Here is a 60,948-nt window from a genome sequence, read left to right on the forward strand (position 1 = left end):
AAACAGAAAGAGGATCTACTATCTCAACTTCTACTTCAAAAGACTTTAGAATCCATTAATTCTGATCTCTCCGACCTTCAGGGATGGGTGACTAACTACCCAGATAATGGAGGAGGGGTTGAGCAGGAACCTGCTGCCTCTGTAGTAACTTTACCAAAGACTAAAGGTAAGCGCAAAGGAAGCCTGAAATCAGGCTCTTTAACATCAATACCACGTTTACCCCCCATACAGTCTGCAGGTGCACGACCATCAACACCTGCAGAATTGAAAGAAGAGTCTACATCACCACAGGAGTCAACATTATCTCAGGCATCAACTGAAGCTGCAACAGTTCATCAACAAACAGACGTTACATCTGGTGAAGAAGAAATTGCTGACATACTTGATCCTGGTTCTATACATGTGGACTTAGAAGAAAGTTGTTTGTTGGGTGATGAAAGAGAACTACAAGGTAATGTAGTGAACTGATACATGTTTTCCTTTTTTCATTGAAGATGATTTTAAAAATTGCTTTAAACCAAGGATTACGTTGCCAGCATTCATTATTTTGTGTTGTATTCTTTGTTTTCTTTTTTACTTAATTCAGATCTAGTTACTACATGTACATGTAGAGTTATCGCAGCTACATTTACTAACAAACTGAATTAAAGCCAGTTTAGACTTGGAATTTGAAGGAAACACCACAAGTTTCAAGTTCTAAGACGCGAGTGATACATGTACATGTATTTGTGCATTACAACTTGCTTATAGTGAGCAAAGTCTGCATTGTGCAAATTGTCTACACTGAATACCGTAAACACCCGCGGATAAGCCGCATCCGCAGATAAGCCGCACCCTAAGTTTAACAACTCAAATGTTGGAAAAAAGTTTTTTGAAAGTAAATCAAAGAAAATCCAAAGTTGAGTCTTTAGGAAGTCTTCTTCATCGAACGTTAACTCAATGAACATTGAAACGGAAAATACTTCAGTCTTACCCACAATTTGAGCTCTTTAATATAATGAAAACCAACTAATTGACATATTATGGGTGATCTTTTTCTGGCAGTTGTTGACAGGTATTTCTTCATTTAACGCAGTTTTTCCATAGATTTTTGTGCGGCAACAATAAGAACGTGCGTTTACCGAACGTTCGTAGCTTAGTAACCAGGCATTTGATCGGACGCAAAATATGGGACTAGGGCGAGAACGTCGGTGTCTGACATTTGCAGAATGCAGAAGGCAGAATGCAGAATGCAGACTAAGAGAATATATTGTGTTACCTTTACCATTATTGAAAGCTAACCGTAAACAGGCTAACCGGAGTGAATAGCAGGCTAACCGGAGTGTGTAGTAGGCTAACCCGAGTGAAAAGTTCACTCCGGTTAGCCTACTACGCACTCTGGTTAGCCTACTATTCACTCCGGTTAGCCTGTTTACAGTTAGCTTTCAATAATGGTAAAGGTAACACAATATATATAATATATATAATTGTAAATAGTTTCTTAATTTTTTTGTGTTTTCTTTTTTATTGCCATTTTTTTTTCTCGGCACATTAGCATACTTTTGCTAGGGGCCTAATCAGCCCCATCAAACCGAGGTTAAATAAATGTTGTTATTATTTATTATATATACCTTTTCCGAATGTTCCTGCAGATAAGCTGCACCCTCGATTTCGAGCGAAAATTTTTGGCCAAAAGGTGCAGCTTATCTGCGGGTTTTTACGGTATCATTGACTCAAGTGAACAAATATGTAAGATAATTATGATTAGACATTTCTCTTGAAATTATTTAATATGTTATTGTGTTCAAGGTGAGAAAAATATAATTAATTCAGAAAATGCTGCCAGCCTGTCTAAGGATGATCATGCTGAACATGAAGAAGATCAAACTAAAAGTGCAAGTCAATCCCCCATCATTGAAGAAAGTGGAGGAGAAGGTACAACCTTTGATTTGTAAAATATTACTTACCCGGTATCAATAAACTCAGTATAGTTGACGTGGCAATCCCCCCCCCCCCCCGGGGGTTGGGGGCACTTCCATATATGAGCTATATAGGTATGTGCTGCTGTGAAGGCTATAGTTTCCAAGCAGTTTAGTCTGGAATAGGGTATAGAAATAAGCGAATTTTAGTCAAGAGTAGGGTATCATTTGCCGGAAAACTGATCAGTAGTATGAGGAATTAAGTCCAGAATAGAAATAGAAACTCGAAAGAGGAAGAAGCCTGACTTCAATATGAACTAATGAAAATGCTCTACAACCTGCACTAAACAAGATTTTGGGTACCGGTATTAAAAAGTTTTGCTTACACGAGCAGAAACATAAAGACAGTCAAGCAAAAGTTTGTCTAGACAAGGCAGCTTTTCTCTTTGATTTCAGTTGGCCGATCAAATCATGACATTTTATATTTCTTCAGTGAAAAGTCGTCAGCAAGTGTGGTCAAAATGCCAGCTAAAGCCAGCAGCTGACTGCTACTTTGAACCCAATTAAATGTATTCTCATTTGTTATTCAATTTTATTTTTGGCTCATTAATATTCATACATTCAACTATCCGGGACTCTCGATTATCCAGACTATTTAGCCCAGTCTCCATGAGTCCAGATAATCGAGGTTCGACTGTATACGAAAAAAATATTCAATTTTTCATGAAAAAAGAGAAGCTGATACCTTTAACTGTACCACACCATGCCTCATGATGAAATTTAAATAAATAGACAAAAGTGAAATGCGAGACATTAATGACAGATGCTTGGAAAATCAATCAACTGATGACCTGTTGATTTAATGCATTGCAAATCGCTTTCAATATTATTATCATTTCCGCTACTCATACCTCATACAAATAGTCGATATTTCAAAGAGATCTTTTATTTTTTGTGGAACTGGTCATCAAAGTCATTTAATGAGAAATGAGAAATGGCCATTTTTGCAAAAGGTGCCATAACTTGAAGGGAATAAAATATTTTGAGGTAATGTTTTGCCACAGTTAATTACGCACCATATCCAACATTTGTGCCAAGTTTGAAACTTGACTATAAAAACAATATATAAGGAATATTAGATGAGAAATCTAGTCTGCTTAATTACTTTATTATTTTAGGTAAACTTTATCTGTGGAATTGTCGTAAGAATAATCAAAACCCTCTTTTTGCCATTTGAAGATATAATCAAGAGAAAATATGAGACTGAGAAGCTTATAGCATCTCAAAACAACTTGGCCTTAAAAAACTTTTAGGCTAAATGGAAGCTTCTCTTGAATAGCAATCAAGCTTTTTATATCAAGGACTAAGTGCCGTCTGTAAGTTAATTCCTCGTAAATGTAGTAGTCTTTTAGTCCTAGCGTAAGTAGAATATCATATTGTAATTTGTATAACACCATAGAATATAACTTTGTAAATAGAATATAATATCATAAATTTGTATTGTAATTAGTGTAGGCAGAGCCCGTTAGTTGTGTAAGTGTTGTTATTATTGTATTGTTGTAAATAATAAAGATGGTAAATTTTAAGCTCGGTAATAAATAATAAAGATGAAATCTTAAACCATGACACGAGCATGGGACAAAGAAAAATTCTGAGTTCGTGTCATGTTAAATACTTCATCTTCGTTATTGTATTGTTGTATGTAATTATTGTGTGTTTGTAATAATAATATTAAAAAAAAAATGGAAAAAAGTTTGAGCGAAATCAGCGATTTGAGCTGTATCACCTCCTGTCTGGTCTTCTTATGGACCCACTCTTAATTAATAAGGCAGAACTAGGATATTAAAGGAGAGGGTAGGAAGAGGTAATACTGCTTTGTATATGTTTACTACAATGATTAATGTGCACTGTGTGAATTGCAATAAGGTAAGGCCTCATTTTAGGTGATGTGTACCACTGAGCTTATAATATTTGGTATATTTGTTGTTTTAACCTTCAGAGACAGAACAGCTGCATGGTGTTCAAAGAGATGAAACGGAGGACAATGACAGGTATTCTGGCAATGAAGAGCTATCAGCAGAACAAGGCATAATGGACAACGATGCTGTGGTTGGGCTTGATGACATCATACTGAGTGAAGATACTATTCAGGAAGATGAACGGCACAGTAGTCAGGATGAGGAGATGAATGGTGTTACAACAGAAATAACAGACACAGACGATGGACAACCAACTACACTAAATAACAGCGAGCTACAGGAGCAGAACAAAGAAACCCAATTAGATTCCACAGAAACAGAAGTTGATTATGAAGATGAAGGAATTGGTCTTGATGGAAATGAACTTGATGACATTAATACAAGAGAGGATTTGGAGGAGGAATTACCTGCAGCTGCTGACAGGACAGAGGAAGGTAGTTACCAGCTGAGTGTATGTACAGTTCATGCATGAAATAAAAAATAACCTTGCACAATACAGCAAAATGAATGAGATAAAGTGCGCAAAGAGAGACAAAGTTTCAACAATTTTTTACCTTCCATTTCTGATTTCTGTTCATCTTCATCTTTTACGCGACTGAATAATCCACACAATTGCAACAGCTTTTTCTTGAATTTATTTCAACAACTTCTTGCCAGGTACACCTAGACTGCAAAAGACCTGGGAATAGAAAAAGATCCTTTCATCTACTCTGTCACTATAGAGGTAGCACAAGCAGGAAAACAGCAAATCATTTGTACTCATTCCATACGTTTACCTAAACGATACTAGTTAATGAACCAATTGTTGCATAAAAGATACATGTACTGTATAAAAGAATGCCAATTTCCCCATTGGGAACAAGGATTTAAGTCAAGGCAGTACTCGGAGCCTTAAAGGTTAAATGAACAGAAATTTCAAAATGCCATTTAAAAAATTAAAAAGATAATTTTGCTCTCCGAGCCTTAAAGCGCGAATTACAGCAAAAAATACGAAGATTTTCGAAGGCTTCACGAAACCTTTTTTGAATGAAAACGATTCCACTCACATGTGCTTGGCATGGCGTCCTGTTTGCGAACGTTTCGGGAACTTAAAATTGTAGAGTGCAATACTGAAATCCATACGTTGAGTGACAAAGCTAGTGGTCTGTGAAAATTTAAAGTGAGTGGCAGAATGGAAGAAGGAATAAAAACTCTTCATTGGAGTCTATCGTAAACAAGGATAACGATATGAAAGAAATGGCGGCTGAGTAGTTAAACTTTTGGTTGGTAGGATCAGTTTTTAACAACTGTACTTTCAATTTTCTGTAAGAGTAAATCTAGGGTATGGTTATTCTTTACCTGAGAGAATACTGTTAAATGTTGTTAATTCTCTTTTGCTTTGATTGATGTCCATACAAATAAATTAATGTTAATAAGCCTACTTATTAGTATTCTTTATACTTATTAGTATTCTTTATCAGTGTTCTCCCTAGTTTTCAGCACAGCAGGTAAGAAAACTTTTTAAACCGGTAAAGAAATTCCGGTAAATCTCAGCCGTTTTCTAGTTTACCTACATGGAGCAGAATGTTGTCCAAATGCTGGTCGAATTTTATTTCGTGACAACTTTATTCTGGCCTTACAGACCTCTTTCGCCTGCTATACAGCCTAAGAAAAATTGCATAAAATTACCCTCCGTTGTTTTAAGGGAATACATTTGCTGCCGCTTACATGACGTACTACTTGAAGAATCGACGGTCCTGTCTCGTCTTTGCTACGAATCGCTGCAGCTCTTTTTTTCTTTGCTTCGAATACTCAGCAGTCACAGCGGCGTTGTTGAAAAGTTGTATTCTGAATGCTTCTTTTAACTTGTCGACTGGATTTCGCTTTAAATACTTACGAACTTAATGAGAAGAATTTGACAACGAAAGCTGCCTTTGTCTTCACCACGCGTCAGCTACGGTCAACTAAGCAACTATCAACTATTTTCTGCATTTTGCATGTTTTTGAAAACTGAACTATTATATGTAAGTAATATCTCTCACTTCTGAAATTATTTTTACCTCTTTGCCTTTGTGATTGTTTTCATTTTCAACGGACAAAGTGAAAGGACAGCAAGGATTGCTCCCGCCTTATTGTGGAATCGATCGTGGAAACTGTGCAACAATAGATGTGCACTTGCCGAGAAGTGAGAAAGACCAGCAAAACTTGCTCTTTCTGCGATAGGTATCAGCCCTCAGTCATCAGAGATTCAGAAAGTGAAGGGAAATAAAGATTGTTGAATACTAGCACAAGTTCGTAAATGAATATTGCATTTGTCACTGTTTATTTTCAATCTGTTATTTTATATTTTCGATCATGACTACGAAGGTGAAACGAGTGGCGTTACTTTGTTATTTACCTGTTGAATTTTCAAGACTTCTAAGCGGTTCTAGGCGGTAAAGAGTCGTGTTACAAGCGGTAAATTTTACCGGTTACCGCCTGATAAGGGGAACACTGCTTTATGTAAAGAATACTAATAAGGGGTGTTTTATCGATATAAAGTGCATGCACGTGATGTACTATCATCGTCTTGATTGGGTCTGGGCTAATGAATTATTAATGAACTTTTGAAAGCCTTGTATATACCGTATCATTGTCATTATTTTTACTGTAATGGTATTGTAATTGTTGCTTTTTTTGTTTTTTACTTAAGACATACTGTATGAACTTACTTCTCAGGTGCCCAGGAAGAGCTATCATCCCAGCAAGTTGAGCCTCCTCCTCCAATAAGCTTAGAAGATCTGCAGGGTGAAGCACGTAGTGTGGCCAATAGAGTCCTCAGCCGCCCTCAGTCAGGAATGGTGTTCATGGAAGATGTCAAGACTGCCATTGCAATGTGGGCTGATCGCTTAACAAACCTTCTGGGACCCCCAAAACAAGGTACATTGCAAATAGCAGCCATAATGACGTTTTCCCTTTAGGATATAATAAATTGTTAATTAGTATTTCCCATTTATTGTTAGCTGGACAAATGTGTCACAACAAGAAAAAATCACAACTTAGCAGTCACACCTGAAAGTGATGTCAGCAATTCTCTCAATTAATTGGCTAGCGTTTGTTCATTCATGGTATCTACAATACCTACCTGTAAAGATGACTTTGGGGAACTTTGCAGCCTACAGCAGATAAAAGATTGCTGGCAATTCATTGAACTAATGTTTTGAATTATGGTGCGTTCACAAGGAGCTTAACAATTTTTGATCCAATTGCAGCCCCCGGATGGTTTTCGTTCTTTTAAGGCACAGAAAAATTAATTTACATTGAGTAGAAAGATTTTGAGCTTGTTCTACACGATGACACATTATTTGTTGGTTATGACGTCATATAACGTCATTAGATCCACCAACTTGGATTCCGCTATTTTCTTCGAAAGTCAGAAAATAACGGAAATTTATACAAAATATACGAATTTTGCAGTTTTGCTTAAGAAAACTGGAAAAATTGAGGAATTATGCAAAACGGTTGATATTTGACCAAACCTGCATGTGATTGCACGTCCGAGAGTTAAGCTGAATAGGTGTTGGTGAGATTTCTTGCCTAAGGTCAATACGACAAGTATGGATTTAAGTCCGTAAGTTACTGGGCGGTGAACGCCTGGAATCAACTGCCAGACCGAGTCAGAACAATTGCAACACTACAGGCCTTTCGCAATGCTGTGCGCAGCTAGATAGTCTCTTTTTATCAATTTTTTACTTAGTTATTTAAGTAATTTTCGTTCTATATATATATATTTGTTATTAATTTTCTCGGCGTATTAGCATATGTTTGCTAGGGGCCCAGTCAGCCCCAGTCAGCTCCGAGGCTAAATAAATTTTATTGATTAATTGATGTCCACACTCTTCTTAACTGTCAAAGACTTCTCCAATCAAAGAATTCTAAGATTAAGAAGGATTACAAAAGACAAATTTGAAAGAAAAAACTGACCAATTTTTTTCAAGATGCTAGATCCATGGCTTAGCTCCTTTAATGTGGGCTTATTATGTTATAATGGTTCCCCGCAGATGCACGTGTGAGTTCTGCCAGCCATCAGAGACCTCAGTTAACAGGCCTGGCTGCTGCTCAAACAGGGACAAATCGCTTCACAAGACGTCGTAAAGTAAGCCAGTCAGCGGGTCCATCACCAGCAGCTTTACGGAAAGCTCTGAAAATTTCTGGAGGTAAGTAGAAATCACAAATACCGTTAATACATACTGTATTATTATATTCACGAGAATTTTAGACAATAAATGTTGCAAATAGATTTCTGTATTTCCCATATTTTACATGTGTAAATATAACCAATCAGCTTCTAGAGTAGAATGATCCAGCCAATCAGAGCGCGAGAGCTGAAAAGGTTAGCAATGTGCTTGACAAAACAATGTACGGTACGAACAAAGTTTAACAAAGTATTGTTGATCAGTGCGCTAAAAACAATAAATTCTCGGACGTTCCGAGACTTCTGTCTCCTCATCAGCGTGCTTTGACCTTGAATAAAGTTCTGTAAAGGCCATTTCTCTTACTGTTTTTGTACGTTTAAATATCTTAAAAGGAGAAATACCAGGAATAGAAGCCTTACGAAACTTGCCCCCTCTTCCGGAAAGATTCAATAAGCCTGGCCAAACACAGCCACCAAGTGGAGATGTTAGTGAAAACACCTACCGCCAGAAACGTGAGTAACTTGTGCTACCCGTTCAAGACATGATAACTCTACTGACCTTAATCCAGGATATGTTGGACCGCATATCCCTTTGAAGTAAGACGTTTGTCAAATGTAAGGGTCTCTTCCCTTATTCAGTTGTATCCTTCCTTCAGAGGTTCAATATAGTCTTACAAAGTAATATTTTGCTTTCGCCAGTTATTCTGCATTTTGTTTCTTTTGGCCAAAAGGACATGCAATATTCCGTGCATTCTACCAGTGACGGCAACCTGGAATGTTATGGTAGATTTGTCATTTGATGAATAGAAAACTGGTCCGTGGTGAAACGGTTTGGATACCCGAGGGGTCCAATATTCGCAAAAGGTGCCGCTAACGTGGACTGGTCACAAATAAATTGCTTTCTTATAACAACTGTACCGACGAAAAGAGTTAACTTTGCTGTTGAGTAGAAATCCTGTTTTCTTCATTTATTGCAGAAACGTTGGCTTAAAGGGGCTAGGTCACGGTATTTCAGGCAATTCTATTAATTTTCGTTAATTAAGAACTCTTAACATTAAATTGGCAGAGAAAAAGTCTTACTGGCAGAATTACGGCCACATAACAAACAAGGATGATTTTCGAGCATTGTAAATGACACTTTCATACAAATTGTGATAAACTTGAAAAAGGTCGGGCCGACGTTTTTCAAGTTTACCCGAACGCAATCCGTTTTAATCTTCTCAAATTTTGCCCATCCACGCCCCTTTTTGGCCTTGTTGTGTTTCTTTTGAGTTATTCTACAGTTTTAAGCCGTTTTTGGAAATTTCAGGTAATTCTATGAACAGTTGGCGAGTGCCGAAATTGCCTAAAATTGCGTGACATAGCCTCTTTAAACCTGTACGAATTGCGCTTGTATGTTTACTTGTTTTTTAACTCAGAATGGATGCTTTTGAAACTTAGCACGACTTTTAACGAGCCATTGTAAAAAAAAACTTTATTGAACGAGCTTGTTCGGTCCGTTTTGCGGAATGTTGGTCTCATTTTTTTGCAAAAAAGAACTTCAAGTTGTCTAACAGATTAAACACATCCCTGTTTCACCGTTTCCAACATAATAAAAGGACAGACAGTGGAAAATTAACTGCCCTTTTTCTCACCCCTCAGCCCCCCCCCCCCAAAAAAAAAAAAAAAAAAACTCCCTCTACGAGGCGTACATGTATGTAAAGAATGTCGATGTGAAAGTAAACACAGGCTAATATTTTGCAGGATCTTATTAAGAATTATTTTCTTTCATGTCTAGTTAAAGGTGGTTCCGCATCAACCAAAGGATCTAACTCGTCTGCTGCTCACTCAATACCCTGGGAGCGTGTATCCAATGCCGACGTACAAGCTGATGTTTTTAGTTATGCCACGAAAGATAAAGAGCCGAGCTTTCAAAGAGTGCAAGCTGACGAGCTGGACGACGAAGGATCAGAAGAAGAGAGTGAAGAATTCAAAACAGCTTTGAAAGCTATAGTAACAGACGTCAAACAGGACTATACCTTAATAGAAGCAAAATCAAGAATGGCGCTCTCATCCCCGAAAAAGGAGCAAAAACCATTTCAGTTCCCCCGCCCAGAACCATCAAAGCCGCCCGCTGGTCTAAAAAACAAACAGCCACCAGTACAAGTGAAAGCCGGGAAAGCTAAAGCAGGACCGCCAAAAAAACCCGTTGTAACGAAGAAAAAGGCAGGCAAGAAACCGGCAAAACAACAATCAAAGCCTTCAAATAAAACTGCAAAAACTAGTAAAGCAAAACCCGAGACAGAAAGTAAAGACGATAAACAGGAAAAAGCGGAGGTCGTTAGTGAAACGATAATAACGGAAGAAGAGAAGCCCGAACCTGTTAGAGTTGACTCGGAAACAGGTGAACATGAACCGCAAACGTCAGAGAGAACTGTTGTCTCTTCCGCTCTCTCGAGAATTACCTCATCCAGAGTTTCTTCTAAAGCATCAGATGAGTTAAGCGTAAGCAAGAACGATGAAACCTCAGAAAGTAGCCCCACTTCAGTTGCCGAGGTGCCTATTCTAGTGCCCAAACCTCCCGAGCCACAAGCTGTTCAACACGAACCAGAACCAGAGCAACCTCCAGCATTAGTGGAACAGAAACCAGTCCAGGAGTCCAGAGCAGCGAGGAGGGCGGCGGAACGAGCTGCTGCTGCAGAGAGACGACGTCAAGAGGTAGAACGTAAGAGAAGGGAAAGGGAAGAAGCCAAGAAGCGCGCCATTGAGGAAGAGGCTAGATTAGAACAGCTAAGACTTGAAGAGGAAGAAGAGATGAAGAAGAGAGAGGAGGAACGAAGGTAAATAAAGTGTTACCCCACTAAGTCATTATTTTATCTGCGTTTATACAGGTTTGGTTTCAATAACGTTCGCTCCAGATGTTGTGAGTTAGGCTCTGCAGACGCGGTTATATCGTCACTGTACATGTTTCCCGACAAACGTTTATCAATAAAATGGAAACCGACATGCATTTGAACACACTAGCGCGTTTTCTGTTTCTTTAGAATACCTCATCGGTGAATAAGACATGTATTTAAGAAAGACATACTTATAACAATAATTAAGTCACTAGTGTTTAGTAAGTTGTATTATTGCTCGTCTGTTTGGTCAAATACTTCTGCCAGCAATACACGCAAACTACAAGGGGTACAGAACTTCGCTGCTCGCATTGTTTCCGGGACAAGGAAGTATGATCACGTAACTCCGGCCCTGAAAAACTTGAGATGGATTCCAGTTGAGTCCCACCTGTATCTAAGAGACGCTATCTTAGCTTTTAAATCTATGACAGGTCAAGTACCAAACTATCTTCGATCTAATCTTATCTCCAGAGGGAACGTTAGTGGTCGGGAGACCAGATCTTCTACGCAGCTTAACATACCGCTTTTTGAGTTATTTTTTCAAAATAGCTCTTTAGTCGGCGCGATGTTCCGTGACTCAGTCAGTGGGTCAGTGGGTCAGTGAAGTATGTTTGTTTGTCACACCAATCAGATTTCAGGTACTATCAGAACCAATCAAATTGCAGTTTATAAAGGCGAAGTAATCTGACGAAGTTATGTGTCGCAGCGTGTCGCAGTTCGTTTTCGTTGAAAGATTAATTGGTGAGTTGTGAATTATCATGGATTTGAAACGTATTCGTAGTTTGCGAATCAAATTGTGAGCTTCGATACAAAGTTCCCAACTTCGGCCCGAATTTATTAAACCCTTCTGTAGTTATGTTATCAAAAAGGGCTTTGCTACGCTAAACTGTTGGAAACAAATGTCATAAAAATGAAAAACTTTTATGTTCAGCGAGCCGTAAACATGTTGTCTCGAACAAATTAGTCTTCCCTGTCGCGTCGCGTCGGCTTCGATTAAAATCAATTTTACATATGGGTAAACCATCCAGTTTCATTCGGTTTACAAACGCAGAAGACTTTAAATTGAAGACAGTAAAGATTATGCCTCACAGAAATCGTTAAATATGTGTTTTTATACAAAAAAGTTAAAATTTGACCAAATTTCTACATGCATGATATTTATTTATCGGCAAATCACTTGCGTGATCGCTGATGCGAAACGTTGTCTTGCACTTCAAGCTACTTTCCTTGACAAGTTCTAAAATCTTCGAGTTCAGAAATCGCCATGACTTTCGAGCAACATGTCTTGTTTCTCCTCAACTACCAAACTTGGAAAGTTCAGTCGGGCCGAAGTCGGGAAATTTGTATCGATGTTTGCAATTTGATTCGCAAATTCGCACCGTAATTGGCAACTTCATAACAAAGTTTCCAATTTCCCAACAAACTTCGCAAAGCGGGCGGCCAAAGTAAAATGAAATCAACTGTAAAACATTTCGTTCAAACATTTAACATTTAACATTTCGTTCAAACATTGAACCGGTACAAGTAACTTTACTGTTAAAAGCAACTACGATCGATAGCAAAAACAGAATAAGAGCGTGCCATTTCGTGACAACTTGATAACTCAATTAGTTCTTGTTTGTTGAATAGAATTTACGTTGTGAATGAACGAAAATCTTTGTTGAACAGTTTTGACAGGAAACAAATACTCCAGGTGTACTGCGCTTTAAAGAACTTTTCCGAAGAGAGTGGTTTTTTTATTTGATTCGTTTATTACTTCGTTTATTATAGTACTTTTCGTTCAATGTCTATATGGAGACGTGGCTTTTTCGAGAAAAACAAGGGTATCGTGTTACGTTCGTTTTAAAAAAAAACAAAGGTATCATGTTACAAAAGTGAGAAAAACAACGGTATCATGTTACAGTGTTTGGCAAAAAGCCAAAAGTATTTCGTAACAAACAAAAGTAACCCGTTACGGTTGCTACAAAGCTAGCAACAAAATAACCGCTTTAAACAGAATAAGAACGTGCCATTTTGTGATATTTTGACAATTGAATTAGTTTTGTTTTTTAATTAAATGATGAAAATTTCCGTGTTAAATAAAACAGTTCTGATGTATCAAAATGCATGTAAAAATTATTTTGTTTGCAAGCAATCTTTGTGCAAAAAAGTGACTCCGTGGGGCGCCAAAAAAAAATAGCTCAACCCATGGCATAAACCATCCCAACAGGACAATAACCCAGTTTCACCCCAAGCCACCTCATAAATTGAAAAAATAACTCCTGCACGCTTAGCGTGCCTATGTTTAAGACCAAGTCGGGACAAAGATCTTTTTATTACAGAACTGTAACTTTATGGAATTCACTGAAACCCCATTTTAAATTAAGTGAATCCCTTATTATTTTTAAACGCAAAATGAAAGCTTATCTTTTAAATCAGTTTTTAATGTCATAAACTCCTCATGCGATTAGTTTTGAGCAATTACTTTTTATAGACAATTTTTAACATTTTTAAGAATTTTTATTCTATCATTGTAAATAATTTTATCAATAATTTTTATAGACTATTTATTATATTTATATTGTATTTTTATCTATTTTTTTCATAGTCTCTGAAAAGCCCCCATGGGGAGTTGACAATAAAATTTGTATTGTATTGCATTATATAAATAATATTTAGTCTATTAACATTAGTGTATCTATCAAACAGTGTTTCATCGCGTTGCCAAACAAACGGGAAGAGAGTTGAAAATACGACGCGGAGCGGAATATTTTTGACGAACTTCTAGATGATGGACATAAACACATATTTTTTTTTTTGATGAAATGCTGTCTCGTGTACTTCATATATGTGGAAATTATGCATCTTAACTGAGCTATTAATTTAAGTGGTGTATCTTGTCCAAAGTAAGGTGGTGTTATGTTGTTTCCTTTTCTCTAGAAAAAGACGTGAAGAAAAGGAAGAAGCCAAACAGCGTGAACACGATGAAGAGCTGGAACGGGAACGACTTGCCACAATGAAAGCTGAACGAGAACGCCGCGCAAAGGAAGACTGGAGGAAACGCCAACAACAAGTACTAGCGCAGAGAAAACTTGAGGAAGAAATGCGTCAAGAGCAAGAAAGGATTGAGGCTGAACTGGAGGCAGCTCGGCTCAGAGAGGAGGAAGAACGAATTAAAGCCATGGAGGAGTCAGAGAGAATAGTATTCCTAGAGAAAATGCGTCGCGAAGAAGAAGAGTTGAGACGAAGACTCGAAGAACAGAAACGAAAAGAAGAGGAAGAGAGGAGACTTCGCGAAGAAGAGAGAAGACAACGCGAAGAAGCACTAGCTTTACTACGGCAAAAACAACTACAAAGACATTTATTTATTGCGGGAATCTTAAAAGAAAGTCATTACCTTTCTTTATGCCAGCGACTTACGAGAGCATTTACGTTTTCATATTTTGACCTTATTCCATGGAATCATTTACAACACTTACAGGCGCCATCCTCGCCTGTCCGTGACCTTCTTCGTTCAGTAAAGGAGAATATTCCCCCCACTATTGTGGAGGAAGAGGAAGACGTAGAGGAATAGCAAACGCATAGAAACAACATTGTAATTTAGGTATTTATTTATGTATTGGTGTTGTTGTTTTTTTATCTTGGGAGAGTGAAGTGAAACCTTTTTTGGAAAACTTTTTTTTATATATGTATATACAGATTACGAAAATCATTGGAGAAGAAAAGCATTCCATCTTTTTCTCGCCATACTGCTCGCCATACTGAGCGTGACATTTCCTATCCTGTCATTTTTTAAGGAGTCAACATGCATGTGCAATGAACTTTAATCCACCAGTTTTTTTTAAACACACGTAAGATGTGCAATAAAAGAGCCGTACTAAGTATTTTTCATTGTGTCATAAACTTTGATGAGGACCGGATGATCGAAGGATTTTTTGGGGTTTGAAATTTTCGATTCCGGGATTTTTTTGGGTTGGAAAATTTGGCAAGTATTTTTTGGGTGACTTGATTTAAATAGAGGATTTTTGGGGGTATTAAAAACGAACTCAAGTGCCTTGGCGCGGCCTTGGCGTATTTATGGTATGATGAATAAAAAAAAAACGCGAGCGTTCAATTTTTTATGATTTTCTTTGGGTTATATTATTGCCCCTCCTGACAATTTAGGGGTAATTTGACAAGGGATTTTTGGGGGGGTTATTTTTGGTCCAGGGATTTTTTTTTGGATAACATAGGAAGACTTAGGGATTTTTGGGGTCCTGAGTTTTGCCTCCATTCGATCATCCCCGTCATTTACAAGCCGGACTACCACCCTGGGAACCGCTTCTCGTCCGCAGCCCCCCCTATGGAAGATATATTTCAATGAAGTTGGCGCCTGTATGTTGGAAATCATCTGGAATTTAGAGTAAACAAGGGGTATCACATGTACACCGGGAGTCTCCCACATACATATAGCGGAACCATACAGCCACAGCTACAGACCTCTCTCCTCCGCAGAGGCTCCTTTAGTGGGGGAAGGCTTTAGGAAGGACTCTCTCCTCTGCAGAGGCTTCTTTCGAGTCTCTATCGATTCTCTCCAGGCTAAAGACGGTCTCCCGAACGTGGGCTCGTCATCTTTAAAGCGGGGATGGCCCTGGGGACGAGGGACGGGACGAGGTCTGTTGACGACGGTCTGTTCCGTTTGCCGGATACGAAAGATAAGAGAGATTAAGCATGACGTTATACGGCAAACGCGAGCTTGCCTTTCATTTTGTTACCTTTTTATCAAATTCTTAAATTAATCCCTCATAAAAATAGGGAAAAAATCCCACATTCATGACAAACACAAAACTACTCACTTTCTCGTACGAACGGCAGGCGGCAGAAGTTGAAATTTTGCCGTTCGCGGGAAAAATAAACGTCATGCTTGATCTCTCTATAGTACGGTACTTGCAGTACGTTGACGTGTTTTTGTGTCTGCATCGCCGGAGCACTATTTATTTGCTCCGTTTGGGGATCGAGGTGAAGTTTATAAAATTGCTAAAATTGATACAAAATACAGGGTCGGCCAGGGTTTATAGGTATACGGTATACATACCACTTATGCAACGCTTTTGAGTGGTATCGAACTCCCCTTCTCCTTCCCCTTTGAACGCCGGCCACGCCATTGCTAGTTTTTGAGTTATTTTTTCAAAATAGCTCTTTAGTCGGCGCGATGTTCCGTGACTCAGTCAGTCAGTCAGTGGGTCAGTGAAGTATGTTTGTTTGTCACACCAATCAGATTTCAGGTACTATCAGAACCAATCAAATTGCAGTTTATAAAGGCAAAGTAATCTGACGAAATTATGTGTCGCAGCGTGTTCGTTGAAAGATTAATTGGTGAGTTGTGAATTATCATGGATTTGAAACGTATTCGTAGTTTGCGAATCAAATTGTGAGCTTCGATACAAAGTTCCCAACTTCGGCCCGAATTAATTAAATCCTTCTGTAGTTATGTTATCAAAAAGGGCTTTGCTATGCTAAACTGTTGGAAACAAATGTCATAAAAATAAAAAACTTTTATGTTCAGCGAGCCGTAAACATGTTGTCTCCACAGGCGGCCCAAGCGCACTATGTCAATTATTCATAAAGTATAAGCGAACGTGACCCTTACCTTCGAGCGGTGTTGTGTTACAAAGATGCGATTTATAAGGGTTTTTGTATGGGAACTCGACCATTTTGTTTCAAAAGGAATAATATGTAATGTTCTGCTAATAAAATCGACTAACCTTATTGCCTTGTTGTATTCTTTGTTGTTCGCCCGCTTCTCAGGCCATTTTGAAGCGTTTTCGGTGAGTTAGCGCTGGCTGGTGGTGTTCCACTATATGCGCTTGGGCCGCCTGTGTTGTCTCGAACAAATTAGTCTTCCCTGTCGCGTCGCGTCGCGTCGGCTTCGATTAAAATCAATTTTACATATGGGTAAACCATCCAGTTTCATCCGGTTTACAAACGCAGAAGACTTGAAATTGAAGACAGTGAAGATTATGCCTCACAGAAATCGTTAAATATGTGTTTTCATACAAAAAAGTTAAAATTTGACCAAATTTCTACATGCATGATATTTATTTATCGCCAAATCACTTGCGTGATCGCTGATGCGAAACGTTGTCTTGCACTTCAAGCTACTTTCCTTGACAAGTTCTAAAATCTTCGAGTTCAGAAATCGCCATGACTTTCGAGCAACATGTCTTGTTTCTCCTCAACTACCAAACTTGGAAAGTTCAGTCGGGCCGAAGTCGGGAAATTTGTATCGATGTTTGCAATTTGATTCGCAAATTCGCACCGTAATTGGCAACTTCATAACAAAGTTTCCAATTTCCCAACAAACTTCGCAAAGCGGGCGGCCAAAGTAAAATGAAATCAACTGTAAAACATTTCGTTCAAACATTTAACATTTCGTTCAAACATTGAACCGGTACAAGTAACTTTACTGTTAAAAGCAACTACGATCGATTGCAAAAACAGAATAAGAGCGTGCCATTTCGTGACAACTTGATAACTCAATTAGTTCTTGTTTGTTGAATAGAATTTACGTTGTGAATGAACGAAAATCTTTGTTGAACAGTTTTGACAGGAAACAAATACTCCAGGTGTACTGCGCTTTAAAGAACTTTTCCGAAGAGAGTGGTTTTTCTATTTGACTCGTTTATTACTTCGTTTATTATAGTACTTTTCGTTCAATGTCTATATGAAGACGTGGCTTTTTCGAGAAAAACAAGGGTATCGTGTTACGTTCGTTTTAAAAAAAAAACAAAGGTGTCATGTTACAAAAGTGAGAAAAACAACGGTATCATGTTACAGTGTTTGGCAAAAAGCCAAAAGTATTCCGTAACAAACAAAAGTAACCCGTTACGGTTGCTACAAAGCTAGCAACAAAATAACCGCTTTAAACAGAATAAGAACGTGCCATTTTGTGACATTTTGACAATTGAATTAGTTTTGTTTTTTAATTAAATGATGAAAATTTCCGCATTAAATAAAACAGTTCTGATGCATCAAAATGCATGTAAAAATTATTTTGTTTGCAAGCAAACTTTGTGCAAAAAAGTGACTCCGTGGGGCGCCATACACAAATAGCTCAACCCATGGCATAAACCATCCCAACAGGACAATCACCCAGTTTCACCCCAAGCCACCCCATAAATTGAAAAAATAACTCCTGCACGCTTAGCGTGCCTATGTTTAATAACGTCGAATATACAACTGCTTTCCTGTATTCTGATTGGCTGTATTTTCTATGGCATAGGGGGATTTTGAATAGGGTATTATAGGTATAAAATAAACTGTCTTTTCAAACTTTGCTATTCTTGGTTTTTACGTGACGTCATCAAAATTGTAAATCCAGAAAAGCGCGGCCCCTGAATTTTTTATCCTTCACTGGCTATTAGACGTCCTAAATATATATCTTATTGAAGGTTTTCAGCTCAATAGCATCCGCCGTCTTTAAGAAATAATAGAATAGCCATCGGATACCCCAAAGGCGCATGGGTAGATTCTCTGTTTCCGAGCTTATCACAGTTGATTATAACTCGTACATTTTTTTATACCTCGTAGATGCCATAGATTTCTTACGTTTGGCAATGTGCATTCTAAGAGTTCATTCACAATCAGGATGATCGCATACAATCTGAAAAAACGTTTTCGTATCAAGGGAATATATATTAAGCTATAAGTTTTTTTTAGTTTAGAACTTTCGTGGGCCGAAAAGCACGCCTCTGTCATACGCACCGGAAGTAAAACTTCATGTCTGATATAGTGCCCGAGTTGTCCGTGTTTTGTAAATTCGATTACTTCGAGAGTTGTTTTTGGACAAAATCAGTCAAATGCGAAATGGTGCGTTTGACGAAAGGCGGGCTTCTACTGCGTATGGGTTCAGCGATATGTCAAAATGTATGGTATTGACCCTGGACCTCGCCTGGTCCTAAAAGGTGCCAAAACTAATAAGCCTACACTGCTAACAATTTTTGCAATAAAAAACCAATCCGTTACCTATATAGTAATTATAATTAAGTTATAGTAGTACAATGAGGACAACTTAAGGTCAAAGAAGCCTTCCACATCAAATGAGGTGACCTCTGAACTACTTAAACGTGTCAATATAACACCTAATTTGTAATTTTGTTTCTCAAGTTTCGCACCTAGTAAGCGTTATTTAGCAATCACTAGTTTGTCTTGTAATTAGCACATGTTATCTTGTCATGTCTTGTAATAATCAGTGTATATCCACAATTATCCGTAATTAATCACTTACTAGAGCAGTTTTCATCTGAGTGACATAAAATCAACGAAAACCAAAGCATGCAAGATGATCAGTCACAAGAAATACAAACAACAAAGAAAACACGAACTAAAAACACACGCAATCAGTCGCGTTGTTTGGTTTTGCAACTAATTGGTTCATAGAGGATAGTAAACTAATACCGACACTCAATTAAAAACCGCTCTATTTTGTCTTGTTATTATTTCTTTGTTATTCGCCCTTTATACAGCCAATCAATAGCTGTCAGAATATTTGAACTGATAATGGATATGAAGTATCTGAGACAAGTATTCATTTAAAACTCAAAAGTTCTGTTCTTAAGATGTTTAAAAGAAAGTATATAGAAAGTCTACATTTTAGATTTGAGTGCTTCTTTAAGCTCCAGTTTAGCCACTGCTTCCAAGTGAACCTCATCGGGTCCATCAGCAATGCGCAGACACCGCGCATGAGCGTAGAAACTGGCCAGCGGAGTATCCTGGCACACGCCCTTCCCACCATGCACCTGAATCGCTCGGTCAACCACATTACAAACCATGCGAGGAACAGCGATCTTTGCAATAGCAATCTGAAAGATTAAAGGTAAATTAATTGATATATCACATCTCGGTGCTTACACAGTAAATAAGAACAGTCCTCATCTACCAGGCATTTGAAATGGAAACCACGTGCACATATAGTCGACTACTATCATCAAATATCCAACAAGCACAAATGGCAACCTTGTTCCCAGGGCTCTTCCCTTGGTAATTTAGAACGGGCATGGGATAGCTGTTTTATAATACACGCATACAAAACTCACATGAAATTAAAAATCAATCATCCACTCAGTGTTACTAAAACTTGCTGTTTGCACAACTACCAACTAATGTTTTACTCTCTTCAGGTTATCATTATCGAAAACAAATCTTGCGACTTAGTGAAAAGGGTGTAAAGCGTTCATTGTTAAATACCGTAAAATTCCGGTTATAAGCCCTCCCGCTTATAAGCCCCCCGGTTATAGGCCTATCTATCTGGCAACAAAAAAATACATCCGATTATAAGCCCTCCCGGATATAAGCCCCCCTCTGCTGGATGACAGTACTGAACAGGGCTAAATGTTGCTTTATTATGCGTTTTTAACTTAAAAACGTATTTCGATCAACACTCCTGTGGCTTGTTTCGAAACGTTTTTTCTTTCATTCCGCTTATAAGCCCTTCCGGATATAAGCCCCTCCGTTTATAAGCCCACCCAAAACCCCTTACGAAGTTGTATAAGCCCAGGGCTTATAACCGGAACTTTACGGTAGATTGGGTAGGATTTATTGTTCAGCTCACGTTTCCTATTTCTGATTGAGAGCATTTCGAACAAGCTTTCCGCGACATTTCTTTACAATGAAAAATTGGTATAGCGTAAAGTTGAACTCTGCTTAATATGTTCATCTTGTAGGTGCTTTCTGAGCATCTGATCACGCATGTAACAATAACCTTGTACCCTTTAAAAACGGTTGACAGGAGCATTCGCGAACATTCTTGGATTTCTTTTTGATAGGATGAAGTTTAAGAAAAATCATACCAATGTTTGCTCAAAGTTCATTCACTTCCTTCACTCCAATTTCACAATGTCCAAACACGAAACTTCACAGATGTGTTTAAATTAACGAAGGAATTGTCTTTTGCTTTAAACAGATACTAGAAAATTTGAAAAATCTAAAGTTTGTATCTCAAGAAAACAGTAGCATGTCGGGATTTTAAGGTGGCTCAACTGGATTTTCAAGGGGTAACACCGCTCAAGTTTGAGAATTAACTACGTCGCCAATAACAATGCTATCGAAAAACGATCACCACAGTTGTATTAGATAAAGATGAAATTTTTTTATGATCAGTGTTATATTGACATCGGAGTTGCCATAGCGACGAAATGACGTCATTACGTTTTTTACTTTCGCTCGTATTACTCGGCATCAGGAGATTTTTTAGAAAATCGCTCAAAGGAGCTTGTACCACACATGGCTCCCTCGATGTTGGCAAAGTTTGAACAAATTCTATGAGAGCGTTTTCGAAATATTTGGGGATGAAGTTTTCGGGCCTATAAATACAGTCAAAAACATACTAACGAGAAAAAGGGGTAATATCTAAAGAAAACGACGCGCCTGTGAATTGCAATTCCATCTTATAGTAGTTTGATTCCATTTAAAATCGTGTGTAAAACAATGGTGGGGATTGCTTTGGTCGATTGCGAGAAAAAAGAATTTGATGAGCGTGCGTTCCGGTGCTCTTGTTGCCATTTTTGTTTATAATTTGTTCTATGCCTACAAAAGTGATAATAAATTTAAAACCGCTCGATGAATTTTTTTAAAAAATTGACAACCTTGAGGTTTGTCATCAATTGATATAGCTTGCAAGTTTCAAGCTCATTGAAAACATTTAAGGCAGTAAAATTGGGCCTTCAATGTACTGATTTTTTCTCGCAGATTTCGTGTTTACAAGCGAGTGTCCTCATTATTCACGGGTATTGTTTTCAAGTTTCATATCCACGTGCACGACTTCAGCAAAAAAATTCATGTGCATTAAATAGGACGCTCGACTGCTTTCCGAACAATTTTCCGAAACATGCTTATATTGCTTAAAAAATTGTAACAGCATTTGTCGGGCTATTGATGTCAAGGGCCTCTGTCCAGAAAACGAAAGCTATTATTCTGCATATATTGTCATTGCTATTCTCACCCCAAGGCAGATTAGCATGCTTCGGAAAAATTTTCGGAAAGCAATCGAGCGTCCTGCTAAATGCAAATGAATTTTTTTGCTGGAGTGGTGCACGTAGATATGACAATTGAAAACAATACCCGTGAATAATGAGGACACTCGCTTGTAAACAGGAAATCTTCGAGAAAAAATCAGTACATTGGAGTCCCAATTTTACTGCCTTAAATGTTTCAATGGGCCTGAAACTTGCAAGCTATATCAATTGATGACAAACCTCAAGTTTGTCAAATTTTTAAAAAAATTCATCGAGCGGTTTCTAATTTATTGTCTTTTTTGTAGGCAGAGACCAAATTATAAACAAAAATGGCAACAAGAGCACCGGAACGCACGCTCATCAAATTCTTTTTTCTCGCAATCGACCAAAGCAATCCCCACCATTGTTTTACACACGATTTTAAATGGAATCAAACTACTATAAGATGAAATTGCGATTCACAGGCGCGTCGTTTTCTTTAGATATTACCCCTTTTTCTCGTTAGTATGTTTTTGACTGTATTTATAGGCCCGAAAACTTCATCCCCAAATATTTCGAAAACGCTCTCATAGAATTTGTTCAAACTTTGCCAACATCGAGGCAGCTATGTGTGGTACAAGCTCCTTCGAGCGATTTTCGAAAAAATCTCCTGGTGCCGAGCAATACGAGCGAAAGTAAAAAACGTAATGACGTCATTTCGTCGCTATGGCAACTCCGATGTCAATATAACACTGGTCGTAAAAAAATTTCATCTTTATCTAATACAATTGTGGTGATCGTTTTTCGATAGCATTGTTAATAGCGACGTAGTCAATTCTCAAACTTGAGCGGTGTTACCCCTTGAAAATCCAGTTGAGCCACCTTAAGACTCAGCAATTTGATTACTAACTACAGTTTTCTGACCGAGAGATTACCAGCTATTTCAGGCTTTGGAGTTCGCACATTTGTAGCAAGTCTAATTTAGTCCTGTTCTAGTCTCACCTGTTTTCGTGCAGCCTTGTTGCCATGAGTATCAATTGTATGTGCAGCTTTAAGAACTAACAATCTGGCTTGCTCGATTTCTATCCTGGAAAGAGCAATCTGCTGCTGAACCATCCCCTAAGACAACAGAAAATAAAAAACATGAAATCTGAATCTGAAGCATGGACTAGTTGCTAATAGAAGGATTCGGTGAGTTCTGACCTTAGTTTTGTTATATGGTATGCGCAAATGTTTATTTTTAATAATATACATGCAACTATTTCTCCATTTTGATTGGCTAAGAACACGTCAATTGATCCCAAACCAGTGCAAAAGTTTAATATTGATTGACAGTTACGGCAGCCTCCACTTATGTCCAGGATTGAACGCAAGTATTGTTTAATGGGTACTTCATGTTTGACTGTGTTATTTGACATTTCCATATTACTTCATATTTGACAGATTTTGGTGTGTTTTGGTGAACTTTTATTATTGAGGACACTTTGTGATGCCTGTCATGAGGAACGTGCATCTCATTAGCGTTCAATCCTGGACATATCTGGCAGCCTCTTGAAAAAATTCATCTTGAACAAACAAAATGGCGGACGAAAGTGATAGAAAATTTCAACGACGAAAAGCACAGAAGTACAACAAATATCACTTACCATTGAGAAGTGTAAAAGACGAGGAATTATCAAAAAGGCGAAGAGGACAAGAAAAAACCCCGACCCCATGTTTACACGGGTCCGGTTCCAAACTTTACACGGGACCGTTCTGGAACCGGTCCGAAACGGATCCAAAACTGGACCTGCTATTTTGCAGGTTCAGTATTGGATCCGTTCTGGTCCATAAGAAGTACTGACCAGACTACCTAGGAACCGGTTACCTCTTAGTTTTGTACACAAAAGGAGCAAGCCTTTCATTTTTTAAGAAAGAATGCTCAGTGATTAGGCAAGCTTGTTATTTAAAGCTCGCTCGATACCAAAAGGTGTAAAAGATAGTTAATTTACAACTGTAAGAGGCAAATCTAACCTGTAAAACGTCCAGTGAAATCAGGCAGCAACAAAAATTGTAGCTGAGTGCTCTCCTGTACTAAGAAATTCCGTTCGGTAGATTTTTATATTTCAGTATTTCAATTCGGTATTCTGATCATCATGTGTTGAACACGGCACGCGGATCCGAATTTCTTAAACCCACAGGAAAAATAAATCGCAGCCAAGAACCACAGCAGAACCCTAGGAATTTTCCCCTTGCTTTGTCATTCACATTCTTCAAATTCAACGCCAAAAAGAGTCAAAAGACTGTTCTGAAGTAAAACGTTTCATGCAGCACTTCCAGAGAGTGAATAAATATTTACCCATGAATTCACACGTCAAAATTTTTAGCCAGGCGCTAAAGCGCTAAATGCTTGAAGTTGTCACGAAAATCATCAAAGCGTGACCGAAATTGTCGCATGTACATTATTAACAAGTAATCACATGATTTTTCCCGTGCAATTTGGAATCGATTGGAATAAATAAGCACTTGTAAATTCTTCAAAGACTACACATTTTGCTAGCCTTTGAAAAATTTACTCATGTTTATTTATTCCAATTTGCAATCGAAATCATGTGATTACTGGTACATATTGGAAATTTTTGCCCATTGGTTTACGAAGATTTCAAACTGCAAATGCGTAATTTGAACAAAATTGACCTTTCTGACCTTTTCTGCGAGACGTTTTCCAAAGGCAACTCTCTCTAAAGACCGCTGGACCATAAGCTCAAGAGAACGCTCTGCCAAGCCAACCATACGCATGCAGTGATGAATACGCCCAGGCCCCAATCGTCCTTGAGCTATTTCAAATCCTCGTCCTTCCCCTGTGGCAAAAAAACAAAGCCATTAACATGATGCAGGACAGGTTACTCACCAAATTAACCCCCGCAGTCTATTTAAAGACAGTTTGAATAGACTTTATCTTAAGGTAGCTGACAACGGTTTCACGCCCTTTTCAGCTCTTTGTTCGGTTTCAAGCCCTCTGATGGGTCAGTAGTATAAATCTTAATCAGTTGCTGCTACAATAATGGTATCAAACAAATGTCCCATTATTGGTTAACAAGATGTGGTTATTTCCTTGACATCACTGGTTACCTTAGCAACAGTATAGCCCGTTAAAAACACCATTTATTTTAGCTTTAAGTGGTTATAACTCAAAGACGAGCTCAGTGACCCCCAATTTTCACTATTGAGTAGTGATCAGCATGTTGTGATACAGCAAAAACCCGCGAGTAAGAAGCTAACTTTTAAGAACCTGTTAGGCTAAAATTTGCCAGTTAGACAAGCTCTTTATAAGAACCCTCTGTAGCCTAAAATTTGGAAAAAGGTTCTTATTTTTCAAAATCGATTTAAAATGTTCACTTTTAGGGAAATAACATATATAAAGTCAACATTCTGGATCCTCTTTGGAGACATCTAGGAGCCTTATCACTCCAGTTGCAATGTAAATGCCGATGTACAAATTCATAAAATATTATTGATATTATTACAAAAATGTGAATAAACGGAAAAGGCTGAATACCACTAAAAACTCTGTTAAGAACCTTAATAGCCAAAATTTGTGCTAATTACCATTTATGTAAGAACCTGTTTAGGCTAACTTAGGAAATTGCAGGTTCTTACTCGCAGTTTTTTACTGTACAACTTTTTGTGCAAAGTTAAAAAAAATTACCTGGGAGCGGTTTCAGAGCCACCATAAATTTTTTTTAAAAAAAATCCTTTTTTATCCTACCTTATCTAGTGTGGACTCTTTCATACATACCCAAAATAATATTAGACACTGGCACTCGGACATCTTTGAACTCTATCTCCAAGTGTCCATGTGGAGCATCTAAAAGAATGAGCCAACATATAGACTTGCTCAGAAAATGAAAAAGACAATACAGATGGGAGAAAAATGTCACCTTTTTTGTGGGTCATACTTGCTCGCTTTCATTTAAACCCGAAATAGTTGTAAAGTCGTTTGATAAATAAGTCAATTAAAAGGAAATCGAATTTATTCAGTAAGACACTACCTCTCTGGACCTCTTTTTTTCCCCCTAAACTTCTTTTTTTGGGGGGGTTCCTTTTTTTTTTAAAAAACAGGGGGCCAATTTATTATAAGCAGTTAGTAACCACCGTCTTAAAATTCATTTCAAAAGCGATTCCAAGGAAGTAAAAAAACAACTCGTGTAACTTTTAAAAAAGCGTAGCGACCCATACTTTTTATCTCATAAAATAGAAGTGGTTAGCCTATTGAACGCATGATTTAGTTTTGGTTGTGCTTAAAAGTTATTTAGATTGTATTTTTGACAAGCCAGATGGCTATGATTTTGTAATAAAAATACATAAGCGGTAGTTGTTCTATAATTTGTTACGTATTTTAAAGATAGTAATATATATAACGCGTTCTGTGGGAACTTGCTGTAGACGGAAAACCTGTACTAAGTGGCCACTAGAGCATTTCTGCCTAATACAGGCTCAATTGTAGTAGAGCATTTGAACATTTTGATCAAATGCCTCGACTTTTTATTTGCTTTTCACCTAAACTAAATAGGTCAAAACAAGTGGCATTTTTGGAGTTTTCATCTTAAAAGATTTCTGTTTATAACAAAACAAGTGCAATTTTAGTCTGAATAATGTTTTGAGCTTGTTGCAAAAACATTCTTAGCTAAATCTCCACGCGGGTATGCTCTTAACATGTTAGTTTAATGAAAGCTTGGACAATCTCAGCCTCAACGTTCTCAAAATGACAAGGTTAATAGTGAATTACATTAACTGTCTCATACAGGACAAGATACTGTAAGAAAACTGACCATTGTAGCCAAAGACAGTAAGAGGCCTGCCTTTAGTGATCCCTGGAGTATCTAATGGTACCAGCACCATGGAATGACGCCTGTGCCTATAAAAAGAAAGTAAGCCATATTCAATTTACTTCATTAATCTAGGAATTAAACATTTCTTGACATTGAACACCTAGAACAGATGTCTAGAGAGGGTCCGTTGTTTAAAACAAACACATACAACCCAGAACTGAAAAACAAGTTTAACAAAATTGGTCCGAAATGCAATACTGACAGTAAACTACCAAAAGGGCAACCATCAGTGAGAACTGCAATAGAACAATTCTTAGCAACGCTTGCTTCTTCGCACTGGGAACCATTAAGTGAAAATGTTCCAGGAATTCCACGACGTTTGCACTTTGACGTGTTGTAAATCGGCCGCACGCCTGTTAAACCTGTTAAACGTGCTTTAACCTCGACTCAAAACTAGAATAAGGATGCCTTACAGGTTTTTGTGATGGTATTTTATTAACTGTTATGTTTTCCATCAGCCGCCATAACAGAATAAGTCAAAAGCAGCGGGCTGAGGATCAGGACATGGCTAAACACCCATGACTTAGCCTGGCTATCGACGGGGGCTAAATCTTAGACAAAATTTAACATAAAACCAATTAAAAGGCCCTTTAGAGTACCTCGTGCCACAGTATTACACATGCAAAAAGAAGTGTACTGCAATTTAATCTTTCCCGATCTGACCCGTGTTGATACACATATCAGTGCATGAAATCAAGATTTTTTTGCGATGTTTCCTGGTCGCCTATTCTCGGAAAATGTGTTATTTCATTAAAGTTTATTAATTCTATCTTATTTTATTCCATTCCATTTCATCAAATTTTATTTAATTTTAGATTTATTTTATTTTGCCAGTATAGAGTTTTAATTCAATTTTATTTTATCAAATTTTACTTTATTAAATTAAATCAAAATTAAATTTTAATTCACTGTTTTTACTTTACTATATTGCATTTCATTTTATTTTAGTAGGCTCCCCCTTGTTGTTGTTCAACAAAAGCTGCGTTACATTGTAGAAAAACACAAAAAGTTAGTGACTCGCTCGGACACCAACCCCAGCTTACTTTGGCATGTCTTTTGCTTTGCTGCATCCCATCACAATAGCTATCTTGCAACGAGGGTCCCCCGCTCCTGAGGAAATAAAGAGAGCTGTAAACAGTTGTGCAAGGGATGTATTGACAGTTGTCAAAGGGATACACTGTCAGTTGTACAAGGGATACACTGACAGTTGTACAAGGGATGCACTGACAGTTGTACAAGGGATGTTCTGACAGTTGTACAAGAGATACACTGACAGTTGTAAAAGGGATACACTGTCAGTTGTACAAGGGATACACTGACAGTTGTACAAGGGATACACTGACAGTTGTACAAGAGATACACTGACAGTTGTACAAGGGATACACTGACAGTTGTACAAGGGATGCACTGACAGTTGTACAAGGGATACACTGACAGTTGTACAAGGGATGCACTATCAGTTGTACAAGGGATACACTGACAGTTGTATAAGGGATGCACTGACAGTTGTACAAGGGATGCACTGACAGTTGTACAAGGGATACACTGACAGTTGTACAAGAGATACACTGACAGTTGTACAAGGGATGCACTGACAGTTGTACAAGGGATACACTGACAGTTGTACAAGAGATACACTGACAGTTGTACAAGGGATGCACTGACAGTTGCAAGGGATACACAGGCACGGCGGAGCCGGGGGGCTGGGGGGCTTTAGCCCCCCCAGAATTTCCGAAAAAATAAAGACGTTACTAAGAGAAAAGTCTTTTTAGCCCCCCCACTTCAAGTCACTAGTCAGCCCCCCACTTGGAAAATTGCTCCGCCGTCCCTGATACACTGACAGTTGTACAAGGGATACACTGACAGTTGTACAAGGGATACACTGACAGTTGTACAAGGGATACACTGACAGCTGTACAAGGGATACACTGACAGCTGTACAAGAGATACTCTGACAGTTGTAAAAGGGATACACTGACAGTTGTAAAAGGGATACACTGACAGTTGTACAAGGGATACACTGACAGTTGTACAAGAGATACACTGACAGTTGTAAAAGGGATACACTGACAGTTGTACAAGGGATACACTGACAGTTGTACAAGGGATACACTGACAGTTGTACAAGGGATACACTGACAGTTGTACAAGGGATACACTGACAGTTGTACAAGGGATGTTCTGTTTGTTGTACAAGGGATACACTGACAGTTGTACAGGGGATGTTCTGACAGTTGTACAAGGGATGCACTGACAGTTGTACAGGGGATGTTCTGACTGTTATACAAGGGATACACTGACAGTTGTGCAAGGGATGCACTGACAGTTGTACAAGGGATGTTCTGACTGTTGTACAAGGGATACACTGACAGTTGTACAAGGGATGTTCTGACAGTTGTGCAAGGGATGCACTGACAGTTGTACAAGGGATACACTGACAGTTCTACAAGGGATACACTGACAGTTGTACAAGGGTTGTTCTGACAGTTGTGCAAGGGATGCACTGACAGTTGTGCAAGGGATACACTGACAGTTGTACAAGGGATACACTGACTGTTGTACAAGGGATACACTGACAGTTGTACAAGGGATGTTCTGACAGTTGTGCAAGGGATGCACTGACAGTTGTGCAAGGGATACACTGACAGTTGTACAGGGATGCCTGCCGTTGTATGGATGGTTGTGCAAGGGATGCACTGACAGTTGTACAAGGGATACACTGACAGTTGTACAAGGGATACACTGATGGGCCTGGCAGTTGTACAGGGGATGTAACTATGTTCTTAAAAAACAGCTTGATTACCACTGCTCCACCACTTTCTTCCATTAATAACAACCTCGTTGCCTTCTCTTCTTATCTCGCACTCCATGTTTGTTGCATCAGATGAAGCTACATCTGGTTCTGTATAGAATTGAAGATAATAATACCTCATAAAATATAAATTTGTAATAAATAACTTATTAGTAATTTAAATGCTAACAAATGATGAATAATAACATACTGGAAAGAATCTTGCAGCAGGAAGAAGACGACCTGACAAATGCAGCTCAACTTCAAAGACATTCACCACAAATTTGACTAACACTTGACTAAAATTGACTCTCTCAGGTACTTAAAAATTATATAATTCACCAACAACAGTCCTTTTCAGGACTACAGACTACCCTCACCCATACGATCACAATTGTCAAACTACAGAGGGATTTTAAATCAATAAAGTACAACATCTTTTCTAACAAAAGGTATGTGTATTAATCCCATGCCTTGAAGAATAAAGCCAGTAACAAGGCTACAAAAGCCGTTGCATATTCTGCGTTAAGCAATGTTTTCTCGTGTCTTGTTTTTTCTTTTTATACACACTCGCCTACTGGCTCGTATGTATACTGAAAAATCAAGTCACTTCTGAGGTAATACATGGTATGGCACGGGAAAACACTGTATAACTAGCATGAAAGAAAGATGTTACCTGTCATACAAAATGCAGACCTAATGTCTCCTCTGAGAAGGGGTTCCAGCCATGTCTTCTTCTGTTCTGTAGTACCATACAGATGAAGAACCTCCATATTGCCAGTATCTGCAGGAAAAGAAGCAAAAAGTTTTGACTTGTCATGATTTTACTGGGAACCACCAAAGGATAACCTCGTATCAAACGAGTATTTTGGGTTGGTGCTGGCACAATATGTCCATTTGAGACCTGGAGTGGAATAGGTGGATGAATGGACAGGAATGTGAAGTGAAGTGAAGTGAATATTTTATTTACCCTCGGATTGTAGAGTATCTTTTAAATATCTATTTCTTATTTCAACATAACAAGGAAAAAACAAAACAAACGGAACCCACGTCTCTGTACGCACTCTTTAGGTCAAGTTTGGATAGAAAAGCACCCAGTTTGAAACGTTCAGGAAACGTAGGTATTTACACTAGCTCCCAATGGGCGGCTGCAATCATGGCTTAATCGAATGCCACCACCATCGCCCTTTGGGATCACTTCAACTGTACACTGACTACAAGTTCCTGGATAGCCTGCGAACGCAGACGTATTTCCGGCTGTCGTTTCTCTCCGCCGAAAAATAGCGTCTGCGAACCCGAGCCACAAAACGATTTCCGTGACGTCAAAATCTTAAGCCAATCAGAGTTAGGCTCAGAAAAACCCAGAAGTGCCACGCGTGTAGCCTGCGAGGGTATCGCGCAATCGTGGAGAAAACAGGGCCGATAAAGCAGACACTGAGAATCATCGAGGATGGGAAAGTTTTGAAGTGTTTGGATTTGAAAAGTCAAATCAGCATCACATTAACGCTTGAAAGTACTTGTTCGAGTCAGATGAAGAAGACGTCTTCGTGAATCCCGACGGAATATTGTGTCATCGTTTTGCCGCTGTAGAATGAATGTACCTTATCGCCCCGAATCGTCGTCGCTGATCGAAGTGCAATAGCCGGCGCTCAAAAGAGACGCCGAGAAAATGTTGAAAGAAGCGGCACTTCGTGCAGACAAAAATAATGTAGACGCGAACGCCGGAACACTTTATACAACCAAATGATCAGAACACAAAAGGACAAACCCCGAAAAAAAGAAGGAAGAAAAAAAAAAAAAAGAAAGAGGTGTACCGAAGCGCCAGCGAGCCGCAGAGAGCTCCCAGCGGAAAGAAAAAAATGAGCTGCAGAAACTCGAGAGACAAGGGACGAGGGCAAACGCGGAGCGCAGGAAAAAAGGGACGGAAGAGAGGGACGGTCGAATTTGCGGGGGTGAATGAGATCACCAAGAGTTGACGGTGTAAAATTGAAGGAAGGGGACGAACCGATGCCAATGGGTAATGTAAGGCGTCCCTGAGAAGACTGCAGCACAGGTTGGAAGGAACTACAGCAGTAGAAAAAAAGCGAAGAGGATGTAAAATGCGAATGAAAGCAAGAGAACACCGGGAGAAATTGGGGAATGTGTCGGAGGGAGGCGGGTGTACAGGTTATTGGTGCTAGAAGAGAAAAAAAAGACACGTCAGGAAACGGGGGGGTCGCAGACGCCGGGGAGAGAAACGACAGCCGGAAATACGTCTGCGTTCGCAGGCTAGTTCCTGGAGGACTGCAAGTTTTTTTAAAATGAAGATTATGCTAAGTACCTGGAGCACCGCAGTTAAAAACCTCTGGAGCAAATGTACATCGACCAGTAATCTCCGCTAACGGAGCATACTCCAGTTGAGTCAAACCCGATTCACCAGGTAAGAACAAGTTCCACAATCCTTCTAATTTTGCTTTTCTCTAAGTGGACAAATTTGAACAAACACATATTAGTTAGTTTCCCTGCAAGCACAGATGCTCTATAAGAATATTTAGCAATTATTCTATGAAATGGAAGTGAATATTGGCAGAATATTAAAAAATATCCTTCTGCAATTCACTGAGATAATAATAATAATAATAATAACATTTATTTACCCTCGGTTTGATGGGGCTGATTAGGCCCCAGCAAAAGTATGCTAATGTGCCGAGAAAAAAAAATGGCAAAAACAGAAAACACAAAAAAATTTAGAAACTATTTACAATTATATATATAAAAACACTATCCGACTGCGATGTATTGAAGGTCAGCTGACGTACTGCCTTCTAAATGCCTTAATTGACGTCAGCGTCCGCATTGTGTCAGGAATCGAGTTCCACGCCTAACAGCAGTGTGGACGAACAAAACATGGACCCGGGTCCATGGACCACCTGTGGACCCGGTCCATGGACCACCTTGGACCGGCATGGACCACCCTGTGGACCACCCTGAAAGAAATAAAGGAGAAGGGGAAGAGAGAGGAGAGACACATAGGAAACAGAACGCGGGCGGACAGGACTCGGAGAGCGGGGGGAAGATAAGAAAAGGAACGGGGATGCGCGGCCAGACAGAATAATGATCCGTCACGTACAACGACACGAGATCTCTGAAACTCGAGAAATAATCACAGAAACAAGAGGCCGACGACACGAAACGACAAAAATGAATATATGCGTGAGACGCAACAGACTGAACCTGGGGCCACATCGCACGTTCAAATTTAGCGCTGGACAGCCATGCTGAAAGAGCCAATCAAAAGACACTTGTGATCGCCTTCCGGCCACCCGGAGATGCGGGAGAACTGTCAGTGTTCGGCGGATGTTTTGTGGATGTCTTCGTTGTGCTGTTTGGGTACCTGCCGATTGCCAATTAGGGGTGGTCCACAGGGGTGTATGGACCGGTACAAGGGTGGACCGGTCACAGGGGTGTTGACCCGGGTCATGTTTGTATACGTCACAGCAGTGGGAGTAAATTAGTTTGATTTTGGATGATCATATTCATCCCTCGCAGTTGACATCACAATCCGGGTGCCAACCGTCATAGCCTTAAACTATTCAGCAAGATGCGGCGGTCTTCAGAGAGCCGCGATGCAGACTACTATAATCCGAGGATAGGTCCCTCCTGAGAATAATAATTCAAAGAGTAACTGTTAGTTATCACATGACTAAGGTAGCCACAGGGCCAAGAACTTAAATCAACCAATCAGATTGCTCCTTTGCGGGTCTAGTGTTTTCTTAGTATTGAACCGGGTATTGCCCCGACTGATAAGTGCAAATTCGTATTTAATCCTACAAAAGTTAAAAATAAAATAAAAAACCCCTCTCGTAAGTTTCATTGGTTTGTAAAACAAAGTTAGGGAATTCTTTTTCTACAGGCTCATCTGGTGGGTCCACGTCGGAATCCCGTTCTTTTTATACCTTCTGCTTATATCTATAAAAAATATTTTTCAGTCATGTAATAAATGTCTTATTTACCAAGCTTGCTCGGGCCTGCACTGTGAGAATATCGGCCCTCCTGCTTGGTTATATAAGATGTATATATATCCATCTTATAAACAGATCAGTTGATATATGCGCTGCAATTGGTTGTTTGTTATTGAAAGCCCTACACAATGAGCCCTACACATTGTGTTCTATTATATAGGGAAAAGCACATGACACTCTACAGGACGTAATCGTGTCTTCTGGTATGCATCTTGCATGCAAAAGTCCACAGCAAAGTGGAACAATCACTAACGTTTTCTACACAAACGATGACAACAATGTACTGAAGGAAAAACTAAGATTTTCAAGTTGTTTCCAAGCTAGCCTTGAACAACACAAAAACATGCTACTAGAATAACTAGTAAACTGCTACAACAGTTTGGACGTGCATAGCATGGTACTCTAAAATTTTACAACTGTTTCTTAACAACTTAAGCAAGTACCTTATTCTTACAATAACGTCTAAGACTAGTAAACTTTTCAGCTGCTGTACCTTCAAATCTTCAAGGAATTGAGGAACACTCCACTGTGTAGTAGGATCACTTACATGCTGATGGTAGGCCTAGTAAAGAGATATGTTACAGTTCTTTTAGTGCAGAAGCGCTATTGTGATGGTTTGTTGGGGGCTGTTGTCCAGTAACGCGCTAAGACGTAAACATTAATCGTCAATTAATTAATTATTCCTGTGGAGGGGGTAGGGATGGGGAGTACCAGACTGTATGCCCCAGTAAAACGTGGAGCATATCATGCTACGTTACTTCCATGTGGAGATCACTAAGGTATATATTTGTTTCAGAAAGTACAATGGTCTCCTTGTGGTGCAATGATTTCTGGGACAAAATACTTTGCGCTAAACACAGGCGCACATTAGTCTACATCATGCACTGGAACTCTCACGTGTTTCCTGCAGTAGGATTCCTGTTGACTCCATGGCGCCCAGTTAAAACCACAAATTTATTCAATTAGACTTTGGGGTGTCACAGCGATTCATGTGAAAGACTTTTCAATGTGGAAGTGCTGTTTTCTTTTAAAAGTTGACCTGATATCTCATAATCTGATAAACCATTTCTTGGAGAAATCGATAATATCTATATATATATTATAATTGGTTTTATTATTGAAAGCGAAACTACTACTATCGATGTACCCCTGTTGGCTAAAAACAACAGTATCAAGTTACATACGTTTTCAACAAAAACAAAAGTATTATGTTACATTCGTTTGCACAGAAGGGGAAAAATCACTTTAGCTGTAGCCTGCAGAACAGGTTAATTTTTCCTTCGCAATTACATCATACTTTTATTGGATGCATTAAAATAGCAGACATAAAGAAGTTTAGAACACATACATGTATGACATTTTTTTACTACAAGCACATCATTTACAATCATTGACCTTCTGTTTTTCTTTTGTACAGTCAAGAAAGTTAAACCTTGAAGCCTAAGTAATCAAGATGCTGTTTCTACACCCTGTGTGGTTTGCAAATTGAAAACAAAGTCAGGAGTATTTGTCCTCTCCCTGCAAGGCATTCTAAGGCTAACATGCCTCCGGAAACTCACTGAAACCAAACTATTCTTATAATTAAATTAAAAATGAACACAAGGACCGACTGCTTTCTTTATTCTTATAAGTTTATCACTGACCTGCTCAGCAGGGTAAACATACTTTTCCATAAATGTCTTCATCTTGTTACATAACATTTCAGCTTTTTGAGATGGTTGGAAGATGGAGGCAGTGTTACTAGAAATGTTTATATTACTAACAAGGCTTTTCCTGAAATAACCATAACAAAAAGAATTAATTTACAGACTCTGACACAGACATTTTTACATTTTTTTAAACAAGCCTGTTGGCAGAGATCTGAGCTATTTATACAACCTCGTTCCCAGGGTCTCTCTCTCCTGCCCCCTCTCCTCTCGCTCTGGGGGGAGGAGAGAGAGACCCGGGACGAGGTTGCTATTTATATTCTTCATAAATTTAAGGTGGCGATCTGAAACCCACCTACAGAACTTTTTAAAAAATTTGTAACTGCATGTTTCTTTTGAGAAAGATCATGTAATTTCTATTGTTACTAAAGTGGGACGAAGAAAAAAAAGGCTTCTTTTGTCTGAGCTGCCCAGCAGCTAGACCAACATATATAAAACAAAAAAAATTTTACTACCAGTAAGTAGGTTTTACAATATTATGATAATCTTCAAAAAGGCAAAATAAGACAACTTTGACTTCTTTTGACGTTGCCATTCCAATAAAACTTGACACCATTTGGCTTAGACTATTCTTAATCTATGAATTTTGCATGGACCCTCTATGGCTTCTTTAATGGGTATCAGTCTGATGCTCTAACTCAAAGGCGTTTTAAAATATTTATGTGATCTGATACTTTCTGGAAGGCCCCAAAAAGGCCTGTGCTCAAAAGGTGTGCTGTAATTCCTTGAAAAGGTTTTTTGGCTATGTGTTAATGTCATTACCCTGAAATAGAACTGAACACAGATTTTTAACCAAACTTCGCCTACTAGTTTATTACTTTAAGGGAACTTAAATTTGAAATAAAAAAGGGGGGTCACCAAATTCGTTTAGGAGCAGGAAGACCTTGTATATTCCAAAAAATTTATTTATAATTCCAGCCTGCGTACGTAGCAGGCATCTGTGTAGTTTTTAGCGCATTTAAAAGGGGGGGGGGGAGAGGGCGGGGGGGGAAAATCGAATGCGAGTACAGCCAAAGTACACGTTTTTAGCGATAATTTATTTTTCAAACATAGGTATTGATCTGTTTTCATTTTACAGAAAGAATTTGATGGCTACACCCAAAATATGAGAAAAAATTGATAGGTCACCAGACTCGGTTACGAGAAAGCGACAATTACTTCTCTCACGGACTAAGCCACATAGAAAAAAGCCGCCGTTTTGTTTATGTGCGCACGCTCGCACACGCTTATCATGCGTAAAATTCTGTGCAGTAAGGATGCGCAATGCAATACAGGGCAATGACCTTAATCTACCGCCTTTTCAAATTTGACAAAGATTGGACAAATCCATTTAAAGTTGTAACACTTTAAAGACACCTCTGGATCTATCACCCCATCATGAATACTGGTATTTCAGAAATCAGTGTGAGAAATCTTCACTCTCATTTCTAGTAGAGTATGCTGGAGCCTTTTTCTTTGTCATTGAATTATTTACTCAAGTGTAAAGATCATTGTGGAAACAAGGAATCGTAGAGAACGTTAGATTTTCCCACCTAACTTTATGAGTCACAGATATTTCATATGTGGCATTTTCATGTTTTTATTATAATTACTTTTTCACAAAAAGGAATACCGGTATTTCACAGTCCATTAATTGTAAAGTTTGAAAAGGCTTTCAAATCCTTTTTAATTAATGCTTTTCCAAGTGATAAATCAATTAAAATATAGCCTCAATTGTGGCCATAAAAATTTGTGAAAAAGAACTGAAAATGTTACAAAGTTGCGATAACTATACTACCGTTTTCGAGCGACCGTGAACGGCCAACTTTTTTCTGCGTTTTTTTTTTTTTCACGGGTAAAACATTCAACTTTGTCTAGACAAACCGTCGCGTTTTTTAAATGAACCAATTAACGTTTGGAGCGTCAACATGTCAAGTTTGACAGCTCCGCCTGTGTGTTTCTGCACATGAAACAATGGTTTTGAAAACTTTTGCGTCAACTTTTTATATTTCTTCAATGAATGTCGACAGCAAAGGGCGGCTTTACATTTTTGGCAATTGCTGCGACAGCGATCTTCGATTGTTCATTTATTTTTTATATTTTGGGGGGATTTTTTCCGTTAAACTACCTTAAATGGTTTACTTGTAAAACGCGACAGTTTGTCTAGACAAACTTGAATATTTTACACGTGAGAAAACTCAGAAAAAAGTTAGCCGTTCACGGTCACTCGAAAATGGTAGTATTCAAATTATTCTTGTAATAGATTCTCAGGTTGCATAGTCCTGAAAAGTTGCTCGCATTTTGAACCAAACTCAATCATACAATCACAAACAAAATTAACTTTGCAGTTTAAAAAAAAGTACATGTAATGGCACAACCATGAACAATGTAATGCTATCCACTTACTGGTCTTGCAGGGCAAACTTCAATCCTGCTGATGCCAGTGGTTCCACATAAGTTCTAAACAAAGTTGCATTCTCTGCACTAGCATTTCCTTGAAGAGCTCTTGCATAGATACCCTGCATGGAACCATTCAATGGATTCATTATTTTTATGTGATTTATAAGATTAGTATTACAGTCAGTAGAGCTGATTCAGATTGTATAACTTTGTTAAAGATGTATTTTGTATTTTGTGCTGCTAATGCGGCCCTATCCCCCACCAGGGGGCAAGGAACTAAGAATGCATCATACAAAAATTGCATATTTAATTTCATCATTGTCACAAATAGGCAAAGTGAGAAAATACAACTCTTTGGCCCTTCTAAAGTGATGGAATTTAAATCCCACAGTGAAATATACTGTACACTCCTACATTGTTTATTTGATGATTATTAATTCCTGTGTGTGATCGATCCCTAAGAGAATGCCATGCTTAACAGAAGTCTTTTATGGTAATCATTATAATGCCCAGTATAGTACAAGTGTTGAGGACTTTATCATTTGTCAAAATTTAGGCAATGATAATGATAATGATAATGATAATGTATTTATATAGCACATTTTTCATATGTATATGTTTAAATGCGCTTTACACGTACTGTAATTTTACTACACAATTGTAAAGGCCAGACCACAACACCGGGAGCTTCGTGCCCTACTCTTTGCGAATAGTGTGTGGGTTCTTTAACGTCCCCTGTTATAAGACTGAAGATACAGGAGACGGGACCTACGGTTTATCGTCCTTTTCCGAGAAGACTAGAATGTCTAACCATTTGCAGATGAAATTACAAAGGCAGCACATTCTCCTCAGTTATTTTAAGACCCTGAGTGTTGGTCCGGTCTGGGGTTCGAACCCACGACCTCCCGCACAGCAGTCCGGCGCTCTACCAACTGAGCTAACCAGGCGGCGGTTAATCAGGTTAATGTATATGATGGGTAATCTTTGAGTGCAAACTTAACCAAGGGTCTTAAATGGCATACTTACGTTAGGTATTCTAAAGTTGCCAACCTAATCTCAACTGGGCACTTATAAGCTGTTGAAGTTTGCACAAAGTAATAGCTTTTTCATCAGAACAAAGATCTCTACAGCATACAATACAAACAGATCTTCAGATGTGACATGGGATCTTTCACTCTGAGCACAACCATCATGAAGCTTGTAAAGGAATCGAGTGGGTTGTTCAGACCCTCCCCACTGGTGGTTTATATAACTAATTTTTGTACATGGAAGACAGATGTGTTTGCCTCCACAAAACCCACAAACAGGAATTTATGACTACACATGAAGTATACCAATTGATTTAGACAAGCTTATACCTGCCAACTCTCACGCCTGGGAGTTGAAAACTTCGATCTCATGCCAAAATCACGCTTATCAAACCAATTTCCCACGCCTAGTCGAAAAATACCAGTTATTACAACCATAACCAACACACTTTCCAATAAAATGTAAACTCGAACCAATGTGAGAAACGAGAACTCCATGTAAAATGAGTAAATGACGATACTTTCCCCGAAATCTCATAGTTTTGACAAGAAATTAAAAGCAGTTTGGAACGAGGTCGTGTTTAGCAAAACAGGTATATGGTATATGTTTGAAACGTCTTGGGAATACTTTCGGTATCTTCAGAAAACTTCAGACTTGGTTGTATTGTCTTCGGAAATCCTGGCACTTTCAGGATAAAAATCTCACGCATTTGACCCAGAAGAAGTTGGCAGGTATACTGAAGCTTAATAGAAGAGCTTCCAAGTTAATTATTTTTACTGGCATTTACAACAAGACAAAATATTATCATTCTGGTAAATAAGCAGCAAAAATATAAAAGTATGGGTGGCCCATAGGTGCAAGATAAATATCTTACAAAAATTTGATAAAAAGGTGTATAGCTGTATCCACAAGATTTTATGATAATTGAAAAGTTACACTTTACCTGTGCTATAGCTGCCATTCTAAAGAATGACAGAGCAAGGTAAAAGTTCCAATGGCGAATAGGTGTGTCACCAAGTCCACTCGCTCTGCAGTAAGTGGAAATAAACTCTTCTTCTGATGGGATTCCAGCTGCTGAACTCCCTGTTAAGTTAGACATCCAGTTACGTACTATAACACTTTTTGGTTTTTTTTTTTTTTTTTTTTTTTTAAAAAAAAAAAAAAAAAGTAGTTTAATGGTGCTATGCACATTAAAATGGGCCTAGTAATAGACCATTACACCACCAAAAGCCATCTTTTACTGAGCTGCACTATGTGGACCATGTCCTTATTGACCCGACAAGCCTCGAATTGGCCCTGTCAGCTTCATCCACATGCCCTACATGTCCCAACTTGTCCATGTGCATCAGACCACTGTACATAATTAATTATTAAATAATTTATTGCTCTGTATATATTATTATAGGAAATTAAGTTTTTGGTTAATTTTTTTTTTTTTTTTTTGTTTTTTATTATGTCATCCTGTCAGTTTAAATTGGCTGGCTGGATCTCCAGGCTAGATCCATGAACAGTCTTTTAATCTTATACTGTTCTTTATACATATAACTCTCCTGGTGTAATGCACTGGATCCAACTTATTTGATAAGAACATTAACATTTCACGATTCAAGCTTGTTAAACTTACTTTGCATGTAATTAATAAGTTAGGAGAAACAAATAGCATAAGATAAAGCCTGTTCAATCTGGATGCAGTGCATTAGACCAGCAGAGTTATGTATACAGACAGAACAGAACAAGGGTGTAGACAAAACGTGGACCCCCCTTTCTGGACCCCTCTTCTGGACCCCCTTCTAGACCCTTTCTGGACCCCCTTCTGGACCCCTTTCTGGACCCCTTGAATTTTCGGTAAAAAACTAATAATTAAAAAAAATAATATAAATATTAATCAGGGCACACGACTCGCCTGTTCTTCGACCGGCGAGTTCAATTTCCTTCAGATAGTGCATTTCTAGTTGTTATCGGTAATTTAACTTCTGTGGATGCCGAGCGATGCGTGAAAGTGGGAAAATTGGCCAAAATCTGGGAGGCTGTCGGCCTACCTTGTCTCTTTCTCTTACCGTAATGATTCGATTTAGCGCCCGGGGCGCTTATTTACTTTTGGCACCTCGAGGGAGGGCGCTTATTCGAGACAGGGCGCTTATTCGGGACAGGGCGCTTATTTAATTTTTTGAGAAACAACCAAATGTATCTAACAATAACAGAAACTGTAACAGTCAGAAATTGTTAAAAGTTCAGTTACTTTTAAAATAATTGTTCATTATAGCAGTTAATATATACATGAACTGTACCGTGAACGGTCAGGAGTTTATCTAGTAATATATCAAACACGAGAGGCAGTGTTTCATCGGCTATCCAAACACCGAGAAGAGAGTTGTTCGAGGTGTTTGGATAGCCGAAGAAACACTGTCTCGAGTGTTTGATATATCTTCTCAATCGAAACAATTATTAATGAGTTTGAGAAGTTGACGTCAATGACTACAGTAGGGCCAGTTATCCACAATAGGGGCACTTATTAGAATATGGGTACTTATAAGAATGGGGCGCTAATTAGAATGGGGGCGCTTATTGGAATAGGGGCGCTTATTTACAAAAACACATTCAAAGGGGGGCGCTTATTCGAAAGGCGGCGCTTATTGGAAGGAGGGCGCTAAATCGAATCATTACAGTACTTTTGTAGGGGGCGGTGACGGCTAGCAAGGAATTAACGGACTCAAAACCCCACCAAATCACAAAATACCACGAAAACAACAAAAGTAGATAAAGCAGATCACAATTTGGGATGCAAAATCCAGTATTTTATGGAGCATTTCTCGTGATCAGTTAAATAAGGCCGAGGTCAGTCATTACAAATTACGGTGAACGTATGAGATCAAATAGCGTTTCGTGACACTTACGTCACGGGGCCTCAGACACTGCGGATTGCCTACCTTGTCTGCCTGTGGTTGCGCGTTTGGTTGGTTGCGAGCGAGCGAGGAGGACGCGAGCTGTCGAAGCGTGGGGATCTTGGTCAGCGGCAAATCCAATATGGCGGCTCGAAACAAAATGGCGGATACGATCGGTGACATCTCGACGTTTTGGGAAGTTTTCGCACAAAACATTACAGGAATTACCGGTAGACAAAGTAGTTGATTGCAAAAAGTGTTGTTTTCCGCTGGCTGAGGCACGAATTAAGCGGAAAACGTTTTTCTCACACACGGCTGGGAGTCTGGGTGCTAGTGTGCAGGGGGTCTAGGTCACATGATTTTTGGAAGTGTTCAGTTTTCTTGTTGCCGTACGCCTTGCCTGACCTGATTGTTTTAATCACTCGTTTTTACTCGCGTTTTTCTGTCTTGTCTTGTACTCGTTCTTCGGCAATAACATGGGAAAGGAAAAATCTAGGCAGTCTCGAGCCCTTCGAAGATTGGAGCCATATAACAAGAGCCCGAAAGGTCGCTCAAAAGATCGTGGTGCTGGAGACGCGCGTTCCTCTCACGGAACTCCTGCAAGTTCTTCTTCTAGTCGTAAGAAGTCGCATGGTTCCCGTTCGCGTTCACGTTCGCCTTCACAGCCTCCCGAGTGGGCTAAGCAACTGTTACAGCAACAGCAATCAAATGCAGAAGAGCTCAAGCGCCTTAAGAGTGAGGTGGCGAATTCGGCGGGCTCAAAGGTCGCGAAGAAACAACCGGCGCCAGATCACGAGTTCCGCTTTGCAGGAAATAAGAAGCAATACGAACTTAACAGAGAGGTCGTAGAGAAAATCGACGAGGCATTAGAAGCGACCGATGCCGAGGGGCGAGCGTCGAAGCTTAAGGAAGGTAAGGAATTGCTTGTTGAACGTAATAAACACATTTTGCTGGCCGAGAAGTACGGATGGGATACCGTGGCATGTTACACTGCTGAGCCTCTTGCCGCAGACTTGGACGATGAGAAACGAATCCGTAAGGCCATCAAGGAAAGCAAACAGTTGCGGGATGAGAAGAAAAGGTCCGTTGTCAGCAAACCAAAGGCGAAAGGGGGTGTTCCCCGCCAGCCTTCTGAGAGGAGAGTGTTTGTCGATCGGTCGGTCGCCACTCCGCCTGTGGCGGGAAAATTCTCTGCTTCGCGCGACGGGCGCCCCACTTGTTTTCGCTGCTTCCGACCGGGGCATTTCGCCCGGGACTGCCGGGCAGCCGTCACCTCCACAAGGCCCGAAGGAACTGGTCAAGGTTTTTCCCAACAGTCTGCCCAGTAAGTCGAGTTACGAGCGTCCTGATTTTAATTTTGAATTCACCGATGAAGGCAGTGTTGATTGTATTGATAACATCGATAACATTGATCAGAACTCGATCGTCAAAGTTAAGGGGAGATTGCGTAAAAACATTGATTTCTGGCGGAGTATTGGGGCAAGTCAGTGGTTGTTGAAAGTGTTATGCGAGGGTTATTGTTTACCTTTTGTTGAGTTGCCTGCGAGAGGGGTTTTTCGAAATCACAATTCCGCGTCATGTCATTCTGATTTCGTGTCCTCTGAAATTTCCAAGTTGCTGTTATCAGGCGCCCTGGTGGAAGTCTGTTCTACTGATCTGCACGTTTGCAACCCATTGGGGGTGGCAGTCAATAGTTCGGGGAAGCCTAGGCTTATTCTGGATTTGCGTTACGTGAACAGGCACTTACGATCTTGCAAGTTTCAGTACGAAGATATCAGGACAGCAGCCGATCTTTTTCAAAAAGGGGATTGGTTTTTTAAATTTGACTACACCAGCGGGTACCATCACGTGGAAATATTTCCAGACCATACGACATTCCTTGGCTGTTCATGGACATGTGATGGAATCTGCAAGTTCTACAAGTTCACGGTCCTCCCTTTTGGCCTCTCCACTGGCCCATACATATTCACCAAAATCCAGAGGGCCTTGACTAAGCACTGGAGAAGCCAGGGCATACGGATCTTTACCTATTTGGATGATGGGGCAGGGGCAGACAGCACTTTTGTGGAGGTGCAGGAAATCTCAGACTTAGTTCGTCGGGATGTTAGACGCAGTGGTTTTGTTGCTAACGACACTAAGAGTATATGGACGCCCGTCCAGTCTGGTGAATTATTGGGCTTCATACTAGATCTCAGGACGGGGACTTTCCAAGTACCTCCAAAGAGAGTTGAAGCATTCTGTCTAGTACTGCAAGGGGTTGTCTCTAGGGGATTTATGGCATCTGCACGTCAGCTAGCACGGTTCACAGGACTCTTAGCTTCCATGGGCCTCGCCCTTGGTCCGGTGGTGCGGCTTTGGACGCGTGGTTTATACCGAGACATTTTGAATGCAGCTTCCTGGGACAGGCCCTTCCAGCTGTCTGACGACGCAGTGGAGGAAGTTCTTTTCTGGCAAGTGAACTTTGACAACAGTGGCTATCCGATCTGGTCGCCAAGCCCTAAACCGGAGGTGTTTACTTATTCTGATGCTAGTGATTCTGGCTGGGGTGGATTTACTGCGCAAATTGGCGGACAGGTGGCTATTGGTAGTTGGTCATCGGAGGAGAGGAGTAAGAGCTCCACCTTTAGGGAGCTCAGGGCTACTAGATGGGTTCTTGAATCCCTTGCACCTCACTTGAGAGGTTCTGAAGTATTGCATAGGACTGACAACAAGAACACAGAGATTATCCTTTCTGTTGGTAGCCGGAAAGCAGACCTGCATATGGAGGCAGTGAGCATTTATAAGTTGTGTCGGGCTTCCGACATTCGCCTGACTGTGGAGTGGATTAGCCGTGATTACAATGAAATAGCAGATGAGCTCTCCAGGGTGGAAGACGCAAACGATTATATGCTTGATCGTGCCTGCTTCGCAAGCTTGGATAGACTTTGGGGGCCCCACACAGTGGACCGTTTTGCCAGCGAAAAGACTGCGCAGTTGGCCAGATTCTGCAGCAGATTCCTCAACCCTGGCTGTGAGGCTGCTGATGCCTTCACTGTGTCCTGGAAAGGAGCTAATAACTGGCTGTTTCCTCCCCCATATTTGGTGCCTCGTGTTTTGCGTCACATGGCCATGGGAGGGGAGGATGGTACCCTCTTAATCCCAGAGTGGCATTCGGCACCTTGGTGGCCCCTTCTGGTGACCAGGCGGGGTACTTGGAAGACCTTTGTGGCAGATTCGCGGCGGATTCTTCCTTATGAAGGAATCTTCATTGCAGGATCGGCAGCCAGCAGTATTTTTACATCAGGTGTACCAGCTTTTCCACTGCTCGCTTTGCGGTTACAGTTCAGTGTCCCAGATGTTCCTTGATGTAACCTTGACGACATGTCTCGCACTGGCTTTAGCTGGGTTCTCAGTGCTGTCAGGGCGCTTGGCCTGTTCAGGCCATTCTCAAGCTGTGATGGCTTCCTTTGCCTGTTATGGGCACATGCTTGTCTGTGATGGATGGCCCTGGATCTGCTATGATAGTCCAATGCCGTTATGGCTCTCAGTGCCTCTTGGGTACATGCGTTTCCTGTGTCAGTTGGCCCTGGGCCACCTTTTTGGTGTTTTCAATGCTGTGATGGCTTCTAGTGCCTGTTATAGGCTCTTCAACTTCATGGTAAACTGCAGCCTGTTATGGGCTGGGGTGTAATGTGTAATGTTTTATTCGTCATTCACCTGCGTGGCCAGTGGATTTGGCATGGGGTGGGGTCAATGTTTGGCTTGTGTGTTCCTGGCATCTTACCTGCATTATGCTGTTTTTGGGCTGGTATTTGGTGTACTGTTGTTTATGGTGTCTGTCGTTATGTTGCAGCTGTCCAACCTGCTGTACAAGAGCTCATCTTCCCACCTGAGTTTGCGACGGATGTTTTCAGAGATCCGGAGCTGAAGCAGTTAGCCCAAGTCTTGCCCACTGTCCTGGTTCAGGACAGAGCGGCTGCGACGGTGTCCACGTACTTGAAAGCGTACAAAGCCTGGAAGTCATGGGCGGTCCAACGAAATGCTCCCTTCTTGCCTGCAGACTCTGTCGTGTTTACCCTCTATGTGGTGTCTCTTATCCAGCAGGCTAGATCAGTGTCTACAGTTAACTCAGCCGTCTATGGGGTTAGTTATGTGCACAAAAAGAGCGGCTTCCGTGAACCAAGCAATTATCCCCTTGTGAAGCAGTTGATGGATGCTGCCAAACGCATCCTTGCCAGGCCACCCACTCGCAAGAAGCCGCTGACGACCGACCAGGTGCGAGCATTGGTCACCCGCTTGGAGAGGGGCACAGTTGCTGATCTTCAACTGGCAGTTCTGCTTTCGTTGGGGTTCTTTGGTTTTCTGCGCTGGGATGATTTACATTACCTGTCATCAGACAGTTTGCATTTCGGAGAGTCGCACGTTGCTATTTTCCTGGAGAAGCGTAAGAACGACCAGTTCCGTGAGGGTTCATGGGTGTTCATCGCCCGTAGCAGTACTCCTCCTTGCCCAGTTGCTGTATTGGAGAAGTTCTTGAGGGTTGGTAACCATTCCGTGGGATCAAGGTTGTTTAGACGCGTGCAGAGCACTAAGCGGGGGGTCTGTCTGAGAGACCAGCCCATGTCTTATAGCCGCGCCAAGGAGTTGCTGAAGAAAGAGCTTCAGCGGGAGGGATTGGATGCCAGCCAATTTGGGATTCATAGCCTGCGTTCAGGAGGAGCGTCCGCGGCTGCTGCTCTAGGAATTCCAGACAGGTTGTTTCAGAGACACGGTGGATGGCGAAGCGAGAAAGCCCGGAACAATTACGTTGAGGAATCTCTTGATTCGCTCCTTCTTGTTTCAAAGACAATGCTGAAATAATTCTTTTTTGCTCCGCTAGCTTGAGGACAGTTTTTTGTCTGGACACTGTGTAGGAACTCTGTGCTTTTGTGTGTTCACAGTTCTAGCATTAAGCCAGTTTTTTCTGTTTTGTTTTCGTTTGTATCTCGCTTTGCTTTTTACAGTTGCGTGCTTCGGCTTGGCATAGCTACCAGTTGTGTGTGAGAAGTGTTGTTTTCCGCTGGCTGAGGCACGAATTAAGCGGAAAACGTTTTTCTCACACACGGCTGGGAGTCTGGGTGCTAGTGTGCAGGGGGTCTAGGTCACATGATTTTTGGAAGTGTTCAGTTTTCTTGTTGCCGTACGCCTTGCCTGACCCCCGCCCACCCACCCCCTTTTTAAGCCCTGTAGGTTTTGTAGTTTTAGGTGTCACGCGTTTTTTCTCATGTTCGTGCTTGCAATGCTCTTGTTGTGAGCTTCGTTTTTATAGCTACGTTGGTTCAGGTTGTATTCAGGTCACAATTGTTTTTTGATCTCTTTACCCAATATTGTTTGTAATGTTTTGTTACAATCTTGTTATTATTAAAGGTCAGGCGTGCTTCGGCTTGGCATAGCTACCAGTTGTGTGTGAGAAGGAGATATTACTTCAACCCGGAATAAGCTGTGGAACTCGCCGGTCGAAGAACAGGCGAGTCGTGTGCCCTGATTAATATTTATATTATTTTTTTAATTATTAGTTTTTTACCGAAAATTCAAGGGGTCCAGAAAGGGGTCCAGAAGAGGGTCCAGAAAGGGGTCCAGAAGGGGGGTCCAGAAAGGGGGGTCCACGTTTTGTCTACACCCACAGAACAAGATAAAGACTGCTCATTGATCCAGCCAGAACAGGAATACATAATTATACACTGAACAGCAGTACTCGATTTCTGTCCTTGTTTCCAATGCATTAATAAGTTAGCAGGATTACACCTACACTAGTGCAGTATAAGATTGTTGTGAAAGTAAACCATGATTTCCATGAACACTTTGATTTGATGTTGAGGTGTCACGATGACCTATAGCCACCAGTCAGGTGCGAGATGAAGCTGCAAGGAAAGCAAACAGTCTTGCGGCTAACTATACCTAAAGAAAATGAGGAAGCAGAGCTTTCCAGTTCCTTTGGCCAGTGATAAGGTAAGCAGCTGTAGGCCAGGTCAAGTATGGGATCACCCAGGGTGGATAACTCCCAGTCTAACACAGCCATCACACAGAGCTGATGATGCAAATAGAAGGATAGTATTATATAAATGCCCCATAAATTTTATAACCAAATAAACAAACTTTACCAAAAAAGCAATGAAATTGTGTTTTTACATCATAACATGATAATTCACAATACTGGTGATAATGATCCATTAAATATTGTTTTAAGAAACCCCGCAATATTTAGTGGATCATAATCACCAATAAATATCGCATTTTTTGCGTGCATGATTGGTCTAAACATGTCACACGATGAAGCCAAAACTGGAGAATGTCAGATAACTATCCCCAAGTGATAACAGAGTATACAGTAATTTTATTCCCTTTTATTAATTTTGTGTTTTACATTCAAGGCGGTTACTGTGTTTAATTTATATGCATACCTCTGTGGGATGAATGATCAGGTTATCCAGTCTGAAATCCCCATGAACTAGAACTGCAGCACAAACAGAAATCAATAATTAGAAGTGATTATTTTATTTTATCAATATTACATTTACAAATTATACAAAACTAGCACATACATGTCAGGTATCAAATTCAAGTGATGGTCGTTTGTTTATTTATTTTAATGCAGAGGATTGTCACCTGTCTTTTGCATGCTTGCAGGAGGAACGTTCTTTACCAGCCAGGATAACAGATTTTCCATAGCCTCAATTTGATGTGTTTCTGATGCTCTGTACTGCTTCTGCCAGGTTGACACCTTATTTAAAACAAATTAATACATCTACATTAAAGTTTGTATGAATTTGACATTCTAATTAATGAATTAACATAATGTGTTTTTCTTATTTCTGGAAATAATTTGTAAACTTACACATATGTGTACCTGTGTGTCGTGACAAGCGCCATAGTAACCAAGTGAGTGTGTCTTAAACCATAATAATTATTGTATATCACAGATTGGTGATGCAATCAACAACCATGCAATGAAATTGCTATTTTTAAATACATGCAGTTAAATGTAATTTAACATAGTTAACGACAAGGAGCAAGAGCCTGGTCATTAGCGTGTGTCTTGCGTTTCTGGCGTTTGTAGCGTTAAGCGTTTGGCGTATGTTTGTTAGTAGCGTTCTGGTGATGTTCACATGGTTGCAGGAGGGCTGGGTCGAGTCCCGTCCAGCGGTGTCTCCCCTTGGTACATGCGTAGCTATTCCATGTGCTTGCGTTTGTTGTTCGTAGTTTGATCGGCGTGGCGTTTTGTGTTAGTTTGTAGTAGCGTTCTCAGCGTTCCCTTCCCTCCCTCCCTGGGGTTTGGGCCATTTACTGGGACCTCGTGTTCAGTTTTTCTTCCACTGAGCCATTTGGGCTTGAGTGTGACAGGTTCGGGGGCCTGGCACGGGGGGCTCATGGCTGGGTTGCCGGTTTGGGCAGGCCAGTCGGGTGTTCTGGCGCCTTGGGGGTGTGATTGCGATTGCAGCCCCCGGGCCCCTTGGGCACCTAACCTCCACTTGCGACGTGGGCTTTAAAGATGTGTATGTGAGAACCGTTGGGCCAGATTTCAAGCTCAAGTATTCATCTGTTGGCCTTATTTTGCAATTTCCTAGTATATGCATTTTACATTAAGGTTATTTAGACCAAAGACTCTTGGCAAGGGTTTCCAAAGCAGTTCAAATGAAACATTAAACCGTCTGGTAGTTATATTCAGTGTGCAGGCTTGTTTTTCTTTTTTGCCGGCTGGCTGTGTTATTACAGGGTACCCCTGAGGCAATTGTTCTGGAATGCATTTCTCACTTTAGGGAGGGTCAGCACAAAAAATAAAATATTAATAAAATTAAAATTGATCTTTAAGCGAGTTTGTGAAGAGCAAGCTAATATAATTATGCATCTTCTGGAGGTTCTCTGTAATACTTTTCCACCACAGCCTAACATTGCTTTTGCTGACACCAAATTCATGTTGTGCAGCACGATTTCCGTTTTGCTCCGCAAACTGGACGATTCTTAATTTCTCAGATACAGTTTAGCTTTGACGTTTCATTGCCATGTTGTACTTTTGATTGCTCAAGATTGACATGTTTTGTTCATCAGCTGTTTCGTTTAAATAGTCAGCAAAATATATTTATGGATCAAAATTATAAACTTTTTATTGGTTGTTTGTCTTACCAAAGTTATTAAAAACCAATTACAATGAAGCTTTTGTCTTTTCTGTTTACAGTATGCTAATAAGAACGTGACTAAACAATAAGTTCTGTGTATGATTGTGGTTAACTTTACAAAAAACAAGTGCAGATTATACACGGGGAAATAGGGTACACGCCAAGGACTGAAACGTTATTATTTATACATGCAGTTAACAACCCAGTAAACAGGTCAGCAGTGCTGCAGGACACTCATTACCTGCCTTCTAAGGTAGTTGGTCTGAAGGCCAAAATCAGAAAGTCCCAGATTTTTCCAGCTGATGCTGTGCAACTTAGCCAAGGTAGTGGCCATTGCATTGTAGATAGCTCTTCTTTCGTCTGGTAAGTGAGTTTGTAGAGTTGGTTTTCGAAATATATCTCCCTGGAAAAGAAATTACCTGCAACAATCAGATCATTTGAAAACAATCCTTGCTATGGTGGCCCCTGTTGGGTAGAAATTTCAACTATGGTCATATGTGATCAGTATGGTGTACTTTGCCAAAAATCAAAGATTAAAGGCCAAGCAAACTTTTTTCCAAAACCAGCGCCAAGAGGCAAAAAAAACTACATCTAGCCTCCTTAAGTCTATTGAGTCTATTACAGTAAGTCTATTCTATTCAGTGTACTTACTGGCAAAACTAGTACAGATAGTTTTAATTAATAAATAAAATTGGAGTTCTTACTTTGACATGTTCCATGATGTAGAATTCTGTACCAATGATAGTAACATCTTCACAATACAAATAAGGCTTGGGTACTGGAAATGAAACAGTATGCAGGGCAGACAGTACTCTAAATTCCCTGTCAACCTGCAATAACAAAGGAGCATAAGTTGATATTCTGGCCATATCCCCCACCTGGGGGCAAGGAAATGAGCATCTCAGTCTATAGGTTGATAATTTACTACATCTATTTCATCCAAGGTAACCAATTAATTCACCAACTGGTTCATTTATTGTCTGTACAGAGAATGCCTCCAGACAATAACTATTCACCAATCTTGATCTTTGCTATTTAACACAGTTTACACTGAAATCTAGAAAAATGTGATAATATAGAATGATTACTGAGAAATGTATTTGTCCATTAATATTTGTTACTGTTTGAGCATGTGACAACAGAATCTTACCCACTGAAATACCATGACCCACAGCAAATACAAGTGAACAAACTTTTGACAGGTGTCAATCAAGCATTACCCTGTGTATTAACAAGAAGCTACTGAATAGCTTTAAACCAGGTGGTTAATGTTTAACCACTCTTTTGGCTTACAAGAAAGCCTAAGGCGTTCAGACGGAACCAGTAGAGTCTATATTTCCTTTTTGTTGCTGTTCAACAAGAAGTGTGCTATGTTGTTGTGTGACATGCGATATATGATATTTGGCCATCAGTATTAAAGGTCAAAGGCGCTTTGATTGCTTTTGAAGAATTTGAAGGTAGAGATGTCAGAGTTGTTTTCTTTCTACTTTTAAAACTAATAAAATATAACGTGACTCTCTCTTTTAAACCACATAATGGACATATAAGTGCAGAAGTGATTTGATGTCAATTGAAGTCAGGGCTGTCATTATTAGGGCCATAACCTGTAGCACCTGTTATGACTGAGTTCACTCAATGTTACGGGTGAAGGTATTGCTTGGTGTTGTGTAACAGTTACATTGCCAAATATTAATGATTAAAATGTGAATATACTGTATGATCAGACAAGGTGAATCTCACTGATTCCCAATGAGTTATAAAACTGCTAACTTATGATAAAAATTGCAACCCGAATACTGAAAACGTGTCATCAACAACCTTGTTAACTTAAATCCAGGACAGCTGGTTCGACAATACAAAATGTATTATACCATAACCAAGAGAATTCTCGTGCACTGATTGGTCCAAAGTTATGGTCGATGAGAGTAATTAGACCATGAAAGTGATGTCAGATCACGCCACGCACACGTGCGGGTTTGAAATTTGTAAGTTTGGTCTCCATGAATGAAAGCGAATTTCATCTTGTTTTGTTTGAATCAAGTACTCAAAAAGACATTTATTTTCGGAAAGCAGGCTTGGACTTCCACTCCAGTGATCTGTCGACAGAAAATTTCCAGGCTTTTGAATTTTTTGTCTAACTGAGAAGAACGGTGCTAGCGAACCGGCAGCGGACTCAGCGAACTGTCATAGTTCAGTCTGAACGAAGCGCTGACAAGATCTTCAGAAAGAAAAAATCATCTTGATCGCTTCTAACGATGGACACACGCAACGAGAGGATAAAAGGTAATTAAAATTGTTATCCTTTGAATCCTTGTTCATCTTTTTTTGTATCATTGTCGTTCTTATGTATCGGGAAACTTTACGTCCTCCCGGCAAAGTTTCTTCACGGTCAAGCATCGCTTTGGATAAACTTAAATACTTGCTGGAGTTTGTTATGGTATAAAACAAATCGACCACATTTTTCCATGATCTACACTCTTATAGACCATAGAAATGACGCCATAAAATGTCCAAAACTTTGCAGTGAAACCACTCGCCTACGACTCGTGGTTCCACTTGAGTTTTGAACATTTTCTGACGTCATTTCTATGGTCTATAAGAGTGTAGACCATGAAAAAATGTGGTTGATTTGTTAAAATAACATTAAAAATACTTACTAACAATAAAATTAATAATTAATTTTATTGTTAGTATATATATATTATTTCATTTCTGATAATCAATACTTTAATATATAATATTATATAATTAAAAGCAAAATTATTTTGCTTTTAATTATATATATTTGACACTTTTCACTCACCCGATGGGCTCCTCTCAGTAGCTTTCCTGGTGGTTTTTTTCTGAGGACATATTCTTTTCCATTCTTAGACAAGTAAAATGTTGGATTAGACTGACCTGACCTGCAGAAGGAAATAAAACATTTACTATCAACAAATGCCTCAATCTGCAGTTCTTACATTTCATCAAAATTTGTTAACCATAATATATGGAAAATCATCCAGTGCCCAATTTGTCTGGAACAACAAACCTAAGCTAAAACACAATGATAAGTGAAATATCCTACGACAACAGTGGCATTCTCTTGTGTTTACGGCACGCACAAAAGGAGTTGGACATGCGTATAATTTTCGTACAACCGAACGCAACAAGATGAAAAGTATTCTGGCTGGTTCGAATGCTTCATTAGCTGGAAAGAGTTCAAAGATGTTTCCGAACCGTTTTTTCGTGTAGTACGTGAAGTTTATTCTTTGCTGTTGTGGCCTAATCAACGTTCGATTATAGCTTAAAAGGCCATGTTGAGAAAACATCGCAAGTTTATTTTCCCACGAAGACAAATTCAGTTGTGAATCGGCCCGGGATATTCATAAATGAACCAAGATTGATCGGGCGGTTAATACGTATGAAGATACTCTAATAAAGGTGGAATTATTTTTGCTGAAATGGCCATGTAAGTAGTTGCAAGATAAACTGGTCTAAACTTACATTTCTCAATTGACTTGTCAGCTTTTATTTGCTGATCGCGGTACGCTTTTCGTTGTGTGATTGTGTCCATGTCCCGGCACGGATTGTTTATACATCTAGCTTCACCATTTGAGATATTAAAGTATTATGAGAGAATATATCGGTATTCGCTATTGTTATAGCTGGTTGTTTTAGATTTTAATGTGCTCTCAATGCCTGTTGCTTTGCTGTAGCTTCCATGGCATCCTACAGTTCGCGAGACCGGAAGGGAGTAAACACGCAAAATTTCAAAATGGTACGTGGCTCAAAATGGCAGACCTAACAACGAATTTCAATCTTCGCTTTCTCCAAAAAAAGCGGACAGCGAGCCTCTACTCCAAAAATAACAACATAACTACACAAAAGCTACAATATAAGCCAAACTGTTTTGGCCGCGTGACTTAAGCATCACGGTATGCGCTATTTGATCCCATACATGAATTCACTGTAATTTGTAACGATTGACCTCGGCTTGAGTCAACTGATCGTGAGAAATGCTCCATAAAATACTGAATTTCACATCTTCTGATCCCAAACATTGATCTACTGTAAGCCAGATAAATAAAGTTTACTTACCTTTTTATCTTTTGTGTGATTTTTTGTGTTTTTATGGGGTTTTGAGGCTGTTAATTCCTCGCTAGCCGTCACCGCCCTCAGCTAAAGTAAGAAAAAAAGACAAGGCAGGCAACTTCGATGGCCCGCCGAGATCGACAGCCTCCCAGTTTTCGGCCAATTTCTCCAATTCCATGGGTGGCTCGCCATCCAGCCTCGGGCAAGTTAAAGGTAGGTAATTTTCAAAGATCTGTGCCAAAAATCACCTCAATCGCTTGGTTCTAACATGCTTAAAAGCTGCTGCGAAATTTCCAAGTTCGCTGCGAAATCGCCATCGTCAGAGGATGTGGGCCAAAGTGGTCGATCATAACGCCGATATCAAATTAGCCATGTTCAAAACGAGCGGGGAACTGGGCACGAACATATTTTCTCTTCGGTACAAACATTCAATATCGATTGAATTGAAAAATGAGGCATGTCATCTGATAGAGCATCCAAAAATTAGTAAATTCACCAAATTTGACGGTTATTGGTTTAAACCCAAAGGCATGGTATACTTAGTTTGGATTGGAGGGACAGGCGTCCTCCAGTCCATACTAAGCTCTCTTATTTTAAAAGTGTACCATGCCTTTGCGTTTAAACCAATAACCATCAAATTCGGTAAATTTACTAATTTTTGGATCCTCTTTCAGATAACGTGCCCCATTTTCAATTCAATCGATACTGAATATTCGTACCAAGAAAAAATATGTTCGTACCCAGTCCCCTGCTCGTTTAGAACATGGCCAATTCAAAAACCGGTAATTATATTCAGTTAAATTTCGCGATAGAAACTAGAAATGGGCTACTCGTGACTCTTTTTAATGCGTTTCCCTCACACAATTGAACTCACAGTTATCCACATAGCCTATTTCTAGTTTCTATCGCGAAATTTGACTTCTGAATATAATTAATTTCAATTTGATATCGGCGTTATGATCGACCACTTTGGCCCACATCCTCTGACGATGGCGATTTCGCAGCGAACTTGAAAATTCGCGGCAGCTTTTAAGCATGTTAGAACCGAGCGATTCCGGTGATTTTTGGCACAGATCTTTGAAAATTACCTACCTTTAACTTGCCCAAGGCTGGATGGCGAGCCACCCGTGGAATTAGAGAAATTGGCCAAAACCTGGGAGACTGTCGATCTCAGCGGGCCATTGAAGTTGCCTGCCTTGTCTTTTTTTCTTACTTTAGCTGACGGTGGTGACGGCTAGCAAGGAATTAACGGCCTCCAAACCCCATAAAACACAAAAGATCACACAAAAGATAAAAGGTAAGTAAACTTTATTGCGTTCGACGAAGGAAAACGCATACTAATCGCGTCGTTTTTTCCGAACTCAGTCACGTGGGTATCAATGAAGCTGGGTGGTTTTGAGCTTTGGACGCCATCTTGGGTCAACTGGCTGGCTGGCTGGCTGGCCGACCATAGCCTTGATCCCATGCAGAGCAATATGGCGTTGATTTTGAAATCATGCAAACTTCTTTTGCTTGAAGAAATGGCCAAAACGTGTAGCCGAAGTTAAAATAATACCGAAAATAACATGGAAAGCATAACAGGGTTTTATCCAGGGTGGTAGAGTTTTAGTCCGCCAGCGAACATTGATAAAATAGTGGCCGTTCGTGGAAAGTTCCCGAAAGTTGTATGATGAGTATTTTTGCTTCTCGCTAACACAACAACAGCAGTGAAAAGATAACAGGCTCGGAGCTGGTAATCCATCAGTACTTTCGACTGTGCTTTCGTGTGTGCTTTCTTTGTTCCTTTGCCTTCGCTTGTTTCGAATATTATTTTTTCACAGTTTTCTCCAAGGTAAGTGAAGTTGTAACTATTTATTCGAAGTATCAGTAGCAAAATATATGACTAAAGCTATAGCTACTTATCAGAAAATTAGAAAGCTGTGTAGTGGTTTGTTTTCTAGGAAACAGACACTGCAATTCGCCTCGGTGACAACACCGAGTTGTGATGTCAAGTCAGCTGCTTTGCTTAACAGATTCAACTTCTCTCTGCATACAGACTTGTGAGACTCTATAATATACCAAATTCCCTTCGGCCACTAAGCATTGACAAGATGAATGCAGACTATTTCAAGTTGTTAAGTCATTTTAAATTACTGTTGAGTTACTTTACAAACCCCAAAATTTCTTTCAACACATCTATTGTATTTTATGATTGTAACAAAAAACTATCAGGGCTAATGGACTGGTATCAGAATGTTTGGAATGGCTACATTTCAGTTTAAAAGTCGTTTGTTACTGTTAGTAAATGTTACAAATAACTATACATTAAGTCAAACATTTTCCAGAGCATCTACTAGATATACATACAAGTACTCTATTTGGATTCATTAAAGGCCTTTAGCCACTTCCCTTGGCACAATCAAAAGGCTTTACTGGTATTCTTCTCTTATGCTTTAGAAAGATGGGTTGGTACAAGCAGATCAGGTTTCATCAGCTTGAGCAATGTCATACATTTTCTGCATGGACAGACCTCAAATATCAAGAGAATATGAAAACATAATATCATACTTCCCACCCCTTACCCCCAGCTTCCCCTGCCTCCTCCTCCCCCCTCCCATATCACCCCACCCTACCGAATGCACTGCCCTAATTTCCAATTACTATTAGTTTATCTGGCTTACAATAGATCATTGTTTGGGATCAGAAGATGCAAAATTCAGTATTTTATGGAGCATTTCTCACGATCAGTTGACTCAAGCTGAGGTCAATCGTTACAAATAACAGTCAGTACCGTAGCAGGGGTAAAATAAGTGGGGGGGGGCACGCGAGTGCCGGAGGCTCGAGCTGCTAGGGGGGTCTGGGGGCATGCCGCCCCCCCAGAAAATTTTGAAATCTAGAGGCTTGGAAATGCTATTTCCAGCGTTCTCCAAGAGCTATTTGTGATTGACGCATATCGCGAATTATTTTCTTCCTACACTGTCTCAGCAAAACAATGCACATTGAAGAGAGTATAACACTTGCAAGGTCAATTACAAAATAGAAAACCGACTGTCTCAGCAGCAAATGTTTTACTTTTCCGAGTCATCATAGTGAGTTTGTAGTTATTAAACTTTCTGAGTTGCCTTAGAGGCAAACGTAGACTTCATCAGCAGGTCGTTTTTTGAAAACTTCGCAAAGTTTAGTTAGTTTAAAATGTATATCCGCAGTACAAATATGTGAATATCATATATTCATTTAGTTTGTTTAGTTTAGTTTTTGGCTGTTTAATATTGTTGTGCATCACCCTACGTACGTTAACAAATGAAAAGAAGCACAAATGTTATTGTTTCAAACTTCTCGGGAGATAAATTTTATTTTCAACATTTCATACAGGTCTGTTTTTACTTTTTGGGAAAAAAAACTGGGGGGGCACGGGCCCCCCTGGCCCCTCCCCTTGCTACGGCACTGTTAACAGTGAATGTATGGGATCAAATAGCGCATACCATGACGCTTACGTCACGCGGCCTCAAACACAGAGACTTGTCTGCCTGTGCTTAAACACTAGAGGCACAGGTGGTCCAGGCTCTGGCTTCGTTAATAATTTGCAACGGTCGTTGTCGGTTCGACTCAAGCGATCGAAAAATATGCTCCATAAATCGACAAAATTGAGATCTTTCGTTCCTAAATTACAATAAACTGTAAGCCAGATAAATAAACATCACTTACCTATTGTTGATTGTCTGTTATTGTGTGATTTTGAGGGGGTTTTGGGACGATTAAATCCTCAGTTGGCGCTGACGCCCCCTACTAATACCAAGTGAGGAATTAATCGTCCCAAAACCCCTCTAAATTATGCAACACAATAAGCCAGGCAGTGAGTGGGATACAGGACAGCCTTTATTAATAATTAACTAATTAATTTTTTACTTCTTAATAAACTACGTACAACAAGTAATAAAATCTGAAATAAAAACTACTCCAGCACAAACAAATATTTAACTTTGAAAAAGGAAAAAATACAAGATAAAACTGAGACTATAATCAACAATCATGACCGTCCAATAAATGACTATAAATAATTATCTCCCAGGGTGGGATGGGAGGGAAAGAAAACAATTGAAACCGCTAGTAGCCAATGTAGCTAAAGCTCACTACTGTTGTAGAATGCATTTAAGTCCAAGAACACCGAGTTAAATCTACAATGTGGCAGTAATCACAGGCAGCCCAGGCGTGGTATGTGTTCAATGTGATATATAATTTGGCCGATTGCGTAAGTCTGGTTCAGCCGTTTGAGACAATGTATGAGAAAGCTTCGAAAATTGCTCTAAATACTACATATGTAAAGGAACTGAAATAAAAATGGCTTACCTCTTGTATTTCTTGCATTTTTTTGCCTTCTCTGTGTTCCTAGGGTGGGATTTAGGCCATTTAAGCGATTTTCTCTTTCGACGGTTTAGCCTTCCCTAAAAGGCTAAACCGTTGAAAGAGAAAATCGCTTAAATGGCCTAAATCCCACCCTAGGAACACAGAGAAGGCAAAAAAATGCAAGAAATACAAGAGGTAAGCCATTTTTATTTCAGTTCCTTTACATATGTAGTATTTAGAGCAATTTTCGAAGCTTTCTCATACATTGTCTCAAACGGCTGAACCAGACTTATGCAATCGGCCAAATTATATATCACATTGAACACATACCACGCCTGGGCTGCCTGTGCAGTAATATGCCTAGATGAAGTAAATTTACAGTGCTATACGCTAGTGACCAATAAAAAGCTAAGAACTAGTTAAGATGTCGCAAGACAAACAGCACTGATGCAACAAGCCTCGTGTACAAATGAACTATGATCATGCTGTACTATTCCTGCATCCCACATGGCCGTGCTCACAATTTAGAACTGCATCAGCCAGTCAACATTGTGTGACAATTGCTGACTGATGCCTCCCCAAAATCACACAAAACAGACAATCAACAATGGGTAAGTGATCTTTATTTATCTGGCTTACAGTTTATTGTAATTTAGGAACGAAAGATCTCAATTTCATCGATTTATGGAGCATATTTTTTGATCGCTTGAGTCGAACCGACAACGACCGTTGCAAATTATTAACAAAGCCAGAGCCTGGGCCGCCTGTGCAAGAGCTCCGTAAAAACTAAAATCTTAAATTAAGACGTTTTTTCATCTTAGCGACTGGTGCCTAGATAAGACGGGAATTTTTACTTAATTTAAGACGCTTCATCTTAATCAAGATTAAAAATCGTCTTAAATTAAGATAATAACTACTTAAGCAGGAGTTGGGTTGGAAGGATTTAATTTAAGAACGGCAGTCTTAAAGTAAGATTTTTTATGTCTTAATTTCAGTTTCATAACGTCTTAAATACGAAGTGCCTAGATAAGATTCATTTTCGTCTTATTTTAAGATTCAAACATATCTTTCTTACAAGATGTTCCTTGTCTTAATTTAAGATTAAGGTCCAATGCAACTGCCTGGTGATTTCAAAAATAACGGTCACTCCGACTTGTTAGAATACGCGCGTCGGAGTGACCGAGCGAACCAAGGTGGAACAAACCTGGCTTGCTTAACACACAGTTTTTCGATAAACCATACAAAAACACAAGCACAACAAATATAGTAGCAAACACTTTATTAAGCGTATATATATAATTCAAGCAAAAACATACACAGAGAAAAAGACAAAAAGGAAGATGTAGACCTTAGCTGTTTTCGTTTGACGGCCGAACGTAGTTGGAGCTTTATACATCTGTGTCGAGTGCTGTTGTGTATTCAAATCTGCTTCAGTTCACCCTCACACAGTCGTTTAACCAATTCTAACTCCAGAAATTTTCCTTCTTTTCTATCAGCTCTGGAAATTCCTCCAAGTGTGAAAACATATCTTCGTCAAGGACAAAACATAACCGTGAGCCGTAATAAAATATAAGGAACATGAGTAGCGCTTCTTATATAGCTGACGCCATTTTGGATCGAAATAAACCAATCAAAAAATTGTTCAATTAAATCGGGCGCCATTTTGGATCGAAATTAGCCAATCAGAAAATTGTACTGTTTCCCGAGAGGTCCTCCTTACGTAAAAGAGCAATGGCGGTCAGTAAAACGTTCTCCTTCATGCGACGGAAAATCCCGCTTAATTATTTTGATAAGAAACATCAACTTTCCGGAAATTAGATAATTACGAAAAATGCTGAAGTTGTCCTCCTAAAAAGGTTGAAACGGAAAGTCGCAAATGTTCATACCGTTTCTTTTGGAAGTTTCGGCTTTGTCGGTATGATATCACTTGAATTCTGGTTCTTGGCCGTGATAAATTTACGGCACCAAAATTTTTACATTTCGACCTTACATGCCATAAAATCCTTTGCACACATGACTGCATGTACAGACGGTTATATCCTCCACATTGACTTCGATGCCCACTTTCTTAATTTAAGACGTAACATGACTTAGTTAAGATGACACCATCTTACCGATCTTGAAATCATCTTAAAATTTATTTAAGTCGAACGACCTTCTTAATTTAAGATGTTCTTTCTCTTTAAATGAGAAAGTTAAGAGTCTGCAATCTTAAAGTAAGAAGTAGCAATCTTCGATGAGAGGACACAATCTTATTATAAAACGGACCAGTCTTATTTTAAGACCCATTCAAAAACTTATATTAAGATGGATTTGAATCTTACAAATACATAAGACTTTACTTGTCTTAAGTTAAGATGTATTATCTTAAACTAAGATCACTTTAGTCTTCTTTGTAGATGGTGGTTATCTTATGTAAGATGCTAATCATCTTAGTTTAAGATTTTAGTTTTTACGGAGAGGTTCGGCAGAGAGGCGTGCCTCCGGCTCCACAACTATTTGATCAACTGAACACGTAAATAAACACATACCTGTACTGTAAAACAGTCCAATCTCCATCATTTTTCGGAAAACCAGGCAAGTTTTGCTTAAGATATTCGTGCAGGGCTATCTCATCAAACTGATGCTCCGAACGAACCTTGGACATTTCCTCCGCCATGTTTATTTTTTATGAACTAGTTCCCAGGCCGTTCCCAGGTTGTTAATCATGAATCACGTCACGGATCACGGATATCAAAATTTCATTTTCCCGAATCGCGAAAATAAGCAAGTATTAAACGTTCTCTTTTATCCTGCTCTTGCCGAACGATAAGTGGCAAAGGAAGAGTGTTTAAAGAAATAGGGAAGAAAACAAAAGAGGCAAAAGAAAGGCTGCATTAACTTATCTGCGTCTTTTCATTTTTTG

At 39.6% G+C, this 60,948-nt stretch overlaps 2 protein-coding genes across 4 annotated transcripts in view; one reads left to right on the forward strand and one right to left on the reverse strand.

The window, feature by feature from the left end:
* The window catches only part of LOC144630314 (uncharacterized), a 22,239-nt gene extending 7,470 nt beyond the window's left edge, over positions 1-14,769 (forward strand). Inside the window, exons 2-9 of the mRNA XM_078488659.1 lie at positions 1-451; positions 1,789-1,914; positions 3,898-4,314; positions 6,575-6,775; positions 7,897-8,052; positions 8,424-8,543; positions 9,808-10,849; positions 13,826-14,769. The exon at positions 1-451 is cut by the window's left edge and continues 489 nt beyond it. Of these exons, the coding sequence (XP_078344785.1) occupies positions 1-451; positions 1,789-1,914; positions 3,898-4,314; positions 6,575-6,775; positions 7,897-8,052; positions 8,424-8,543; positions 9,808-10,849; positions 13,826-14,459 (3,147 nt within the window). The 3' untranslated portion in view covers positions 14,460-14,769. The remainder of the gene's footprint in view (positions 452-1,788; positions 1,915-3,897; positions 4,315-6,574; positions 6,776-7,896; positions 8,053-8,423; positions 8,544-9,807; positions 10,850-13,825) is intronic.
* A 3,934-nt stretch (positions 14,770-18,703) lies between these two features.
* Positions 18,704-60,711, reverse strand: LOC144630333 (acyl-CoA dehydrogenase family member 11-like). 3 transcript variants are annotated; one of them, XM_078488686.1, is made up of 21 exons: positions 60,575-60,711; positions 53,133-53,231; positions 52,450-52,549; positions 50,351-50,476; positions 49,888-50,049; positions 48,139-48,253; positions 47,934-47,986; positions 47,431-47,560; positions 39,576-39,715; positions 37,610-37,722; positions 35,162-35,291; positions 34,012-34,080; positions 31,838-31,976; positions 30,194-30,301; positions 29,530-29,628; positions 27,770-27,836; positions 26,667-26,752; positions 25,634-25,702; positions 24,541-24,695; positions 22,858-22,974; positions 18,704-19,725 (listed from the first exon to the last, which is right to left on the reverse strand). In XM_078488686.1, coding segments are annotated over exons 2-21 (2,196 nt in total). In that variant the 5' UTR covers positions 53,135-53,231; positions 60,575-60,711; the 3' UTR covers positions 18,704-19,509. The 3 variants fall into 3 exon arrangements, with proteins under 3 accessions (XP_078344812.1, XP_078344813.1, XP_078344811.1); XM_078488687.1 differs by lacking the exon at positions 53,133-53,231 and adding an exon at positions 53,727-53,807 and having other exon boundaries at positions 60,575-60,707; XM_078488685.1 differs by lacking the exon at positions 53,133-53,231 and having other exon boundaries at positions 60,575-60,706.
* Between the last annotated feature and the right edge of the window lie 237 nt (positions 60,712-60,948).

The sequence above is a fragment of the Oculina patagonica genome, chromosome 11 (assembly GCF_052425735.1).
Source record: "Oculina patagonica isolate OP01 chromosome 11, crgOcupat, whole genome shotgun sequence".
Taxonomy (NCBI): Eukaryota; Metazoa; Cnidaria; class Anthozoa; order Scleractinia; family Oculinidae; genus Oculina; species Oculina patagonica.

Excerpts from the sequence above, each read along its gene's own strand:
- LOC144630333 (XM_078488685.1), bottom strand. The coding sequence starts at position 60,702 with ATGGCGGAGGAAATGTCCAAGGTTCGTTCGGAGCATCAGTTTGATGAG. Across the intron at positions 50,050-50,350 it reads ACATCATGGAACATGTCAAA|GGAGATATATTTCGAAAACC; the intron begins GTAAGAACTCCA and ends TTTCTTTTCCAG. Across the intron at positions 48,254-49,887 it reads CCAACTACCTTAGAAGGCAG|GTGTCAACCTGGCAGAAGCA; the intron begins GTAATGAGTGTC and ends GTTTTAAATAAG.